Genomic DNA, 72,089 nt, shown 5'->3' with positions numbered 1-72,089 from the left:
TGAGAACCTACAGATCATGTGGTTATAGCCTTCAAATGCTAAGTGTAACAACATCGGAATCTTTTTCATTTCTTTTTCAAAAAATGGATGTCACTGGCAACTTGTTACCCATTCCTAATTGCCCTTGAACTGAATGACTGGCTAGGCCATTTGAGAAGACAGTTATTGGTCAACAGCTTTTACTGTGGGTCTGAAGTCACATGTAGGACAGCAGATTTTCTTCTCTAAAGGGCATTAGTGAAACAAATAGGACACTTTAATGATAATTGATGGTCACCATTATTGATGCAATATGTTTCAGACACATTTTCCTTTCCACGGTTGCTCATTGTTCTTTGGCAATATTGCCTATCTGTGGCTCCACTTCAGCCACAGAAATATTAAAGTATCATGTCTACATTTTTCACTTTATGATGTGATGCCATTCTGTTCTTGCATTGTTCTCTTTCCATTCTCTTTTCTCTATTATTGCTGCACTTATCCTATCCTATACTGCCTCCATCCTCACCAATTTATGATGTATAATACCCAACACTATAAATTTAAAATCCTTGCACTTTCTTTTCAACTGTGCAAATTTTCTTCACATTCTAAGTTGATCAGGAATAGTCAACACGGTCTTATGAAGGGTAGGTCGTGCCTCACAAAACTTATTGAGTCATTTGAGAAGGTGACCAAACAGGTGGAAGAGGGTAAAGGGGTTCATGTAGTGTATATAGATTTCCAAAACTTCTCCAGCCTTACATTCCCCTCTTCCACACCTGAATGTCCTTCTTCTAACTCCAAACTTTTCACCTCTGCTTTCCCCATTATTGTTGATAACGTATAGTGATTGGAACCAGGTGGACCTCATTAACTACAAGGGTCTTGATGAGAGTTGTTAACCTTTGCCAATCTGCAAAGTCTTGGCTGACCAATATAACCAGGATATTAGAACCTCTTCAGTTCAAGACTGACTCTGTAAATAAAAGGTGATCTGGTGACGGGACCCTGGCCTCTGTGCAGTTACTTCACAAAAACATTAATGATGATCACCTAAAATTCTGTTCTTAAACACTCCCATTTCCCTCCAAGTCACATTTTCCCTTTCAAAAATGTTGTCTAAATCTATCTCTTTTTGCAAGTTTTTAGTTATCACAGCTAATTCTTCCTATACTCATTTTCCAAATGTCCACCGATTGTGCAGACTCAAAGGGCTTAATGGCCTACTCTTACACCTATTTTCTATGCTTTCCTATTTTCTATGATGTGCCTTAGAACATCTTTTCTAAAAAAAAAATCAAAGAACAGCATCAATTCAAGTTGGTTACCACAGATTTGATAAGCATTCATAGCAAACCAGAGATTTTTCATGGCGCCTTGTATTCTGGACAACATAGTGGCATACTTCAAATAATTCCATCTTTACTGCATGTTGCATACCAAATTAAAATAGTAAGAATTAGAGGTAACCAGTAACATTCAGTGTTAACTATTTTGTGGCATCAATTGTACAGTGGTTCCAGTGATGTCACTGAATCAATTTTCCTCTTGTAAACCATCTGTTTTCAATTATGACATCATTTTCACGTAATATGAAACATACTGCATGGAGTTGAAATCATGTGTGGTACAAAGCAAAAATAAATTTTGTTGACTTTTACTTATTATTATACTATTAAATTCCAAATGTAAAAACAGAATAACAGAGTACGAAATGTTACCCAACACTCAATGTGGAAAAGTCTTGCATGCAACGTTCTTGAGCACTAAACACAAGAATATCATCCATACACATTCATCTGTTCTTTATTCACACATGAATATGCCCAAACTGATCTTCAAATAGCAAGACATTTAGAACTCAATGAAAGTATTTAGGATTGGGTATGTAAGACACAAAATATCAACAAGAATTCTAAATCGCGTGCCAATAAACGTGTTAATGTTTTGACAAACCAGGCAAAACAATCCATTTTAAGTTTATGTTGGCAAATGAATCATGCCTATTCTTTCCTCCTTGTTATCTTTCAATGCAGAAATTCTATGTAAAAGTCTGAGAATGTTAATTAAACTTAAGATATACTGGTTTTATTTGCTCTTAAAAATAGAGAATTGATGCTCATTTATTAAATCTGCCAAGATTCCAATCAAATTCTATAACATACAGCAAGTATAGAAGCACTATAAAGCAAAATAGACTGGAAATATTAAATCAAGTACCAGTTCTTAATAATATTTGTCACTGCCGGCATGACTTAATCTTCTGTTTTAATTCACAAAATTCACAAAAAACCCGATGCAAGAATTCAAGTGAATGTTACTACCATTATGCAGCCTTTCCTTGAGGTGATTCCTTATCTACTCAATATTTTGTAAGTACAAAACTATCAAAAGAAATAGTTTTCTTAACAGACTCACTGAGGAGACATGTCCTCATCCAACAACCTGCTCAGAAAATTCTGCCTACATTTGACAGCTTTGACAAATCTCACCAGAACAACTAAAAGAGTCCACAGCAGCCCAAACAAATAGTCTCTCTCGCAATGTTAAGGAATCCTTTAAAAAATACAATACCTTAATCTGGATCTTCTTCCTCATTAAAAAACAAATATTTTTCCTTGGTCCATATCATATCTATCCACCAAATTTAATGCTGAACAGAACTTCAAAACAACTTTACATATACATGGGATCCAGAGCAATTTGACAAGTTAGATCCAAATTGGCTTAGTGGTGGGGGTGCACTGGAGGGGGTGTAGAGGTGATTCACCATAAAGCTGCCTGGGATGGAGAGGTTTAGCTATGAAGAGCAGCTGGATAAGCTCAGGTTGTTTTCTTTAGAGCAGAAAAGGCAAAGGGAGGACCTGATTGAGGTGTATAAGATTATGAGGGGCACTGACAATGTGAACAGAAAGTAGCTGTTCCCATAATTTTAAGGTGAAAGGCAAGAGGATAAGAGGTGGTTTGGGGAAAATTGTTTTCACCTACCCAGAGAGTAGTGGGAATCTGGGATGCATTGCTTGTGAGGGGAATTGAAGAGGAAACCTCACAACCTTTAAAAAGTATTTGGATGAGCACCTGAAATATCATAACATTCAGGGCTATGGAGCTAGTGCTGAAGCATGGGACAGGTGTAGATTTAGAGTCAGTGATGACCTAATGGGCCCAAAGGCCTCTTCTGGGGTCTAACACAGGTTGATAGTGCATATATGTAAATTCAAGAAATGTGATAAATAGTCTTAGTGAACAGCCAGTGTGGATGACCTCATTACAACATGTCGTTTTGGTAATAATGGAAAAAAAGGGCAGGACTGAGCATTAAATCATCTTGGATACTGCAAGTTTAAATAATGTGAATCTGGGTTGGAGAACTTGTGGTGCATTGAGTAGCATTCCAACTTCTGAGCCAGAAGCTCTAGGTTAAAGTTCCACTTCAGCACTAGAGTTATAGTGTCATAGAGATGTACAGCATGGAAACAGACTCTTCAGTCCAATTTGTCCATGCCGACCAGATATCCCAACCCAATCTAGTCCCATCTGTCAGCACCCGGCCCATATCCCTCCAAACCCTTCCTATTCATATACCCATCCAGATGCCTTTTAAATGTTGCAATTGTACCAGCCTCCACCACTTCCTCTGGCATACACATATTCCATACACATACCACCCTCTGCGTGGAAAATGTTGCCCCTTAGGTCTCTTTTATACCTTTCCCCTCTCACCCTAAACCATGCCCTCTAGTTCTGGAATCCTCCACCCTTCGGAAGAGACTTTACCTATCCATGCCCCTCATGATTTCATAAACCTCCATAAGGTCATCCCTCAGCCTCTGATGCTCCAGGGAAAGCAGCCCCAGCCTATTCAGCCTCTCCCTATAGCTCAAATCTCATTACCTGCCTGTAAAACCTTCAGATATACCTATGGGAAGCAATAAGAGTGTGAGAGTCCCCTGGTCAGCCAGGTTTGTTGCAGAGTGGTGCTCCTCAAGCATTAGCCTCTGGCAACCAGTGGAGATGTATTCCAAGAGCTAACTAGCCAATGAAACAAACTTAAGTACATACTCTGTCTGCCTCATGTGCCACTGGGCATGGGACAAATGAAGGAAGGAACATAGACTGGAATAACAAGAGTATAATTGAAAGATGGAGGGAGCATTTCTGTGGATTATCCAAGATGACAGCAGAGCACAGCTCCTGACCCCAGGGTTCATTCACTCCATCCGCTTTGCTTTTTTTCTCTTTTCTTGTTTCTTTTCTTTTTACATATCTCGTGAAGAGCTTGGTTGCAGCAAAGGCATTAGCGGCAGCAAGGTAAGCACAGCATGGACTTGTAGCTGAGGCATCAGAAGTGCGTTTGGGTTTCCTGTGGCAACTGCATCCAGCACAGACTTATGAAGGTGGCGGCAAAGGCGATGTTGGGGCCAGTACGTGACCCCGTGGCATTGGCAGGGTGGGTCCAGAGCAGATGCTTTGTGGTAGCCGGTGCAGGATGCAGTGACATGATGGATGTCTAGCAGGGAATCATGGTGGCGGCAGCATCACTGGAGGTGAGATGGCGCTGAAGAGTGACAATCTTTGATCCAGCAGTGCAATGAGGGGACTCGTGGCTGATTCCAGGTCCACAGCTGAGCACCTAACAAGAAGGACTGTAAAGTTGAGTTTTATTTCTTTGTTTTTCTATCTTTATATTCTATGTTTTGGTTTATTTCTGTGTTTTAAGATGGTGCTGGAGAGTGGGCTATTGACAGTCTGATAAACAGAGCTAAGTGGACCCACACCAAATAAGTGGTTAAGATCTAAGCTCTGCTGTCCTACTATGTCCAGTCATGAATGGTGGAGGACAAATAAACAACTCACTGGACGAAGGGGCCCCAATACACATCCCCATCCTCATCAATGGAAGAAGCAGCACATCAGTGAAAAACACAAGCTGAAGCATTTGCAATAATCATCAGAGAGAATTAAGGAGTGAGTGATTATCCTTGTCTCCATTTAAGAATTTTAGCATTCTCTCAACATGATACCATGAAACAACTGAAGACATTAGATATTGCAAAGACTATGTGGCCTGACAAGATTCCAGCAATAATACTGAAGACTTAACCTCAAGAACTAGTCACACACCTAGCAAACTGTTTCAGTATGGTTACTAAGCTGGCGTGTGACTGACAGGGCATCAATGTGGACTTCAACAGTTTCCTCATTTCCCCTTCCCCACCTCACCCTAGTTCTAAACTTGCAGCTCAGCACTGTCCCCATGACCAGTCCATCTCCTTTTCCACCTATTCATTCCACCCTCTCCTCCCTGACCTATCACCTTCATCTCCTCCCCCACTCACCCATTGTACTCTATGTTACTTTCTCCCCACCCCCACCCTCCTCTAGCTTATCTCTCCACGCTCCAGGCTCACTGCCTTTATTCCTGATGAAGGGCTTTTGCCCGAAACGTTGATTTCGAAGCTCCTTGGATGCTGCCTGAACTGCTGTGCTCTTCCAGCACCACTAATCCAGTGTAGAAAAATGTTAACTATTAATTGAAACCTAAGGGATAAAAATGTTTGACTGGTTCTGCAGCCAGTGGTGAGGGAGGAGAAAACCTATCTAAATTTGTCCTCACCAAACTACCGTCGCAGATTTATCTGTCCATGACAGTATTGTTAAGGGTGATCACCACTCAGTCATTTCCAAGCAAAGGTTCCATCTTCACCCTAAGAAAACCAGCCATCAGAATATATGGCACTACCACAGTGTTAAATGGGACTAACTTCAAAATAAATCTAGTAATCCATGAGACATTGTGGACCGTCAGAAACAACAGAATTTTAAGTAACTCCAGTGCCCAGCATTAAGTTACAGACAGCATACTGTCTGTAACTCCAGGGCCCAGCATTTCCCTCACTCTACCAGTACCATCAAGCTGGGAGACTAAAATCAAAACAGAACTCACTGGTGAAACTCAGCAGGTGTGGGAAGAAACCAGAGTTAATTTTTTGAGTCCAGTAACTCTTAGGTAAACACTGGTTCAATGAAGAGTGTTGGAGATCATGCCAGGAGCAGCACCAGTCACTCCTAAAAATGAAGTGTCAACTTGCTGAGGCTAAACCACAGATTACTTGCATGCCAAATAGCCGACACAAAATGCAATTGGCACGTAATGGAGGATAAAGACAGGCTGGTCAGATCGCTAATCAGTGGCAAATAGAATTCAATGCACTTGGGCATGTCAAACAAGGCAAGGAACACATGATGACTGATATGACCCTGAGAAGCACCAAGGATCAAAGGAACCTTAATGTGCATGTCCATTGTTCCCTATGGTATCAGATCAGGTGGGTAAAGTGTTAAGAATGCATATGGTATTCTGAACTTTACTAGCTGAGGCAAGAGTTTAAGAGCAGAGTGGTTTTGCTGGAACTATATAAAATGTCGGTTAGGCCACAGCAACATTACTGAATGCAGTTCTGGAATCCACATTATAGGAGGGATGTGACAGTACTGGAGAGGGTGCAAAGGAAGTTTACCAGGATGCTGCTTGGACTGGAGAGTTTCAGTTATGAGGACAGATCGCATATACAGGGTTGTTTTCCTTAGAGTAGAGATTGAGAGAGAACATGATTGAGAAAATTATGACAAGTACAGTTTGGGTAGACAGGAAGACACTTCCCTTGACACTTTCCAAGGAATATGGATTTAACGTAAGGAGCAGAAGATGTGAAGAAAACCTTTTTTCAACGAGATGGTGGTGGGAATTTGGAACTCACTACCTGTACGGAGAGAAACGTTCATAAAATTTAAGAAATATTTAGATGTGCTAATTGCCATATCAAGGCATACAAGGGTATGCACCAAAACTGGAAAATGGAATAAGAATGTTATTTTTGACCTGCATGGATGTGATGGGCTTTTTTCTGTACTGTAAGTCTGCATGCCTAATGCCACTACCATTCCTGAATCCCCTCTGTCATCAAGGGATTACCACTGACCAGAAACTGAACTGGACTAGCCATATAAATAGTATGGTTACAAAAGAGGTCAGAGGCTAGGAATACTATGAAGAATAAATTACCTTCTAAATCCCCAAAGCTTGTACACTATCTACAAACACAAGTCAGAAGTGTGATGGAATACACTTCACTTGTCTGAACGGGTACCGCTCCAACAATACTCAAGAGGTTTGATACTATCCAGGACAAAGGAGCCCACTTGACTCATACCTTATCCATACCTTCTATAGTGACTCCATTCACCACCAACCGACAGCAATGCTTACTAACTAGAAGATGCAATGCAAAAATTTACCTTGGCTCTTTAAGCAACACCTTCCATCTCACAACCTCCATCACCTAAAGGATCGAGAGTAACAGATAAATGGGAACACTGTCACCTACAAGTTACCTTCCAAGTTACCTGCCTGACTTGAAATTATATACAGTTTCTTCACTGTCACTAAGTCAAAATCCTGAAATTCTCTCCCTAGTAGGATTATAAGTGCACCTGAACTCCAATGACTGCAGCAGTTCACTAAGTTAGTAAACCACTGTCTTCTCAAGGGCAATTAGGAATGGGTAATAAATGCTGGTTTAGCGAGTGATGCCCACATTCCCTAAATGATTAAAAATGTGATCAACTTCTTAAGCTGACTGATGCAATCGCTACTGCTGGAGATGCCAATTCCTTTATCGCTGGTGCCAGAATTAAATTAATGTTGTGACAGTTGAAATCCATGCCACAGAGCTTTATCAGCAGCTTTCTTCAAGTACCAACACTTTATTCATAACCACAAAATTTAGGACAAATTATTCTTATCACAGTATTATATATTACTGCCGTATAGGGCTACGGGGAGAATGCGGGTAAGTGGAGTTGAAATGCCCATCAGCCATGATTGAATGGCGGAGTGGACTTGATGGGCCGAATGGCCTTACTTCCGCTCCTATGTCTTATGGTCTTAATATATAATATTTTGCATGTTTATTAATGCATATAAAATTAATAATAGTAACAATGATATGATTACCAAATTAAGATATCTACAGATGATTTATATCAGCAGGATCGAAAGTTGTATATCGATCAATATTTTCAAATGATAGTCTGTGTGACCTTACATAGAAAATCGTATGCAAAAAGAAGGCATTTATTATTCCAAATGATAAGCTAAATATGTGCATCTGTTTTTCTTTTATCTGCCAGCCAGAAGAATAATTCAATGCAATGTGCAGAGAACTTGTCAATGTTTTATTAGAAAATAGTAAAATCATGTTGTATTTAGTTCACAGAGAAAAAAAGATATATTAGCACTAAAACAGATATACAAATATACAACATAATTTATTCTCATCAGCTGGTGAAACAGTATAAATAGAAAGCAGATATTCACAATTCCTTTAGCCAAGAAGTTGAAAGCATTTTGTGCTACTAAATTGTTTCCATTACTGTCTGCTAATTGGCATTACATTGTATATAGCACTCATTGTACACCAGCAAGCTTTATCAGTTAGTAAAAAAGGCTTTTTGTAACTAGAAGCAAAAGAATAAGCTGTTTTCAATTTAAATGCTAAGTTTTTTTAGATGGAAAGAAAACGTTATGTTCTCTCTTACTTCATGGGAGGAACTCTATTTTCTTTCCTGAGATAATATTTTTCATGTTAGGTGATATTTGGCTGGAAGAGCTGCTTTATTGACATGTGCAGTGGCTTTGTCCTCAGCTAGTTTTCACTGCACTGAATGCAAATCAATATCTTTCCCAAACAGAATAAATACAATTGTAAACTTGCTGCTGTGATCACCTGACCCCAAATTGAGGAAATCTGGAGAAACAAAACTGAATTCACTGAACAGACAGCACTGAAATTTCCATTTCAAACAAAGAAATTGCAACCAGGCAATTGAACCAACACCAAAACAGTTGGATCTATATTGTAAGATGGATGGAAAGGTTATCTGTAGAGTATTCAGCTTAGAAAGACAATGGAGCGAGACTCAGAAGCACACAAATGAGCAAATTTCAGCAGTTTGTTCAACAGAGCAGGGAAAGAAGGAAATATGGATTGATAACAATAGAACGTGAAACTCTTGCTCTCCCTCTCTCTCTCATCTTGTTTCTCTCAATCTCTGAAGTCAGTACCTGACAGAAAAGCAATTTGGGAAACAACAATTCACTAAAAACACCAAAATTCTACAAATTTTGCCACTGCTAAAGGTAGGGGGGGAAATGGAAAAAGGAGAAAAAAATGCAAATGTCCAGCTAAACAATCATGAATTTATCTTTTACTCTCTTATGTCAAGGGAGGATGGGAAAAATTTCTGGCTGTAACAGCTGCTCCTTTTGAGGTATTTTAGTTGCTGGAGGTGATTTCCTCAAATTCCAGGAGCAGCAATTACTGTTTTATATGCTGTTGCATTGTTTTGGAACTTTGGGAAAAAAAATTCAAAACAACAGCAGTTTTAAAAGGGAGAAGAACAGACAAAGGAAGCACATAGTGAAGTTATTGCAGGAGAGAGAGAGAAAGAGAACCTGCATAGTTACTGCCTTTGCTGTTTGAATTCATGTATCGTGGACATTGGAGTGCATCTGGGAAAATTAACAAACAATGAAATTCACAACTGATCTTGGAAGAACTGTTGGGCGAAGTTCACAGCACAGAATCAGACAAGTTAATCATTGTTTTAAGTGTGGCCTACAGAGAATTTGCAGTAGTGAGTAGAGTAGGTTCTTGCTTGATTATATGTTTTTGGAGATAAGTCTCTTGATTAAACTTAAAATATAAGCCATAACTGTTGATTTAACCTGGGGCAGTGTTTATAGAGGAATAAGACTGTGTTATTTTCTGGGCCTGTAGATTGTTAAGGAGCAAACATGGCCTTTCATAGAGTGATATGTACATCTTGTCAGATGTGGAAGTTTAAAGAGAGTTTAAGGGCTACTGCGGATTATACTTGCAATAAATGCTGTTGGATGCGAATCTTATCAGATCGAATAGATCGGTTGGAGAGACAGTTAGAAGCAATGAGGAATTTACAACAGCAACAGTATGTGACGGATGGCAGCTATAGGTAGGGGGGAAAGTCTCAGATACAATCACATAGATGGGCTAACTCCAGGAAAGGTAAGAGAGGTAGGCAGCTAGCGCAGGAGTCTTTTGTGGATATACCCATTTCAAACAGATATGCTGTTTTGGAAAACGTAGTGGGTGATGGATTCTCAGGGGAATGTAGCACGAACAGCCAAATCTCTAGTATTGAGACTGGCTCTAATGCAATGAGGGGTACGTCAGGTTCCAAGAGATCAGTTGTGTTAGGGAATTCTCTAGTCCAAGGTACAGACAGAAGTTTTTGCGGCCAACAGTGAAAAAGCAGAATGGTGTGTTGCTTCCCTGGTGCCAGGATCAAGGATGTCTCAGAGGGTGCAGAATGTTCTCACGGGGGAGGGGCCAGCAAGAGATCATTGTCCACATTGGAACCAATGACATTGGAAGGGAAAAGGTTGAGATTCTGAAGGGAGATTACAGGGAGTTAGGCAGAAATTTAAAAAGGAGGTCCTCGAGAGTAGTAATATCTGGATTACTCCCGGTGCTACGAGCTAGTGAGGGCAGGAATAGGAGGATACAGCAGATGAGGAGCTGGTGTGTGGGAGAAGGATCCACATTTTTGGATCATTGGAATCTCTTTGGGGTAGAAGTGACCTGAACAAGAAGGACGGATTGCACCTAAATTGGAAGCGGACTAATATACTGGCTGGGAAATTTGTGAGAGCTGCTCAGGAGGATTTAAACTAGTAAGGTTGGGGGGGGGTGGAACCCAGAGAGATAGTGAGGAAAGAGATCAATCTGAGACAGGTACAGTTGAGAACAGAAGCGGGTCAAACAGTCAGGGCAGGCAGGGACAAGGTAGGACTAATAAATTTAACTGCATTTATTTCAATGCAAAGGGCCTCACAGGGAAGGCAGATGAACTCAGGGCATGGTTAGGAACATGGGACTGGGATATCAGAGCAATTACACAAACATGGCTCAGGGATGGACAGGACTGGCAACTTAATGTTCCAGAATACAAATGCTACAGGATGGATAGAAAGGAGGACAAGAGAGGAGGGGGGGTGGCATTTTTGATAAGTTAGCATTACAGCTATGCTGAGGGAAGATATTCCCGGAAATATATCCAGGGAAGTTATTTGGGTGAAACTGAGAAATAAGAAAGGGATGATCAACTTATTGGGATTGTATTATAGACCCCCTGATAGTCAGAGGGAAATTGAGAAACAAACTTGTAAGGAGATCTCAGCTATCTGTAAGAATAATGGGGTGGTTATGGTAGAGGATTTTAACTTTCCAAACATAGACTGGGACTGCCATAATGTTAAAGGTTTAGATGGAGAGGAATTTGTTAAGTGTGTACAAGACAATTTTCTGATTCAGTATGTGGATGTACCTAGGAGAGAAGGTGCAAAACCTGACCTATTCTTAGGAAATAAGGCAGGGCAGGTGACTGAGGTATCAGTGGGGGAGCACTTTGGGGCCAGCAACCAAATTTCTATTAGACTTAAAATAGTGATGGAAAAGGATAGGCCAGATCTAAAAGTTGAAGTTCTAAATTGGAGAAAGGCCAATTTTGATGGTATTAGGCAAGAACATTTGAAAGCTGATTAGGGGGCAGATGTTCGCAGGTAAAGGGATGGCTGGAAAATGGGTAGCCTTCAGAAATGAGATAATAACAATCCAGAGAAAGTATATTCCTGTCAGGGTGAAAGGAAAGGCTGGTAGGTATAGGGAATGCTGGATGATGAAGGAAATTAAAGGTTTGGTTAAGAAAAAGAAGGTAGCATATGTAAGGATAGATCGAGTGAATCCATATAAAAGCAGTAGGAGTATACTTAAGAGGGAAATCAGGAGGGCAAACAGGGGACATAAGACAGCTTTGGCAAATAAAATTAAGGAGAATCCAAAGAGTTTTTACAAATATATTAAGGACAAAAGGATAACTAGAGAGAGAATAGAGCCCCTCAAAGTTCAGCAAAGCAGCTTTTGCGTGGAGCCGCAGAAAGTGGGAGAGATACTAAATGAGTATTTTACATTAGTATTTACTGTGGAAAAGGATACGGAAGATATAGACTGTAGGAAAATAGATGGAGACATCTTGCACAATGTTCATATTACAGAGGAGGAAGTGCTGGATGTCTTGAAATGGGTAAAGGTGGATAAATCTCCAGGACCTGATCAGGTGTACCAGAGAACTCTGTGCGAAGCTAGAGAAGTGATTGCTGGGTCTCTTGCTGAGATATTTGTATCAACGATAGTCACAGGTGAGGTGCCGGAAGATTGGAGGTTGGCTAACGTGGTGCTACTGTTTAAGAAGGGTGGTAAGGACAAGTCAGGGAACTATAGACCAGTGAGCCTGACATCAGTGTTGGAGGGAATCCTGAGGGACAGGATGTACATGTATTTGGAAAGGCAAGGACTGATTAGGGATAGTCAACGTGGCTTTGTGTGTGGAAAATCATGTCTTACAAACTTGATTGAGTTTTTTGAGGAAGTAGCAAAGAGGATTGATGAGGCCAGAGTGGTAGATGTGATCTATATGGACTTCAGTAAGGCATTCAACAAGGTTCCCCATGGGAGACTGATTAGCAAGGTTAGATCTCACGGAATACAGGGAGAACTAGCCATTTGGATACAGAACTGGCTCAAAGGTAGAAGACAGAGGCTGGTGGTGGAGGGTTGTTTTTCAGACTGGAGGCCTGTGACCAGTGGAGTGCCACAAGGATCGGTGCTGGGTCCTCTACTTTTTGTCATTTATATAAATGAAATGGATGCGAGCATAAGAGATACAGTTAGTAATTTTGCAGATGACACCAAAATTGGAGGTGTAGTGGACAGCGAACAGGGTTACTTCAGATTACAACAGGATCTTGACCAAATTGGCAGAGAAGTGGCAGATGGAGTTTAATTCAGATAAATGTGGGTGCTGCACTTTGGGAAAGCAAATCTTAGCAGGACTTATACACTTTATGGTAAGGTCCTAGGAAGTGTTGCTAAACAAAGAGACCTTGGAGTGCAGGTTCATAGCTCCTTGAAAGTGGAGTCGCAGGTAGATAGGATAGTGAAGAAGGCGTTTGGCATGCTTTCTTTCATTGGTCAGATTATTGAGTACAGGAGTTGGGAGGTCATTTGCGGCTGTACAGGACATTGGTTAGGCACAGTTGGAATATTGCATGCAATTCTGGTCTCCTTCCTATCGGAAAGATGTTGTGAAACTTGAAAGGGTTCAGAAAAGATTTACAAGGATGTTGCTAGGGTTGGAGGATTTGAGCTAAAGGGAGAGGTTGAACAAGCTGGGGCTGTTTTTCCTGGAGCATCGGAGGCTGAGGGGTGACCTCATAGAGGTTTACAGAATTATGAGGGGCGTGGATAGGGTAAATAGACAAAGTCTTTTCCCTGGGGTCAGGGAGTCCTGAACTAGAGGGCATAGGTTTAGGGTGAGAGGGGAAAGATATAAAAGAGACCTAAGGGGCAACTTTTTCACACAGAGGGTGGTACGTGAATGGAATGAGCTGCCAGAGGAAATGGTGGAGGCTGGTAAAATTGCAACATTTAAGAGGTATTTGGAAGGGTATATGAATAGGAAGGTTTTGGAGGGATATGGGACGGGTGCTGGCCGGTGGGACTAGGTTGAGTTGGGATATCTGGTCGGCATGGACGGGTTGGACCGAAGGGTCTGTTTCCATGCTGTACATCTCTATGAATTCAAGAACTTTAAACTGCATTGTTTTATTTCCCTGTTTGTATGAGACACTCTGTCCGCAGCTATTCTCCATCATGTACAAGGTGATGTTCTTCCTGCTCAATGTCCTCATCTTCCTTCTCAGAAGATTGCTCCCCGTTTCCCACTTAATCAGCATCCCTCATCACCTCTTTGTTGGTTGAAATTACATAGCATTGTACAATTATGTAGCACTCTCAGTTTGAAATATACTGCCAGAACCCACCAGACCTATCTAAGCAGCAGATTCACATCTTTAACAGACTTATTGCCTGGTCCACCATGTCCCACCATGAAGAATGGGCTGCATTGTATCAGTGCTCCATCTCAGTCAGGGGTTGCAAAGAGAAGTTATCAGCCATGTTTATCATGGGTAGTCCTGGTCTCCCAATGGCCATCCTTGTGAGGCATTTGGACACTTAAACACAATAAGAACACAGGAGTTATCAAGGATATAGACATCTTGGTAGCTCATAAGGTACCAGTCGCAAAGGTCTAGAAAATAGAATGGAAAATCACAGATCACTTGCACACTGATGGAACATAATTCTCTTCTACTGATAAATTCAGTTGGGTTATGATATGGCCTTCTCAACATGATATGTGTTCAGTCTACTTAACACTGCACCTGGCAAAAGCCAGCAATGACTCCAAATCATGACTCTATGGGCTGTAACACTGACCTCCAATGGAGAAACGAGATTGTGAGGGAACTAATTGCAAAACGTTTGATGCAGCTATCAGCAAATAGGATAGGCTGGTCACCACTCCTTCAGGTAACAGATGCCCCTCCAGCAGTTGACATGGTTCAGTAAGCACATTCCTGGGACATCTTACATCTGCTCCCATACTGCATCTTGCTCATCCCGAGGAAATGGCTTTGAGAACAAAAGACTTTGACCTACAGTGTCTTCTGTGCACCCTAAGGGACCCGTTAGCTGCAACTTCTTCATTTGGAGGCTGTTCTGTATCCACTAGAGGTTTTTCTGCTGCTGGGCTTGCAAGCCCATCTGTTCTTCCTCCTTTTCTCTGCAACTTTGCTGCATCACAACAACAGCAAAAGTAACCTTAGCTTCTGGTGGGATCCATCAGTCATACTTGCTATGAACCTAGTGGAGACCAAAGGAAACTGAAAATATCATTATCAATTTGAGCAGTCAGCATTCACTACTCTTCATTACACTACACAATGACTTTGCAGACTCCTTCATCCAGTGGGTCATAGGCTATTCTGACAAAGACAGTCATGCATCAACTAATTTTGCTACTTTGACACTACACCTTATTCCAATGAATGCACCACTAATCATGTGGCAAAAAGGTATAGGAGCATCCACGTGCTACATGAGGACTTAAATTTCTTTCCACCTACCTTCATATCACCCTCAGAAGACATCATGGCATACAAGAAAATCTTATATTTACAAATCAGGTTAACAGGGAATTAGCTCTGTGTCGCTGTGCACCCTTGGAAAACATGTTTTGTTACCTGTAGTTGCCACTTTTAAGGTCACTTCTGCTTTACAGGCATGTCCATCTTCAATTTGCAAGAGCCAAATACATGGTTAACATTGCTTGTGACCAGCATTTACACCTCATGCATGTACACAGCATGCAGTTCTCATGCACAATGATATGATTACAAATGACTTAAACATGCACCCTGCAAGTGCAAAATTGCCCCAGAAGGCAACACAAATCATGCTGGACACAATAGATGCAAGGCTCAACTTTGTCATGAGATTTCCCCTCTACAAAACCCAAATTTCCATGGTCCTTTCTACCCAGCACTCCCTGGACAGCTCTTCGCCACTGAACACCCCACATGTTTCCACCCATCATCTCGAACTACAACTCAACTCTCATCCTTACCCCCGAATCCTAAAACTACAATTTGGCCATGACCCACCATTGAGTTGTACAGTCCCTTATAAAGGCCAATCATGATGCTGACCGCTAATCATTCCTATCCAGCCCTTGTAACATTCCATAGCCTCCCACTGCATTACCAGCTCTCCTCTTATATATCAAATCTGCCTTCACTGTTGTACCAACTACATCCCAAGCCACTGCCTACAATTCCTGTTTTGAGTCCTCACCATCTCCTCACTGCAACAATGACTCCAGGTACATTTATTCCATCTACACCCAGGCTTGATCTTGCTCCACAGACTTGGACAGGCAGACCCCTGACTGATCACAGTGCATCTCTGAACTGGTATATATTAATTACTTGACTAATTGCACTGGACCTGCAGGACTGAAGATCGCCCACTCCCTGGAGTTTAGTGATCCAGACCCCCCCGATCCAGACCACCATATGGATATCTGACCATGCTCAGGCCCTTGGATTGTTCAGGGATGCTGTCCTTGCACTGGAGCCCCTCTAACTAATAGCAGCTCCCCATTCACATGACTGGACTACTGCCCTAGATGTTGAGAAGTGGCCATTTGGTTGATGCAAATGTAGTAAGTGCTTGATGTATCAACTTCCAGTACATGCTGTCTGTGTGAGATTGATATAGCACTGTGCCACCAGCAACATGTCTACCCGCATGACAGATAACTGCTGACCAGTACGACAAGCTGTCTGCCTTTGTTTCTGCACTAAGCAGCAAAGCAAGACAGAACTCCTGTGAGTCTTAAAACTGTGCTGAAGGGGCAAAGGGCAAAAAGGCCAGTCAGAGAAGCTGTTAGCATTCTGGTAGATGCTAAGTGCATGAGCACTAAGTAAGTAAACAAGCAGCTCTGAAATGCAGCCTAGTTCAATCTGTGAGATAGTTGTTTAAACAGACCCTTTGGTCCAACCCGTCCATGCCGACCAGATATCCCAACCCAATCTAGTCCCACCTGCCAGCACCCGGCCCATATCCCTCCAAACCCTTCCTATTCATATATCCATCCAAATGTCTCTTAAATGTTCCATTTGTACCAGCCTCCACCACTTCCTCTGGCAGCTCATTCCATACACGTATCACCCTCTGCATGAAAAAGTTGCCCCTTAGGTCTCTTTTATATCTTTCCCCTCTCACCCTAAACCTATGCCCTCTAGTTCTGGACTCCCCAACCCCAGGGAAAAGACTTTGTCTATTTATCCTATCTATGCCCCTCATAATTTTGTAAACCTCTAAAATATCACCCCTCAGCCTCCGACACTCCAGGGAAAACAGCCCCAGCCTGTTCAGCCTCTCCTTATAGCTCAGATCCTCCAATCCTAGCAACATCCTTGTAAATCTTTTCTGAACCCTTTCAAGTTTCACAACATCTTTCCGATAGGAAGGAGACCAGAATTGCACGCAATATTCCAACAGTGGCCTAACCAATGTCCTGTACAGCTGCAACATGACCTCCCAACTCCTGTACTCAATACTCTGACCAATAAAGGAAAGCATACCAAACGCCTTCTTCGCTATCATATCTACCTGCGACTCCACTTTCAAGGAGCTATGAACCTGCACTCCAAGGTCTCTTTGTTCAGCAACACTCCCTAGGACCTTACCATTAAGTATATAAGTCCTGCTTGTCCAGACACGATAACAACCTTGCCGCAAATTTCCAATGATAGCAGCAACTATGCTCCAAAGTGCAGCATTAAATTCCGGAAGTGTATTGTAAATGGGTCAGAGATGTGCCTTGATACCACAGGCAGACTGGCATACATTGGATGCCAGCAATGATGTGGGTTGCATTTGGTCACTACCCATGAAGCGTTGAGATGTTGGTGCCAGGTGCCCAATGGAAAACTGGAGGACTAAGTAGCAAGCTGACATAATCATGTACCTGAACTGACATTCATGTAGGATTCTCTATCTGGCATGTCAGCGAATAGGCAACTGCATATTAATAAGTAAAAATTAAATACTAATGAGGTTGACAGTGAACGACAATCCTTATGAATAGGTCTCTCACCACTCCCTAGTGAAATTCTCAACTCAACATGCAAAAAACCTATTTGGAAAATCCAATTTGTTGTTCATAGTGTGGAAGAGCCTCACCAAGCTTCACATCCAATTCTCCCAAATTTCTCACAATAGCCCATGTCATTCAAGACTTGGGAACATTCCATCTGGAGTATTTTGGTAGACTTTAAGTAGAAATGTTTCCCAGTGTCAGAAGGATAGGTAACCAAAGGGCACAGATTTAAGGTATTCGGCAAAAGAATCAGTACAACATGAGGAGATTTTTTTCACAAGCAGCAATTTGCTACAATTTGGAATGCAATGCAAAAAACAAATTCAATAACTTTCAAAAGAGAAACTAATAAATCCTTGAAGTCAAAAAACTTGCAGGGTTATGGGGAAAGAGCACACAAGTGCTAAGTTTTGAATATCTCCTTCAAAGAACCAACCCAGTCACAATGGGTCAAATGGCCCCGTTTGCTGTTTTGCATCTGATGATTCCATATATTTGTGAAATTTGTGAACATCAATTTTAACAGTGCTTAGTTGAACATTACCTAAGTACATCTTACAAAAATATTTCTCTTTTCAAATAACATTTGTTTGTGCTAAATTATAATTTATTGACATTTATCCTTTACATAATCATATGTATTCCACCCATGTTGATGATTCATGTGTCATGTATAATAGCAAAGTCTTTTATTTGGCCTGAATGACATCTGCAAATTACATATTATTCACATAATTCATTCTTTGCATTAAAATTTAATGTAATTAATTTGCTAATGAGGTTCAAAAGCTTATATATGCACCTGCCTATCAACATCATCGCCTGAAGGCATGTATATGATAGGAAAGATTAAAAATAACTTATTGTCTCAAGAAATCTACAAACAACCTGAAGATACATACACTTTTACAAAACTAGGTTGGATCTAGAGTCTGTGACAAATAGCCGGTCCCACATTTTAATTGAGTGATGTGATCATGTTATTCCAATTAGCATAATTAATGAATTTATTTCTTCACTGACATAGCAATGTTTTTTAAGATTCATACATCAAAATGTGGACATAATTTTTTTCTACTTGTCTTAATTTGCCTATAAAATTTGTTTTAGCAGTGAGTACTTTTCAAAAACACTTAATCAGACATAAAGTGCATTGGGATATGCAGTGTTCATGAAGAGAGCACTATTAATTTTTTTTAATGCCAAATATTATGCTGGAAGCATTCTATAGTCAGACCTATCATTGTGATTCATGATCATCTTTGTTTTTTTCCCAAAAAGTAACAGTTCTCTACACACTTACTAATAGATATCATATTTTGCATCTTACTTCTAATCTGTCAATGGTCAAAACAAAGTTATTTAGTCAGCGCTCATTATATATTTTTTAGAAGAAATTTAAGCTCAAATCAAAAAAAGATAACTACTTTAATCATTTTGTCGCAGTGATTATGAATTAAAGAACAAAGAATTTCAGTACCTAATGTATATATAAATTGTTGACTCTACAAAATTATATCAAAATCTATTTGCTCCTTTTACTGTGCATTTTACATTTCTTGATTGTCAACTGGCATAAGCCTTCTGTACCATAAAATTGTATATGTTAATTAAATCAATTCATAATTCATTTGTAATTTTTTTTTAGATTTTTTCTGTTTCCTTTCATTTGTTTTATATGGGTTATACTTGATTACAGATTTGTCTATTCCTTAATCAGAATAGTCTTGTTTCGTTTCTTTATTCCCCTCTTATCCATGTTTTCCATAGATTTTCATTATAAAAGTCCATTCTGCACATTTGCTTCATTTGCGTTAATTTCAAACATTGTATGTGTTTGCTCTGATATTAACTTAGGATGTTCCCCACCTCTCTAATTTCATTATTTATTTTTCTTCACCTTTCCTCCTCTGATAGAGGAATCGCTTGGAATCCAACAAGGTGTAGAAGGGAGAAAAGATTAATGCCAAAGGAAGACAACAGAAGAGTTTAAAATGGTAAGGGCAACATTGATAGAGGTAAATGCAAAACAAATTGAAGAGAGTTGGGGTGGGGAGAAAGGCAACAGAAATGAAAAGAACACTGAATAGTCAAAACCATAAGGGGATAAAGTAACAACAATAATAAAAGAAACACCAAATCATTTGAAGAAGCAATAAATATCACGCAAATGTCAAGGCAAAGTAAGAAAGAGATGGCAAACAAATGCAAACAACACAAAATTGGAGACAGAAGAGACATGAAATACGTCATACTTTAGATCTGCAAAAAAAAAACATGGACATATATATGTCGCAGATGTATAACAGCTGATGCTTCACTTACTCCAACTGGAATATTATTTTACATAAGAATTTTCCCTTCCTGAAATGCAAGGGAGGTATGAGAAATTCAGATCAAAATTAACCAACACTTCTTCATTTTACCTTATTGATGTTAAATTTTCCATGCAAGTATTTAAAACATAAATCATTGATATTATTATGCAATGCATGACATACAATTGCAGTCAGAGTAAACTTTTAAACAGCCTCCAAATAAAATATTGCAGATGATGGAAACCTGAATTAAAAACAGAAAATGCTGGAGAAACTTAGCAGGCACAGTAGCATCCAGGAAAAAGATGGTGGGGGATGGAGAGAGAGAGAGAGAGAGAGAGAGCAAAACATACACAGTTAACACCTCTTATGACTCTTCTTCAGAACTGGAACTTTAAACAATTTACTATAACATTAATGATAACTTCTCTTTTAAACTTCTGTTACATTGACACCTCTGAACTTCATTTATTAATATAATTAAATATCTACTGTTTCAAACAAAACCTAGTTAATGTATATAATCACTGAGGCTACAGTTAGATGTTAATAGCTAAATATTCTCAACAACAAATAAGATTGTACAGGTACTCCAAGTCTCTACATAAATAATGCATTTTGTCTGACTGGCATATATGTTCATATAAACTACACAGTACATTTCATGTATAAGAATTGCAAAGGTTACTTTACAACATTATTAACTCATGACCAGCTTCACTGAATTAATTTTGCAATTAGGTCTCCTATCCTTATTACTATGGACACTAACTAGTATCCTGTGATTTGTAAAAACTCAAAATAGTAAAAAGTAAATGTAATTGAAAAAAATTTTCAATTATATTACTATGACATGTCCACCGCATATCTGATGGCATGCTTTCGGCTTGCATTGAAGAGCACATGTAAAGGTTTTATTGTGCTATGATCCTTGCGTTGAAGTGGAAGAATTTCTGAATTAATTTTGCAATTAGGTTTCTTATCCTTATTACTACGGAAACTAACTAGTATTCTGTGATTTGTAAAAACTCAAAATAGTAAAAAGTAAATATAATTGAAAAAAAATGTTCAATTATATTACTATGACATGTCCACTGCAAACTGGACAGCAAAAATGTGCATACAAACTGTTAAAATGCTGTATTTGAATTCAAATCCACACATATGCAAATTACCTGGTATGTCAGAATATATTTGATTACAGCAAGCTTCAAAGTCTTATTGCAAAACAAAAATGTCAGCTGTACCAAGGGACATGCTATTCAAACGGGAATTGGAAGATTTCCAAAGTTTCTCTGTAAATTATCCCTTTGTATGAGAAGTACTATATAATAAAAATGTTAGGGAAAAAATACTAGCGACTGATCACTGTGAAACATTAAAATTAGCCACTCAGGAAATTAAGTCATGAGCATATTCATATTCGAGTAACACACAAGCAACAAATACAGGGTAGACTGGTTTACCTGGAAGAGTGAGATTCTTGCAATAACAAAGGGCGTGCTGAGGCCTGGATTTTGAAGATGGCAGCAAAGTGACCCACATCCGTTGCTGTGTTTAAAGATCTAGAGAACTTCATGGCACAGATTTCACCTTTCCAAATGTAAGTTTCATTCTTTCACCCATTATGACAATCTCTGACATCTGGCAATTAGGATATGATCCAGCAAGACAAACAGCCAACCATATTGAAGAGTTCTCACAGATTCTCACAAACTGGGAATTAACAAGTAGACTTTATCTTTCATGTTTTAAAGGTTACTGAAAGCAGGATAAAGATTGAAATGTATGTGTGCAATTAAAGTATAAAACAAAGAATTGTTTTATTATTCTCTGTAATTAATCATGGAACAAAGATATTTCTTACTACACAAAATAAAATTAGGGCCAGAAAAGTTGTATATAGTTATGACATAGTATATCATTAAAAGTTACACACAGTGAGGATAAATGTATATACTGGAAGTTCACATCAATTCAGTGATTTCTAAATGTCTTCAATCTGTGAGGACATCAACAGCACACATACCAAAGCTGCAGGGAATCACAGAAACAGGTGGATGTTGAGCGACAAAGAGTAAATGAAGTTGGAGTTGGTTGGAGTGAAAACATCAGCAAAGAACTTGATTTTGGTTGGTCTTTGAAAGTTGAAAAGACACCATGTGGATTGGTTTCAGACAACATTACAGTGGTTCAAGAAAGGGTGAAGGTCACTTATTATTAGAGGAATGGAGGTGCCAAAACAGATGAATATCTTCTGGATTCTAAAGCTGGAGGGAATATTTGAGATGGTATGGCACCAAGCCATTAACTAATTAGAACAGATCTAAAAGATGATTAAATGTATCCTTTATTTTTTGCAAGTAACCACCGCCTTGATGGAGTTGGCTCAAGGTGATCAAGTGCTAGAGCATTTCTCAGCTGCTGGCTTTGAAACAAGTTAAAGTATACATGCAGCAGACACCTGGTTATGGGTACTGTTTTCTGAAGCTGATCACACACTCCTGCCGTAACATCAAATCCTCAAACTGATTTATGCTGACATTTTTACGTTGATACTCAGCTGAAATTCTTCCACTTCAATGCAAGGATAATAGCCCAATAACAACCTTTTCATGTGCTCTTCAATGCAAGTCTAAAGCATGCCATCAGATATGCGGTGGACATGTCCTGCAAACTCTGAGGATTCGGTCAAACAACAAATAAAAGGTCCTGCAGTGACCATGTAATTTCCCCCTAAATTATCACTCATAGAGGGTATGGGGAGTTGCTCAAGTGTAACACAGGTTCTGTCATTTTCAGGTAGAATTTGTCAAAAGAAAATATATTAGGTAAACGCGCACCTGGCAACCTTCGACAGGAAAGTGCTTCCCACATTACTTCAACATTCAGAGGAAATGCAATCCTTCTTATGGAGAGTGCGGAATGTTGTTGATACAAGATAACTTTCGCGGGGAGATCTTTGCAGCAACTGTGAAGATTTCCGGAACCGCCTCAGCCAAGACCGACTCGAAAAATGGCGCCAAAGTGAGCGTTTGGTGCTGGGGGACTCAAACTTTCACTTACTGTATTTCAAAATAAAATCAGAACCAATATGTCCGGGACTTCATCTCTATGGTCACTGCATTGTGCAACCTTTTTGCGCATTTTATTTGTATGAGTTTGCGTTAGGCGAGTGTAAGATGTTTCCTCGGTTGTTTCTCAGCTGAATGCTGACTGACTGCAGCGACCCGAACAGAGAAGGATGCTGTGTTAGGTGCAATTTGGCTATGTGTGGAAACTTAAAAATACAAAACATTTGCAATTCTCTTCCTTGCCACTATCACATATAAATTATCTTGTGAATCCATAAATGAAACACAGTAAGGCACTTCTCCATCTATTAGGAGAAAGTGAGGACTGCAGATGCTGGAGATCAGAGCTGAAGAATGTGTTGCTGGAAAAGCGCTTATGCCCGAAACATCGATTCTCCTGCTCCTTGGATGCTGCCTGACCTGCTAGGCTTTTCCAACAACACATTTTTCAGCTTCACTTCTCCATCTATGGAATGCATGGCCTGTGAAGGTATTTAATTCCCAGGTACTCATCAGGCCATTTTGATGCCGCTTTACTCGAAGGTGGAATCCAATACCAACAATTCATTTTCCTGCAGTTATGAAATTGGCGCATATCTGCAGTAGTACTGAAATGTAATAACTGCTATGTAGAGCTTAAACACAGCGATGGAGGAATAAAGAAAGGCATGTATTCCTATAGCCCCTCTCACGATCTCAGGATATTGCGGAACTTTACAAACACAAAGAACTGTTTATGAAAGTGCAGTCACTATTGTGCTGTAGGAAAACAGCAGCCTTTTTTATATAAGCACTCATGAGATGTTAGCAGCGCTTGCTGGGCCAGCATTTAATGCCCATCCCTATTTGCCCTTGAGAAGATGGTGGTGAGCTATCTTCTTGAACTGCTGCAGTCCATTTGCCCCACAATGCCGTAAGGGAAGGAGTTCCGAGATTATGTCCACGATAATGCGTTGCAAACACGATGTGATAATGGCCAGATAATCTGTTTTTGTGAAGAGTTTTGGTTGACAGAACACCAGAGTAACTCGTCTATTTTTTAACATAGCGTTTCGAGATCTTTTACATGCAACTAAAAAAGGAGATGGTTTAAAATCTCCTCTGAAAGACAGCACATCTCACAATACAACATTGTGTCAAAACTGGGCTAGAACATCAACTTTTTAATTTGCGTTCAAATCCTATAATGAAACATAAGTTGCTGAAGAAACAAAGGAGGTCTGACAGCATCTATGGAGAGAAAACAAGGTTAACGTTTCTCGCCCAGTGACCTTTCTAGTTCCCTGAAGAAGGGTCACTGGACCCGAAGCATTAACTCTGTTCTCTGTCGTCAGATACTGCCAGACCTGTCTAGTTTCTCCAGCAATTTCTGGTTTGTTTCAGATTTCCACCATCCGCAGTTTTTTTGTATATTAGCATTAGCATGATGCTTGAGTCAACACCCTGCTGATTCATTTTTGTACTACCAAATAAGGCAAAGCTAACACAAACAATGTACAATAACATGGCAACTATGAACATATTGAATGGACATACTGGAATTTTGATGTTTACCACACCCATGCTGAGAGGAGAACTTGTTGATAAAAGCACTTCTGATAGAAGTTGTGAATTGAAATTTCAAAAATAGAATATTCTCATTCCTGGTAACACGAAATTGTTATGTTTTTATGCGTGGCATCATGAAGAAAGAAATATTTTTATCAACTATTCCTGTATCCTGCCAATTTGTTGATCATTTTTATTTTCCATCAGATTTGTATCTCCATCGATTCTCGTTAATGTTTCAATTCCCTCCTTACCTAACCATACAGAAAACGAATTTTCGTGGATTCTTCTTAGTTGTATATCTATCATTGAGTCAAACGTTTAGCAATGTGCGTTATCATAAGGTTGGGAGCTTAATTGATGTCAAAATATTGAAATGCTTGCAAATGCGTTTCCGCAATACTCAAATACTCATTGTTGTCCAGTTCAATGTAAGGTGAAATATGCAGTAATGTGCATCAAATGACCTCTATTTATCTGTATGGTGGAAAGGTACTGGAGAACTGAACTGAACAACAATGCTGTTTATATGTACGTCTCACAGAAGGTGCAATACAATGTACTTGAGAAATTCTATAGCCACAAAAAATAACACACATGAAGCTGTGCAGCCTATTTCAAAATAATTGTTTCAAATGTATCGACTTACCTGATGTTTGCCCAACTATAGAGGCACATATACCCCCGCCCTACTCTTTTCGATGTTCGTATAAATAAAATGACCGCGACATGCAGGATGTTTGTCTTGTCTAATGAGGGATAATTATATAAATTGTTTCAGTGACAGAATATAAAAAGCGTATTATTCTAACAAGTTGAAAACATTATTTTTCAGGCAGGATATCATTTCGTGTACTTTGAAACGTCTGGTGGTCAAGCTGCACTGTAAACCTTTGTACCGAGCTATCAGAATTAATATGAAATTATATTATATTTACTTGGGTATTTTCCAAAATGGTTTTGTGTTAAGCATTGATATGCCTTCGCCAGACAAAGCCACAAGTCTAAAACAATAAGCCAATTCCATTGGTGAATCAGCATGGATATTATTTCGAATTAAATATTTAAAGGCCAGCATACTACTTTATCAGAGAACTGAAACAAATGAGAAATAATATTTTAGAGCTTTAAAAAATGTATTTTGTAAAGAAAACGTAAGCTACGGATAATTGCTGTCCAACTCCAGTTGATGTGATTTATATAAGTATGTATCTTTGTGCTATAAACAAAAAAAAAGCCCAGATCTGAGAAGGGCAAACTATTTCCCCTCATTTTCAGAAGTTTTTTTTAAGTTTATGCTTTGGAGTACATTGAAATGATATTGCAAGTGACTTACCCCAGATTTTAGATCGATACTTATGTTCATTAGGGTGCGTCCTAGGAATTAGACGAAAATGTTCAATTCCACGGACCAGAGATTATTGCTTTCGAACCATTGTTAGAAAGGCCCCGACAGCGTCAGCATCGTTTGGGATAAATATCGTACAAACCGAAGACCGAGAATTCGAAATTACCGACCTGATAGCTGCCTCAGTTTTACTAAATTAAATCTCCTTACAGTTCCTGAATTAAACATGCCTCCGCTCCGCGCAATGCACGCCGTATTGTGTTCGCTATTCCGTTTCCACAATTATTAAAGAAGGTGGGTGCCGAACTACATTAGTATCAGTTGCTGAAAGTTTTATTTTCTTTCTACATTTACACCATTTTTCAAAACCTGAATAGCTGTATGTGTACAATTGGGTGTGATTAGGTTGGAAATGCCTCTCGATAAAAACAAAACAAAAAAAAAATCAATCTACCTTGGCGCATTCCAAAATAAAATCAATCAAAGATGACAGTAATACTGCTGGACCGGGAACAACATTCTTATCAGTCTATAAAAGTTACTCTGCCGAATTTAAGCTGGAGCAGCCTGCTACAGTCTCAATTCTCTAGTCTGAAATGTTTCATGGAAAGCTCCTTCAGTTCGATTAGGAAATGTACACTTTGCATCAAAGCCCACAAAAAAGATATACCGGTACCTCATATTCTAAAACAGAACTGCCAATATACATTTTATTAACTTTTTTAAAATTACAAAAATTAAACGACTCGTGCGATTAAAATATCAGATCGTCGAAGTTCAGGTATAAGCGCAATCAAGTGTTCAGCAAAAGCTCATGCACTACCTCTTCCCTTGATTACTTCAACTCGAGTAACCTGTAACAGATCATAACATCAATCCATTTATTAACATATCATTCTAACATTTCGTTTGCATTGAATTGGCGTAATATCCCAAACCTGCTCATTGTAAGCAAAGTTTTTTTCATGAAGAAAATATAATTAGATATTCACATTATGTTAATAGCGACCCAAGTTATGTGAGACAGCCCCACCTTATGTGTTTATCTGTAAAGTACAAAGAGGGGTTGCTTGTTATTCTATGTGGAACAGAAGTAGCTTCCATCAGTTCTGGATTCACAGACTTTATTAGTCTGTCAGAAAGAGATTTTGCATTCAAATAAAGTAAATCGCTGCTCCACAGCATGCTGTTCATAAGATTTACATGAATTTCCATAAGTTCATGGTCCATCCCAATTAACGTTCTTAAAGAAAACGACAATAGTGTAAACATAGACAGTGGACTGAGCGACAGTGCGCACACATTCAGTTGCCAACGTAGTAACACAAAATGTATGTATATCTGCTGAAACTTGTCAAATGTAAAAGAATATAAAGTTTCATTTGAATGATGGAAGGCAGGACATTAATAACTTCTAGCTCCATCCTTGTCTGAAGATCATGTTTTGAGTAGTTGATATGGTAATTAAGAATTTCGTGAGACGTCGGGTCACCTCGTCCCTCGGAGAGTCCTATCAGAAATTCTTTTCAAGTGTCCTTTGCGTCGCCAAAGATGACAACACAGCAAATCGATAACTCCTTCAAATGAAAGGGTTTGATCGCTACCCCTCGAGGCTACACATCTCACATCCCCAGCCTTTTCTGAAGTTGGCGGATTCCTCTGCACTTTCTCCCTGCGAAAGAAGTGCTTCTGGAGTCTCCTGATGAAGGTAAATCCTCAATTAACAGAAAATGTGCAATATTTGCGGTTCTCTGGAGTCCTCTTTTGTGTTTTTTTTAATTATGCAATGTGGCGCGTAGCCAATGATGCTGAGCATCCTTGTTAGGTGTGCGGTTCAAAAGGGTGCTGGAAACAATGTAGACAATCAGGAATAATTCGACTTTAAAATATTAATGAATATAATGTGTACGGATGGACTTGACAGGCTCGGGTTCCGTTATGTAAACCGGGGGCGTTCCGGAAGAATAATTTTGAACCTGAGCTTTATTGTCCAGTTTGAAATGATTTACTGCACGGCAGTAGCAAATGTGTATCTGAAGAACCCTCTCTTGCTTGATTTCTGTGTTCAAACTCAATGATAAATCAAAAGCAGCATTTAGATAGGGTACTGGAGTTTGATGCGCGACAGTTTATTCAGACAATATTTGCGGGGTTATAGTGGTGCACCACCGTCTTAGCTACAATGATTATTCTATTGGATTTTAATGGAATTTGCTCCAGAAGTTGAAATGCCCATCAATGTAAAACCGTGATATCCATGAAAATGCATGCGGATTTAACTTCAGTATGGACCTTAATCCCAGAAAGTTACTATTTTCCGCAATTTGTGTTTAACAATTAGCGAGGCGTCTCTTAGTTAACATAATATATCCATAAATATAAGCGTATTTAACTCAGGCGGGGTTTGTGAGGTGGGGAGGGGGCCAGTTGTAGGAGGGGGAACGCCTCTGGTTTAGCAGCATTTCCAGTTGTACGTAGCATGAAGACCCTTTATTTCGGCGATTTCTGGTGTTATACATCTTGTAAAGAGGCAGTGGTCCACGTCTGAAAAGGGTACATAAAGCGCCACTACTTTACTGGCCCTAATTATGTTGGGATGTCTAGCTTTACCAGAAATCCCCTTTCCTCCAGCGGCCTGTCTAATGTTTTATCCCCTGGTGATTAAAGGCATTAATTAGTTGCTTAATGGGGGTATGACTAAAAATGTAAAAGAAGGATTAAAGCAGCGAAACGTATGTATAGCTCCTTCGACACACTCGAGACCCGAATAAGAAGCATTCTGTATCTTATGTTTCTCTGTGGTACATTTGCATTTTACAACAGATGCTCACTTAAGCTGCACAGGCGAATCGAATGAAACCCGTATGGCAGAATGGCGGGATAGCTGGTCAGTGAGAAAACAAGAAAAAAAACAAGATTGTAAATTTGCTTTAACTAAGCAATGGTAATTAAATTGATTCATTTTTGTTCCTTTTTCGCTTTTATCAAAGATGCTTCAACAATATCTGTTATTCACTTTTTTGTTGTTGGTAAGCATTCCAAACATCCTCGCTATCAATAGAACGTCCTTCATTACATCTGCGCTGTTCCAGGAAAGATGCAATGATACAGTGAACCGCTCTTTTTTCCGATCTATAATCCTGTTGGAAAATACTAATGAGAATTAAAAGCCTCTGAACTTTTGCTAAAATTCGTTCTTTAGACAAGCCAGGAAAAGCAAGTTTTTATTCCGACCGCCCCCACCCCCCTCCCCCAACACACACACACACACACGCATATACCCTTTCCTTTGTAATGTGCAGACTAATTGCGACATTGCACACTCAGGTCTGGACATTTATAAGAAATGATCGTTCTCAAAGTAAATTTCTGTCCATTTGCTTCCAGCTGTCGAAAGAAAATTGTACCTGGCCAATTGCGTACTTTTTTTTCCGAATCCTAACGTTGAGATTGTCAATCATTTGTATTTACTGACAGGCTAAAGTCAGCATGCATAGCATCCAGGTAAAAAAAACCTACGTGGCAGGAGAGATAAAGACGAACTTCTCCCAGGGTTTCTACTATTGGCCTTGCAAAAGAACATACACTGTAATTCATTCCAACGTTATATTTATTTTAGGTGGTATCATTCCAACTGTTAACATGGCCACGGACACTGAGTGAAATTGCAACATATAAATCACATTACACCAACCGCATTTAGATATCTGTGTGGTGCAGAACAAGATTGGGGGCCGGGATGAGGTGGATTATTCAGAAGCAAACAGAGGCGACATTTTAAAACAAAACCCAATGTACCAGCATACGTGGTGTTTTATGTTAATTACTATTAATCAAAACCGCTGGATTCCTCCCTCTCCGCCACTTTTGTACCTATAGAAACTTTGATTCTCAAACGAATGTGAAGTGTGTGTGAAAGGGTTTTGTCTTGTTTGTTTACTGCACCTTTCTTTAAAAGTGGAATCTAATGACAGCGGAGCGCTGTGCTGTTTTGGGGAGTTTAAGTCTAAACTCCCACAGGCTCGCCCGCTCTCTTGAAAGACTCAGTTTCCCACTCCCTCTCCCTCTCTCTTCCTGTGATATATTGGAATCTTTCCTGACGTCACGTCTTTCTAAAATAGACAGAGAAACAGATCCTAAAGAATCTCGATAGAGAGAGCGAGAAACCTAAGCGGATCAAGCGGAAGCATTAGTTGATTTTATGTTGTATAATCTTTCAAGCTTGCATCTGCCGTCTGCAGGACTGTTACAAAACAGAGAACCCCACGCACCAAAAACCGAAGCCCTCAGCTTCTGTCTGGTAAGTCGAGTCGCCCTTCATCAGATGTGAGATAATGCAAGTCTGAGAATTCGTTCCACTTTCCCGGCGCCCCGTGTGTATGATTTGTAACTCCGATCACCATTTTACTGCTCGCTACATAGCCTCGCACAGTCAAATCGGTGATTAGTTCTACGGGTTCACTTTGCGGCGGCTCCTGCCCTCTGACAGCTACAGTATAGGACAGGAAGGGGTGGCGGGGAAGGAAGAGTCTAGTTTTAAGAAAGATGGGTCTTTCTGTTAACAACTGCCCTGTCCCCCAGTGGCTGCTGTCGGTAAGATTCTGCGACTTTTTTTTCTTCTTTCTCCCGGTCATGTTGTTTTAGTAAAGAAAGTACAAACTTTGGGAAATTGTCACAGATCCCCTGTGAGCTCACAGACCAACATCAGTAGGGCGGTCACGGTGGACAGGCCTGCCTTGTCTTTTCGCAGCGAAGTGTAACGTGGGCCAGGTTATTTCAATATTAACTGCACCTCTGAAATCCGGCCACCTTCGAAGTCGGTTGCGTGCTATGTTTGCTGATCAAGAAACGATGGCTTTGCAAGGTGTATACTTGTTTGTGCACGATAGCTGCAAAATGCACTTTCATAAAGTCATATCATTTGTCCATTGCATTGCTTATGATCGACTCTTAATTTATATTAAGACAGTCTTAGCCATTACAATTGATCTTAAAAATGTCGTTATTGGCTGGAGTTAATAAATAGCATACCATCCTACCTTTGCTCTCACCTGATTTCACTTATGCGTTTTAAACCTGACAAATCACTACCCAATAATGCAACCAAACGCCGAAAAGCCCAGTCAATTGGTTAAACTGTCATTTGCAATCATTCTTTGCACATAATAGGACACGAGATCAGTATTTGCAAAGCCACCAATTCTCTAATCTCAGGACCGGCCGTGATGCATTTGTTGTTGAATTCAGAAAAATGAAAACACGAAGGCTTTTAAAAAAGGCACACGCCAACCTGACGTCTCGCACCGAAGCTTATTCAGATTTAAATAGTGCGGGGATAATCACATTTCTACAGTTAATGCAAGGAGAAATGTTGTAAGTTAATATGTTGCAGATGATTATGGCGACCCTGGCCTTTTTTTTTTAAAAAAAGTGCTTGACCCAGTAAGGTGCGCATTTAGCTGTGATTAACGAGCGAGAGAAATGCAATTGTATTTGTGGTTCAGAAAACTCAGATTTGTCGTCTTAATGGCTGGACCTTACCGAAGTGAGATATTATTGTTTATAATGATAGTTGGAGTAACACTAGGCTTTTCAGTAATTGGAAAATATGTGGAGACAGTTACATTTTGTTCTGCCACGTAAGATGCTATTTATAATAATTGTGCCTCTTGTCATGACCGTATATATCAATGGTGTTTAACTATTTTATCAAATTGTGTTTGGTGTATAACACAGTTTGCACAGTCAGAGCTAATTTATTGAGTCTCTCGGGCGCCAAGTGCGACAGTAATTACTAAGCTCGAATTTAACTTATTAAAACAGAAATAATTGAGTAGAAATGCGTCGAATTTCACTGAAAATATAACAGAAGACCATATTACCTTTCATTTTGGTGCTCTTGTCATAATATTTGGCAAAATTATTCCTACTCGGCAACGTAGCAAAGCCAGCACTGTTACAAGGGAGAGAGTTTAGATCCAGATAGATTTGAAAAGCAGCAAAAAAAACGATTACCATGATGATGACATGCAAATTTTTTAAAAAATTATCATAAGCAAACATTTGAAGCCATGGGCTAATAAAATCCCATCTGCGTTACTTCATATCGAGTTAGTCCACCGCTCTGATAATGAATTTTGTAATATCCCACCGACAGACATCTCAATCAGACACTAATCCTGTGATTTTACTGCGGAATCACTAAATATCCAGCAGGCAAACTGTCGCACTTTGGCACTTGTGGCCGCCGTGCCTGCGCCTATAGTTTAGAAAACAAGAAACAGATTAAATCGTGTGAAATCGCTCGGATTTGGGATGAGATTGATCACGGGACGTCGACTGCCAAGAACTCGCGTTTCCTGCGGAAAGTGCTATAAAATTGATGTTCTCTGGTACATTTTTAGTCCAGCTCAAGGTTAGACAGCAATGCAATTTTGCAACGCACAAAGACAAAATAACAAATACAGACTTACGATCAGATCTTCAATTCGTACACCCTATCTATTAATTAAAACTATGTTGATTGTTGTCTTTTTTAATGAAGTGCGTATTAGAAATATGTAAAACGGATCGAACAAAGGACGCTGTCTATACGTTGTCTGATATTTTGGAAATTCAAATGGCCACATTCTTTATAAACTAATCGCTGATGAAGTGGGGAAATAAACGCAATGCTACCTATCTAGGGCTTTTGGTTTGATTCTGTTAGTTTCCTTTTTGTTTGCCTTGACTGTCCCTTTTCACATCCAGACTTTGAATTTTCAGATTGCTGAAATTATTACTATTGTAGAATGTTTGCCTCCGTGTATGACAGAATTCTGACGGGAATCCTTGTGCAACTCTCTACAGGTAAACCATTGACTGACGGTATTATGGATTCTAACTGCCGTAAACACTGCGTCGAATTATGTGAGTAAAGACTTTTTCCCCCTGCTAAAAGATGTAGTCTGTTAATACTTTTGTCGAAACTTTAACCTATGATAACTGACACGTCGTGAAGATGAGTTAGTCATATTTGATTCCGGTGTTAGGCCACTAGAACCTATTTCTCCTTGGTTCACCGTCTAACACTACAATCCATAAAAAATCTTCTCACTTTAGTAATTGTCAGCAAAAATTATTTTTGAAGCAAATCTCATCTCTCATTAAGGAGAGATGTCCCCGAATGAAGACATAAATATCGATACAATGTTTAATGGAAATAACAAAAAAAAGCCTTTTGACAAATGCAACATTATAAAAATAGCAAATGCATACATTTGGAATAAATGTCGGCAAGTTGCTTTACAGTACATAGATTTAAGAGTTGGCTTTGTGAAATTCTACAAGACACCAAGATAATAACTGTTCAGTGGGGCCGCCTGCTGATGATGTCATGGCTGACATGAGTGAAGTGGGCAGCAAGGGAGAGAGCAAGAGGTGGCTGTGGCAGAAGGAAGAAGTCATTAACTCCAGCACTGGGAAGTGAATGTGCAGACATCTCGCTTTTTTTGTTCTTCATGTAAGCTTGAAAATTCACTCTTTTTGCGCTTAGCTGGAACTGCGCAATGACTTCAATACTATACAAAAAAGGGAGCGAATGGGACGCAAATAGGCCAGAGCATATGTCATTGCAATAGGAAGGGAATGCTTCTTTGAAATCAAATATGTTCACACTTTATTAACATCGTCCCACAAGAATAATTCGATACAAATGTTTGTCTTTAAAAATGTAGTTTCAATAAGTCAATGCAGAAAGCATATCAAAATGAAAGGTTAAGAAATCTGTACTTTCTTAATCTTCCATCAGTGTCGCCTACCCAAACTCTGAATTATGTAATAACCTTGCTGCTAATATTTAAAGAATGCGTTTCGCGAGGACTGCTTGACGGTGCTCACGCTTTCTGATAGCTTTTAAATAGTAAAACATGACGATCTGAGAGGGGGAGTTGACGAAAATCAACGGATCAATCTAAACTAGGTAATGTTTGAAATCGCCGAAAACCACACGGCCGAGCAGAACTTTCTTATTGAATTTTATGTACCTATTTGACAATTAACAGACGATATGAACTTCGTTTATATGTTTCCCTCTCAGCCTCGCAGTCCTCTGCTGTGGAATACTTATTTACGAAAGACACAGAAATGCGGAAATCTGAATTAAGTTCGGTAACTGAAGTTGGAAACGGTAGAAAAGACAGTAAATTCCTGAGGCATCACCTGGACTCACATGGTAGGCAAAACAAAAATATCGTATATTAACATCTCTAAAGTCTTGAAATATTTTCGTCATCCGAACCATCGGATAATGATGTGGATATTATCGTTCACTGCTTTAAACCTTGCAATAGAATTCCACTACATCCTCTAACCAAACCAGAAGTAATCTTTACTACACATCACTTACTCTAATCTTTGTGTTAGAGCGGCCTCTACTGTACAAAAGGCAAAGTGTATCATATTTGAATGGGTTCAGGTTGCTATGTGAACCCTTGGTTTCTATATTCCTTACATGCAACAAATTTAATCCAACTTTAAATCAGTCATTTTGAAAAATATACTTTTCCTGTTATTGAATAATTTATATTTGACTCAACAGTAAATTCCTTCATAAAACAACATATCATCAAATATTGAATATTATTTCACTATTTGGCTGTTTGTTTTTTTTTAATGACAAATTCTTGTATATTTTACCTAGTTTGAAGGGTGAAAATAATCTGTAAGCATGTATTTTTATTAGTTAAAGCAGTACACCTGTATGAGTGCAAACTATGCTATATTTTTTTAAAAACTTAATGTTCGTATTCATATTTTGAAACAAAGCGATGGGCTGAAGAAAATTGTTCGACTTTATGAAAGTTTTTTTTCGTCACGTAAAATGGCTTACTACATCTCCCGTTATTACTTTTTTACGCGGTGCGGTTTCCTGGGTGTGGATGTGGCAATTGGGCTTTATCCCATAATCTGCAAAAATATGTTTAACCCGATTACCTTTTCATTTTAATACGTAAAACTGTGCGAGTATATTCGTTTCTACGCTCTGGCTCATGGTTTTAAGTTGAAAGTATTTAGAACAGTATTTATTTTATTGCCAACAATTGGAGTATAATTCACTATAAGTTATCCGTTTTCCCTAAACTTACCAGACTTTTTCCAGCTTTCTATTTGCAACCCAAAGCTTCATAGGACCCGTGTGTCTATACAGGCATTTCAAACGCACTCCATTTCACTAATTTACAAAAATGCAAGATATAAGCGGTCAGTTTTCAAGTAAAACGGATTAAAGAACAATGTGTTATGATAGTGTGCGGCATCCCTTTCAATTACTAATTTAGGGTTGCATATGCCTTATTCTGTGATTTGTTTTTTCACTTTGATCAAAAAAAAGTTTGACAGTTTGATTTATTCCACAACATATTTCATTGTGTTGTGTTGCCTAAAAGATTTCGACATCCGCCACATTTCCATACACAGTGTTCTACTGCCCTACTTTTTAAAAAGTACTTCAAGTATTTTTAAGTAGATGCTTAAAAGTAACAGGAAAATGTTGCGCAGAATTATGATCAAATTTATCATTACCGTTCAACTGGTCCAAGACCATTTAAATGTTCAGATTATATTGAGGATGGCAAGTTATATTCCGTAATACATATTATCTGCAGAAAACATATCAAAATGAGATGTTATTGTTTAAACATGCAATTTCCCTCTGTCTAAATCTGTACTTTCTTAATCTTCCATCAGTGCCGCCTACCCAAAATGCACAATAATTCTAAATGCAAAATGAAATTCGAGATGGTTTGTCTATCTGTGGATTACGAACTCTTTTAAAATATTTCAGTTTTTCCTGAAATGCAGTTAATTTACAATTCCTATTGTAACTGTTTAAAATTGTTATTTGTTCACTTCAGCAACCCAATGATCGGGAGTAGAAATTGTGCTTTAACATAGAAAATGTTCATTACGGAAGTGTTTTAACTAGAATTCGGCAGCATGTTTCAGGTGAAGAGTAATATGGTTCTTAGACAAGAGAAGCACGTCATGTGTTGCTAATCCTCCATGTGTGTGGGTGCCAGGGAGACGGGAAAGGTCTAAAAAAAATTGTCAAATATCAATGAAAGAAGTTTATTTCCCTTTAAGATCTGTTTACTGCCTATCTGTTTTGTACAGTCAGTATAATATATGCAGCAGTTGTTAGATTGACTCGAGGGAAAACTAAATGTATAATGAAAGCTTATTCGTGAGTAGGAATATACTAATGGAACAATTTGATATCTTCTTAATCCTTTGTAAAAAGCTTTGTCGTCTTCCTAATATTGACTGAATGGGTAATTAATGGCTCTTCATCTTGGAGAATGCCCAGTAATCCAACATAGGAAAAAGACAACAAACCCAAGGTATAAGACAACAAAACAAGCACAAATCTGCCCAAACAGCACCAATTTATCCACTTAACAGACTACAAGTTCTGGAAGTAATCTTCTAATGTATATGTGCAAATACAACCAAAACCAGCAACCGTATCCAATCCTTCAAACATCCTAATTCGATAACTAAAAGCTTTGAAATGAATGTACATTTGAGGGATCCGATGTGCAGTTCAATTTCACTTTTTAATTCCAGAATTTTATTTGAGGAGTTTTGTGATCCCTTCTATGTATAGGCACAAAGAGCAATGCATGATTTGGACTGGGTTTCTTTTTTCAATCATATTTTATCCATTAAATGTTCAATATTGAAAGAAATCAACTTACAGCATACATTTTCTCACCAAACGTCCAGAAGATGTTCTCACCTCACAAATAAATATCTCCAATCTCCAACTTTGATTCCTTCCAAGAAAATGTCTGCCCCTGCCACGTACCAAAATGACCCTAATCTATGTCACAAATAGCTCACTATCTAAAATTTACCATTTCCTGTTCTTCTGAACACGTCTGTAGCCTTCCATACGGTTGGTCTCGCAATCTTCGTCCAAAACTTTTGCATCATAATCGAGCTGTGTGACCCTGCACTTTTTTGGTTTCATTCCTAACCATCAGGTCACAGCCAACGAATGACCTACAATATCTTCTCTACCTGTTCCCACACCACCTCAGCATCTATATTTAGCCACTTCCGATTTCATATTTGCGAGTTACCCTTAGCAGCACCCGAACCCTTGTCACCCAAAACTACAGCGGTAAAATTTAAACATAAAATGATGACACACAACACTGCCTCATTACCACTTCTTTCAACTCTTCTGGTGTTTTTCAATTGTCAAATTTCCTGTGCACAATCCTATATGAAGTGAGACATTTCCTTCAGTCAAATATTGAGAGAACAGAAGCCTTTGTCTTTGCTTCCGATCACAGTCTCTAGCTAGTGACTCTGAGTGTAAACAAGACCGTTGACAACCTTGCTTCTATACCTGACCCGAACATGACATATCCCCCAGATGTCCACACCATAACTAAAACATTAAATGTCCACCTCTATAATCATCAACTGACTCCAGTCCCTTCAGTTAATCCACTCACTCATACCATTGTTATAAATATAGTGGGCTATTGCAGTGCACTTCGTACATTTTGTAACTCAAGGTCATCCAAAGCTCTGCTGCATGTGGCCATACTTTCACCAAATGGGTGGCACAGTGGCACAGTGTAACCACACTGCTGCCTCACAGCGCCAGAGACCCGGTTTCAATTCCCGCCTCAGGCGGCTGTCTGTGTGGAGTTTGCACTTTCTCCTCGTGTCTGCGTGGGTTTCCTCCGGGTGCTCCGGTTTCCTCCCACATTCCAAAAAAATGTGCAGGTTAGGTGAATTGGCCAGGCTAAATTGACCCTAGTGTCAGGTAAGGGGTAAATGTAGGGGTATGGGTGGGTTGCGCTTCGCCGGGTCGGTGTGGACCTGTTGGGCCGAAGGGCCTGTTTCCACACTGTAACGTAATCTAATCAAATCCTGTCAACCTCCCCTGCCTCATCCCCTAGTCATTAATTTGCATTATCTGCTGGTTAAGCATGACTTAGTTCTAAAATTCTCATTTTTTTTTTACACTTACCTCAATGGCCTTGTCATTACATTTTTTTATTTAATATCCGCAAGCCATAAAACTACTCTTATGTGTAATCCTTTATTTCTAGCCAATTAAGCATGTGCAATTGTACTAGGTAAAAACAATGACTGTAGATGCTGGAAACCAGATTTTAGATTAGAATGGTGCTGGAAAAGCGCAGCAGTTCAGGCAGCATCCGAGGAGCAGGAAAATCGACGTTTCGGGCAAAAGCTACCACATTAATGAACATGCCTTCAGCAGCCTATACACTAAAGCACTGTCTCTCAAAACATCTCCACTTCTGTTCTCTCTTTTAAGACACTCATTGAAAGTTAGCTGTTTGATGAAACGTTTGGTCATTGGCTCTAAGAACTCCTCATATGGCTTTATGTCAAATTTTGTTTGATAACACATATGTTCCATGCCTTACGGTGCTTTATTTTGGTAGAGAAACTACGTAAAATCTAAGTTTTTTTGTTGTCTCCCGTCTTTCCTTGAGCTCTCAATTATGTTTTTAAAAAATTAGAACCACCAAATAACTCGACAGAAAAATACTTACTTTTTCATTTAGTGCCACTGTACTTTACTGTAATTATGTAAAACTGTCATATAGAGATTTTTGCATACAATAGACACACCATATATTGTTATTCCAGGTGCCAAGATACATTGTGAAAAGAAAATGTTACAACTGACATTTGATTTGGCATGCTTTCAGGTAGACATCATGGAAAAGATGTGAACTAATTGTTTATAGATAAAGAGAGTGAATGAAACAAAGTGGTTCTCGTTAGATTGTCACCTCCAGGTGCAATCTTCAAAAGTAATAATTAGATTGTTCTCAAATTATGGGACGAAAAATACCAGCAAATTCTACACACATCAAAGCAATTTGTGCTGGATATAGCCATTTTGTACTGTCAAAGAAATGGTCAAGTTTCGAATCCAATCTTTGATGCTGTGCACTGTTGTATTCAAAAGATTGCACCGCTAATGCTCACACACGCAAATACACACAGGCAACAAAAAAATCTTTTTTGGTTCTGATTTACTTACTGATTTACTTATCTGCATTAATGAATCTATTAGGGATTGGAATATTAGTTCCTAAACGTTGCTGTACATTAACATACATGCTCGGTAGCACACTTGGCTGTATTAATAATACCGTGTGACAAATTTAAAGACACGGACCATTTTATCAATCTTTTGCATGGTTGTTTGAAGACACGCAATTTAAAACGAAAACTCTCTGCCTTTATCTTCTTATGCGCTGAAAATTAATAAGGTTGTTTTGTCAGCTGACAGCCTTTTTAAATATTATTTCACCAGGGAAATCAAAGCTTCGACTCAGATTATAGGCCGGTCTTTTTTTTGGATTTATGTGATTTACGGTAACCATGGTAACTAATGCTGAATGTTAGCTTCCCAATTTTCAGCCACAAAAAAAACCTCGCAGACCTTTAATCAAACGAACCGGGCTAGCTTTGCCGTCCATTTTTAGCAGCATATGTACAATCCGCGGAGTGTCTCCTTGCTTGTTAGTGAAGGAGGTTTACAAGCGAACAGGTAAACAGTGATGCAGATTGCAAAAAAAAATGTTTTCGCAGTTTTCACGACAAAGTCAACAGCCATCACTCTCCCAAAGATGCCGTTTCCATTCTATCCTTCACGGGAGCACCCTACAAGCGATTCACTCAGTCTGGAGGAGAAATCCAATCTTAAAACTTTGAAACATACACAATTTCTAACTGTCCTTGACAAATAAGCGAGACTGTAATCGGGGTTAAAAGTAGTTGCTGTCCTTCAGGCAATAGGGCTTGACCCAGGAAATTACTGCACGAGTCAGAAAGGGATTTGAGGCGCTGCGCTGAACTGCTGTAAACTTGTTGGGCTCACCGATTAACATTCAGCTATGAACTGGCATGTTTCTAAATTACACCCGAGTCTGAATCAGACTGAGGCTGGATAAAGCACACATTTTGTAATAGACGTTTCCAAGAGCAAATATAAGATTTTCGAATGTTAATATGCATCTGAAATGTATACTTCTGGAGGGGAAGTTGGGGGATTGTGGGCTTTTGAAAATAGTAAAGTTAAATGGATTCCTGTGGTAGTGTCAATGGCTTTCCTGCTTTTAATGCGCAGGTGCCATTGAAATGTTTTAAACTCATCTGTGCGGTTCCGCCGCTCAATGTTAGATTAGGAGTCAACATGACTTCACTCATGTGATGCGGAATAGATTTCATGTATTTCCAAACATGGCCGAGGATCCTCCGCTTGGAAAGTCAATGTCAAAATCCCGAATTGCTTTGTTTACAAGAACACCTCTTCCTTTAAATGTATACATTAAACCAAACCTACTGAGTGCTCATCATCTCCCTATCTAAAGGCGCGTGAGTTTAACGCATGGACCTTCTTTACGGATCAATCTGGCCTTATCGAAGTCCTATCCCCAACTGTGACAGCATTTGCGAACGGCAGTAAACACTCAGTGAAACTACATGATTGAGAAAGAATTGTACGGTTTACAGTCGTACCCGAGAATTAATTGATTAATGCGACCGCGAAAACTGGCGTGCAATTCCCCTTTTACTGGTCCAATGTCGTGATATGCATGAAGAGAAAACAGGCAAAAGCCAAGTTTAGAGCCCATCAAGGAAACGGTAAAGGCCAGCCTATCTGAGTTAACGTTATTGCACTGATCTGATATAGGGATTACAGTGCGTCACCAGGAGCTTTGGCAAAGTTTCTCAATAATGCGTTGTCCATACAGAGAACAAAAAAAAATACCTGCACCTTCCTTTTCTCTTGAAATATGGAGTAAAACTGAGAATTGGACAACTTCCTAAATCAATAATAGCTACCAACTTCAGAAAATTTACGTTAAAGTTTGATCTTCTTCATCTACCGCTCTAGAACGCAACTTTAATTTTATTATTAATTTTAGCAGTCAAAGCCACTTGAATTCGAGGAGGTAATGATAATCCAATGTTAAGTCGCCAGCCAGGTTGTGCTGTTTATACACAAGTTCTCGGCCTGAGAACTGATTCATTTCCTTCTGGGTCGCACTCAGCGCCCGAGAAAGGAAATATTTACCTTATGTCAGTACTTTATGATCATTTGGGAATTAGAAGAAATTCAATAAGAAAACTGTCAGAACCCGTTTAAAGCCTATTTAAAAGACTTAAGCAAATTAGAGTCTTATCAGATTAAAAACCACTACAAATTTAAGAGCGTTCTCTCCATCATAACTCACGCGGTTCTGTGGGGAAGAATCTTTGCCAAATCTCAGGGATAGATGTTCTTTAGAAGCAGTTAACGAACAGAATGGCGATTAATGATAATCTTTCAAACAGGAAGAGCGTCCAAACATTTATCGCGGCGATGTTTTTTTTCGCAGCTTTCGTGAAACTGTAAACACGGAGATTGAGATATTGAGCGCGGGAAGTGTCATAGCCCTCGTGTCACTACAAATCCTCTCTTATTAGCCTCGTCACTAGCATTCAGGAGTTAGGTTAATTAAGAAAAGAGCTTCCTGGCTTTAGAGTTTGCAGCTGGAAAACAAATCTGTTATGCTTATTGAATCAAACAGGGCTAAAGAGCTACCTCTGGACCAAGTCTAACAGAACAAGATGCCTCCAAAATTGATGTCCTCAGCTCTTGTCAGCTAAATTTCAAATAATTTAAGTAACCAGCATTGTTGAGACCCAAGCACGTTTAATTTATTAGCGGAGATTTGCAAATCAAAATCACCAGATATTTTGAAATGTCTCATATTCCAAAATAAACGCGTTTTTTTCATATTCGACTTATTCCTGGTTGTTTTAGAACTTAAACTCACGATATAACGCATGCAAAATAAGGTATCATTTATCTTAAGTAGTTCGCTGGGTGAAAGATTTCATGTCTGAGTATTTCAGGTTCATTTTCTTTAAGCCTTTCGTCGATATTATTTGAACATTAGAATGAAAAATTAGAAATTAAATAGCGTGCTGATGATCTATCAATGGTTAGACCAGAAACATTGACCTATCTTTGTCCTTTAGATGCGAACCAATCTGCTGCGTGTTTCCAATATCTAACTTACTTATAAGCAAAAGCTAACCATTTAATCTTATTGTTTATACATTAAATTACGCCAGTTATGGAGAATAGCACCGTTTAAAGTTCATCTTTTGAATTAATATTGCCCTTGCATAACAAACCATACCTGGAATCAACCTTAAACTTCAATGCAAACTACGATAATTCAATTACAGATTTTTATTTCGTTTCTTTTTGTTTTCCGTATGATTGCTAATACTGCATCGCAATGAAGTGATGCAGATCCGTAAATTTAAAAATGAGTACGTTTGCAGCTTATTAATAGGTGAATATTAATAATATATCAAGAATGTAACTAAATACTGAAATGTCTTCCAACGAAAGGGCAAATACTGCACCTTCGAAAGAGATAGGTATTTTCAATATTGTGTTATCTCAGGTTATCTTCTCGGTCGTTATTGATGTTACCAATCTATCTCGAGTACTAATCGAAACATTAGAAGCATGCTCAAAGTGCTCAGTGATAAGACAGTCAGAAACAATGCCACCCATCTTTCCCCCAACCCTAACACCGGTTGTTTTTTCAATCAAGTTGTCAAGAAGTATGATGCCCATCAAGGAAAGTAAGTTTAATGGGGAAAATTGAGCCATTTGCATCGAACTTCAATTTTCTAAGAAACAAAGTTATCTGGTCCCGGTTAGATCTGTTACACAGAAAACGAAAATTAAAGTAATTTTGGTGTTTGATACGTGGAGCTATCGGCAATTACCGCATACTGTTCTTGCTGGCTGGTGTGATATTGATTTCCGTATTCAAAATATATTCCGTGCTATTATAAGGTGGTTGTGCAAGTCGGTATTTAAGCAAATGAACGGCAGGTAGGGGCTTTAGGTGCCACTGATAATGTGCAAAATATGAAGTCCCTGGTGTTGCTCCCCCATCTCGCTGAGGGAACAACCGGCGCTCCAGGTGCATGCTGGGCACTCTCAAAACCCAGCACCCTCGCACAGGTGACGTCACAGACAGGGGGCGGTGTGGGTGCCGTGCCTCCGTCTCTGATTGGTTCAGTGACGTGAGAGCGTTCGCCGAGAGATCCGCCCTCTCGCTCTGTTGACCGGCCGGGCGGTTACGTCAATCATGTCGAGTGACATGCCGGAGGCGGAGGCTGGCCGGGAGGAGGAACGCTCGAGGTTATCAGAGGCGGCTCCGCTCTTAAAGCCACTGGTGAACAGGGAGCGCGTTTGCGGCAGGAGCAGCGGCAGCCTGGGGATCCTTATCTGCAGTCACCTATCCCTGTCAGTCAGACACACACATACACAAAGTGTCAGCCCGGAACCATTCATTCATTGCAACCCCATTTTCTTCTCCTCTGGTACATTTTTGATTTAATGAAGACAGCAGCTTGAAAGCGCAATTTAAAGAACAGCTGTACAACAATTTATTGAAGGTTTGTGCACAACAGTTCCTGGATCACCACACCTCTTGATCATTATATTCCCCTTTGGACTTTATTTTAGTGTGAGGTGGGCTGCAAGGAAATTTAATCCTCCTTGGAAACGTCGCCCGGCTGCATATATTTGTTTATAGATGAACAGTGCAAAAGATCCGTTGACTTTGGACCACCTTAGAAACAGCAGCAGCGGCAATAAATTGGTGCGGGAACAAACTGCATTAGCTATGGCTTCGGGTTTGCAACCGGTACGAACGAGCGAGCCGAAGCACCGGCTCGAGATTCACACTTTATCGGACACCTCCAGCCCTGACGTAGGAGGTAAGGCCTTCTTCACCCACTTAACGCCGCATTCGATATCATTCCCAATCGACATTGTGCCACTTTTTTATGCCTTGCCTTATTGCGTCTTCGAGAGAAATTAACGTGCAGTGCGTTTTGGCATCACCAATTATTTTATTCGCCATTCTGTACGAGACAATGTATAAAATATGCAAATACTATATTTACAAATTGCTCCGTTTCCGATTTCTATGCAAGCAATAAAATTGTATGTCAATTATTGTTTATATATTTATCAGTAGGCGTATCAAATACTAATTTACATATTTCAATCTAAGTGGGGTCTTCGTATCTTAATCGTTATGTACAAGGAAAGATGATTTACATTTACCAATGAAGTGAACAGCTTGTTTATGTATTGTTGACTCTGCGAAAACACGCTATTGACTGGCTATAAATTCAGACACGGAAATAAATTGCACAGGTTTCTTTAGAGTAGATGTTTAATAATTCTACAAATGTCCAAATTAAAATGTATGAAGCAATGAGCACAAATAAACGATTATCCTTTAGGCATGAAATAGTTGTATTTAATGTAGCTACCTCATTATGAGTAATTGCAATTTAAATTTGCAAATGTCGAAAAGTTGAATACTGTTTCTCATTAGCGCCTACCTTTCTCAGGTAAACTACTATTTGTTTAACTCCCAATGAAACCATTTGCTTTTGCCCACAGAAAAAGAAAAAAATCAGCAAAGTAAAAATGATGACACAAATACAGACGATCCCTCAAAGAAAAAGAGACAAAGGCGCCAGAGAACTCATTTCACCAGCCAGCAGCTACAAGAACTGGAGGCAACTTTCCAGAGAAATCGCTACCCAGACATGTCTACGAGAGAAGAGATTGCAGTTTGGACCAATTTAACTGAAGCTAGAGTACGGGTAGGTTAATGTACAGTACTTTCCCATTACATTCCCTTACCTATTAGCAAACAAATTACTGTATTTTGCATCTTTGCAATTTTTGAAAGAGAATTCTGAACCAAACTTTAATCTTATCTGAATACAATCTTGACTGAAGCAAGACAGACTGTACAATAGCTTGTCACAGCCAAATCCTCCCGCCATCCCTGGAAAGCGTCCATTAATTAGGGAGATAGGCAAAGTTCGAACCCTATCTTGTAGTATTGCTAAGTGTACAAAAAACCGTGTAATGTTCTTTCGAAACGAAAGCGCGGTTTATTTTACACTAAAATACAATGCCGCTTGCTAAATAGCGTTTGACATCAGTTTGTCAATGTAGAACACCAGTTGTGTAAACAAAGTCGGGTAACAGACCATTGTGATATTTGTCTGACTTCACATCCCAATACACAAATGTCACTGCGGCTGAGGACTCTCCCTGTGCTGAATGTGGATTCCAAAGACTGTGGAACAAAAGGGGGTTTCCTTATGCTTGACCTGGTTCATGAAGCTTCAGTTAACCCCTCCACGGGGATAGTTGGATAGATAGATAGATAGATAGATAGATAGATAGATAGATAGATAGATAGATAGATAGATAGATAGATAGATAGATAGATAGATAGATAGATAGATAGATAGATAGATAGATAGATAGATAGATAGATAGATAGATAGATAGATAGATAGATAGATAGATAGATAGATAGATAGATAGATAGATAGATAGATAGATAGATAGATAGATAGATAGATAGATAGATAGATAGATGCGCACCACCATAGAAGCCCGTGAACGTCGCGTGTCAGCGGGGCATCTTTATCAACGAAGTAAGAGTGGAATTCCTGTATATGTGACAGCGAAACAAGTAATGTATTGCGCAGTTGGCCATCTGGCTATGCTATGTAAAATAGGAACAGACCCCATGTGTATCTTTAAGTAATGTATTGGACTATGATCAGTTCAGAATACATTTACACCGGTGTCTTTTTTCTAAATTCTATCTTGGAAAGGGCACACCACTGAAGAGTAATGTGTTTTCCGTTTGGCATATGTTTCCGAGGGCATTATTGCATCATTCAACACACAGCGAAAGGAATTTTAGCTGTTACTTTCGCACTGTACTTTCTGTTCTTGCTACCCTTATGTCTGAATTATTAATCTGCAAACCCTTTCAAATGACAAACAATGTGAGAAACAGCAGGCCCTAGGATCACAGCATTCATAATCGATTATATCACAATCATAGAGCTTAAACAGATTTATACAATTATTTCAGCTCACCATATTCTGGATTCGTGTGTGTCACACTGCTTAGTTTACTCCCACAGCGTGTTCCTCCCCTCACACACACAAAAAAAGTATCTATAACAGTATAACACACTCTAAAGGATCCGTTTCTCAATACAATGTCGGGTAGCTTTTCTCGCCCCCTTTCCTGATCCTATGTGCTGATCAATTGGATATTTTGGTAAACTTGGACATGGTGTTATTCTTAACCCTTACCTGCAATCTCTAAGTGGTCAGCTTGAAGGTGTTTCTTAAGAACATCTGAAATCGCTGGTTTATTCATTCGGCGATTAAATACCCCCATCATCATTCGTGGTGTTTTTCATATTTGCAGCAGTTGTGTTTCCTATTTAAGCGCTCAATGGGTTAGTTATGAGGTGAATTTTTATTAAGTACCCATTAAGTTTTTAAATATCCGTTACACCAAATGCTTGTGACTTCTAGTGATTGAGAAACCACAGATGTAGCTGACTGATTTATTAGCCCCCAAAAGGATAAACTATGTTCGCTGCCGAAGTGGTAAAATAATTCGATCCAGTTCATATGCGCTTTAACTTAATCTATAAATGCGCACGAATTTTTCAGATGTGTGGTTCCGAGTCTTCGCTTTCTTTGCAAATTTCTCAAAACATTGCTTGTTGTTTTCTCCTCAGGTTTGGTTTAAAAACCGCAGGGCCAAGTGGAGGAAGAGGGAACGCAACCAACAAGCGGAACTTTGCAAGAGCGGCTTTGGTCCTCAGTTCAATGGCCTGATGCAACCCTACGATGATATGTACACTGGCTACTCCTACAACAACTGGGCCGCCAAGGGCTTGACATCGGCTTCGCTCTCCACCAAGAGCTTTCCGTTCTTCAACTCAATGAACGTGAACCCTCTCTCCTCTCAGGCCATGTTCTCCTCTCCCAATTCCATCTCCTCCATGAGCATGTCATCTAGCATGGTCCCTTCTGCAGTGACCGGGGTCCCAGGCTCTGGCCTCAACAGTCTCAATAACTTGAACAACCTAAGCAACCCGTCCCTGAACTCCGCCGTCCCATCAGCAACCTGCCCCTATGCTCCGCCAACCCCACCCTACGTCTATAGAGACACTTGCAATTCCAGCTTGGCCAGCCTTAGACTCAAAGCCAAGCAGCATTCAAGTTTCGGATACGCCAGTGTTCAGAACCCAGCGTCTAATTTGAGCGCCTGCCAGTATGCCGTAGACAGGCCTGTGTGAGGAATCAAATGAAACTTCTCAGACTGATGAACTCCAAGAAATAATTTAAAATATAATGGGCACTACCGACGAAACCACTAAACCTGTGTAGCTAAACCCCACAGAGCCGCCTTTCCCATTTAAGGGAAACGCGCAAGTATTATTTCCTCCCTTGACACCCTGTTTGCAAATATTTTTCATCAGATAAAGGGACGCTTGGCCGTTAAAAATATTCTCGACTATTTGACTGGATATCACCTTTATTAATACACTATATAAGCTTGTTTTTTTTTAAGTTCAGCATTGTGATAATAAAAAGGAAACGTTTGGGGGAACGGATGTGTATATATCGAAATGTCAAATTAATTTTATAAAAGCAATTGTTAGTAATATCACGCCAGTGTTTTTGAAGTTACATAAAAAAAAGCATGTCACGCGGAAGCTTGAAGGATTTTTCCGCTTAAAAGCGAGGGAATGTATATACTAACTGCAACCCTTGTATGTTTCTAACACTGTCTATTATTAATTAATATTATTATTAAAAGTCTGTGTGGATATCAGTTTTGAATCTAGTAGCTCTGGTTGTAAGATTCAGTGATGTTCCGAAAAAATGCAATCATGTACGACTTATCCTGTGTATACAATGGGAAACAGCATTTAAGTGTTTCTTTTGCATCTAAAAAGAAATGAAGCGTTGTGCTCATCCAAAAACGAAAAAATATACCGTAAAACCATTTTGTCTAAATGGATTGTTTTTATGTTGACGTGTTTAATCCATGTTAAGTACAACTTTGGGGGGAAGGGTATGGTGTATCGGACACACAAACAATGTTGTCTTTAACTAGCCTCCACTCTACGCTGTCACGGAAATCGGATCATGAGTTAACATTGTAACACACTCATCACTAACACCAGTCCATGTAGCTCATTGCCAACGCTGGGGTGTTAGTGCCGACGACTGCAAGCAATGTGCTGAATTCACGGAGCCCCCATATTGTTTCAAAAAAGCAACCAACTTATAGAGTCAAAGGTTTATGGGATTTTTAACTTTGTCCACCCAGTCCAAGACCGGTACTTTCAAATCATAACTTTAAGTAAAGTCGAATGATCAATGTGCTGTCAGGGAATATTTTAGGAATTAATGCATTAATGACCAAATGAAATAAATGGATACATTCCAAAATATCGCTGACATAAAATTATAATGATGATCAGCGCAATGAAGTTAGTTCGATGAAAGATTGTGAAGATATTACTGAAATTTACATTCGGTCTAAACCAGAATAATTGCTGCCCTAAAATCTTTTGTTTTGTCCATAATCAACAATCGAGATTGTGTTTCTTTTTGTTTTGTAATACATTTTGAGCAGAATGCATTTCTCAGAATCACGGGTTCAAAGGTCAGATTACATTTTCGACGACTTTATTAGGCTTATTAAAGGTCAGACAGTTTGTGTTTGGTTATTAATAATGTTGATCTAGCATCCTCATGTGCGAGGCCTGTTTGCACATTAAATCATACAGGATTATGTCGTGTAGAGTCTATAATGAGAGAGCAAATGAAGATAAATTATACAGTAGTATGCCCATGACATGATTTGATTCGGATGGGGGTGCGCTGTGTGAAACATGAAAAGACAATGCATGTTTTTGTTAAATAAAAGAACAGGCATAAAGAGCGACAAAGGAAGTGTTTTTTTTATTGAAAACATGCAAGAAAATATGATCTGCAAAATTAAAAAGTTTTGGTTTAAAAAACGAATAGCTTTCTTTTAAAGTTTGCATTAAAACAGCAACCTCTCCTTGTTAGAGGTGTGAACTTTATGACACCACTTAAGACTGAGATCAAAGATAATTTTAACATTTTATGAGACACGGTATATGAACTCTCCAAAGCAGCATGACATTCATGAGAGCAAAGACAAAGAGACGAGTACACCTTCCAGCTTAGTTTTCATCAGCACTGACGCAGACAGTTTTGTGGATTGAGAGAGCTTTGCCATTCAAACCCTTGGGGATGATTAATACAACGCCAATTTACTGAAGTGCTCCAAAAAATCAACATGCGCTTTTTATGAGGTGCCTTTGGACATACCACAAACTATTGAGACCCAGAAACGAACCAAAAGCCCGCTTGCAGGTTTGTCTACCTCAGCTTTGGCCAGATCGCAAGTGTTTGTATCGTACACACACACACATAACATCGAAGTCAGTAACACATTAAAATGGCAGTCAGACCGAAGCTTTAGTTTCAACAGTTCAAAGTTTGTGAGCAGAGTTAATAAAAAAAAGGCAAAACCCGGCACTAATTCCACTGGAAAACAAAAGTATGAAAAAAAAACAAGATGGATGAAATAAAAGTTTGAAGAGAAATCTGGGAAGTTTAGAATATCGTTTCTATTTTTGGCGCCACGTCGCCTAAACCAGTTTACGTCGAGATCAGAAACGTGTGCGTTCAAGTCGAACGGAGCTCGCTGTGGGGCTTTTGACTTTTTAAGGCTTTGGGTGTAAGTAAATTCAATTACGTTTCCCAAATTATGTCTATCACGAGCGATTTGGAAGGTTTTCTGAACAGCCTATGTGATTCAGGCAAGATTTTCCTGCCAATGGCTGTCCTTCCTTGGGTAAGAGAAATGTAAAATCCTTTGGAAGTATGTCGGGGGAGATCGCCAGGCGTTTCTGGTTTGAACGCGCTAACAATGCGGGCATCTTCCAGATCATTCTGAAGCGAACGAACTGTTTCCCGGTTACTTCTGTGAGCATAATCGATAAACGTGTTGATTATAACAATCACAGAATAACATAAGTCGATTTTTACTAAACGACGATTTCAAATAGATCCCCTTTTTTTGTCCAAACCCTACACAAGTTGAAAATAGCATTCTCTTCACATATCTCTGTTCTATTTATCTCGTTGATCCCATCCTGCAATTCGTACCCGTTTGGTCAGGTTTCAAATTGGAAGAATGCAGAGCGCGCTAATTTGGCCTTTCCCCCCTTTTCTGCTGCTATCCAGTCGATTTGCACAGCTTGTTACTTCGCCATTCTCTCTTGTTCGGTTATTCAGGTTTGGGATCTGCCGGTAACTGAGGGCCGACGCTGAAACGCCAGTTGGAGATCTCAGTGGGGAACGAACAATGGTGTCTGGCTTTTCGGGACATCCAATACACATCCCAATCCACATCAAGCCGAGCTGTGTCTGACTGAGCACACTGCCGTCAATCTGCTGCTCACAGCACTCAGCAAACGAGACTCAGAGACTTTACTGGCAGAAGTTGTGTCCTCGATCTGGATTCTTTTTACCTTTGATCCGACTCCTTTCCATCGACGATTTTGAGGTAGTGCGAGGAAAGCCGTCGGTTGTGGTTCGTTTTAATTTAGTTTCTGCGGGAAAATGCTTTTGGTTTAGTATTAGCTGTAGGAACATAACAATTCGTTCACCTGTAGGTAAATATTCGAGAACGGGAGTACCGTGCTTTGCTCTCTGCACCAGTCTGGATAGCCGGTAGGGTCAAATTTATTTTGTGTATATGTGCGTGTGTGTGTTTGTTGATTATTGCAACGGTTCATTTGTTTAATGAAATGCAGGACACCGCGTGGCGTATAAAATGTTACATCTTCCTGGAAAAGCCGAAGGAGAAAGAGGGCTCGGTTTTGTACGAGTAGGCCTTTTATGTAACCTTCCAGGAGTGACTGTTTGACTCCTTGTGTCATCGTAGCCACTGCATCAATTCTAGCACAGCGTTCAACACATCAGTTCTTTTGCTAATAGTGTTCCAAAAAAAAATCCAGAACAATTCGAGACGCCTGTGGATTTCTATCGATTCTGATCATCAAACAAGGTGTGAGCGTGGTCCAAGACCCGTCCGCCAGCTTTGTTTTGATTTGATCTAATTAATAAGAATAAAGATTTGGAGGTTTATTTTAGTGGGATTGGGGTAGTTATCAATATTTTTAAAAAGGGTTAACCTTGTTCTTGGCTCTCAACCAGTGAGCAGCCTCTCCCCTAACTCCACCACCACCCCCCCCCCCCCTCCCCACCACCACACCGCAGGCCACTGAGAAATTTGCCAATATTATTTAATTAGGAAAATGTGATTAAACCGGTTTCATTTCAGGATGCGCTTACTGCAATTCAAGGAAACTGGACTATGTTAGGCAACCGCTTGCTCCGAGGTGAAACAAAACCTCTCCCCTAATCTGGTCGACAGCCGGACCAACTGCAAAAATGCAGAACAGTCGAAAAAACTGAAAGCGTCGGAATACAATCGCCTATTCCATTAGAACTCTTTACAACGGTGAGGATGAGAACAGGTCAAACAGACACACATAGTGGCTCAGCAAAAGGACACGCTGGGCAGACTCAGAAATCCTTTTGTAGAGGTACGCATATATTCTTGTGATCGATACCAGAAATATATAGATATTCCTCGAGGACTGATTCTGCCATTCGATTTTGAATTGATAGAAACACGTTGAGCGATTTGCGAGGTATAATTAAATTCTTTGCGGCCTCTGTGGTTTAATTCTGCTTTAAGTGCTTTAGTTTCTGTGAGGGGACCCAAACCCTGCCTTTTGATGACTGCAAAAGTGACCTTATGGTCGGCATGCTCAGGAGTTGGGTGTCCCCTCTGAAGAACTATCGGCCACTACACGTGTCTCTGTCTGCTTGGGACTTCGGGGGTCTCTCCACTCGGATGCGGCAATGTTGGTGGCGGCCGTGTTCGCGGCTCACCTTTGCGCCAGGACCACTTGCGCATCTCTTGCTTATTGATTGTCTGCCTCGCAATTTAAAGAAAAAAGCTGCTGTAGGTTAAGATGTTGCAGATTGCTAATTACAGTGGGCCGAACCAGAGCAAGCTCTTGCTGGGGGGAGGTTTCGACAAACTTTCGGCAAGTGGTTCTACTCCTGGGTGCTTTAACGTCACGGCTCCTCATTTGGTATTCACAAGCATATGCTTACCCGCTGTTTGCAGAAATAAGCGAGCGATATTCCTCCTGGTGTTCTTGCCTTTGTTAACACATCTGTGTGTTTGTATTGCAGGGCCCCGTCAGTTATGGAGCGAATGTACCGTTGATACAGTAATACCCTTGATGTTGCCAGCTCGCAAACAGTACTTATGCAGTTTATATTAATGCCACAGTCAGATAAATATTTACAGCCTGCGGTTTGTATTTCTTTTTTTTATAAATAAATCGATTTAAAAGAGCTCGGGCAGCGTGGAGCCTGAACACTTTCGCTTTGAAATGCACGACAGTATTAGAAATTTTGAAGAAGACTGGAGATAGGGTTCTATTTAAAAGAGAATGGCACCGATTTCACTTTCGAGATCGTGGTCTGGTCAAATTTGAATAAATGCAATTGTTTTCTGAAATTATTGAAGCTTTTTCATTTAAAAAATGGCGGTCCTTTATCAGATCGAAGCAATATTTTTTTTCCCCCAGAGGTTCTTACATATTTTAGGAAGCTTGGGACAGGCAAAGTGAACCCAAAGAAGATCGTTTTTGGTTTTTTTATATCAAGTGTTTGTAGATAGCCGAGGAATCGAGGCCTGACTGAGTCCCATTCCCTCTAAACCAGTATACCGTCATTATTCTTGGTGGTAACATGGTTTTGGAAAGAATTGCATCCTCACTTGCTTCTTTGCCTTTATGTAACCGACATTCGGACAGACACTGCCCTGTGAGTGATTTGACCTCTCTTTAAACCGGTCGGTGGCTCTCATTGTGAAGGGACTGTTGGCTGTTTATTAGTATTAGCGGAGATCCCAGTCCGAACCGCAAAGTCGACGAGTACCGCTGTTACTTGAGGTTACAATTTGTAACCTTTAGTGAAAGAAACAAGGAGTCGGGTTACACACTCCAGCCTCAGTGCTTGAGGTCGCTGAAGCTGTCGAACGTCTGTCCGCGTAGTCTGTGAACTGGGGCCTTCTCTATACACTGCCATCCAGTAATACAGAGCAACAAATTCCTGATCGGAAAACGGAGCGTGTGTAAAATTGCCGTTATACACAACTGCTGCATGCACTGAATGAGAACTGTAATTCTGATAAGATTGCCAGTTTAGCAAATCATCTTCACAGGAAATGTAAAAGTCCGAAGAGGAAATAGGGTGACAGTTTATAGTCGCTGTGTTCTGCTTGAACCCACTGGCTCAGGTTATATCAAATGATCGTAATATTGGATAATGGAGTCAGATGACAGATAAGGGCGAGCTTTCATTGTGGAAGGGTCAACAATCCACCCTTTTGTTGTGCAGTGATATATTGTAAACAAATACATTCTGGGCAAGAATAAAACATTTCAGAAGTGGCTTCTTTTCTCGCTGTCTATTCTAACATGAAAAAAGATTGTTGTATTATGATTTACGAAAGCGTAACCACTAATTGTGTGTGTGTTTTTATTGCTGTTGAGTCAGTGATATCAAAACTTTATTTTTCAGCGAAAGGATAAGGGTACATGGTACAGATGAACGTGTCTCTAACCGTTGCTCTTAACACACAAATTGCGCTTTGGAACATGCTTAAATGGGTTTTGCCGTAATGTTCGGACAAGTATTTCGTGAATGAGCGAGTTTACAGAATAAATTAAACACGTCTTGCTCTATTTTGTCCGCCTGACTCTTCAATACGCGCAACATAATCGGCTGACGGCCCATATATATCAGTGCCCAACCTAACTTTTGCGGAAACCGAAAGATCTCAGCATCCAGATATTAGCAGGAGGACCTACACAATTAATAAAACACAACTTCGAAATGGACAATCAATAATTTTAATTGCTAAGAACTGATTGGGCTTATAGTACAAGTGACACCAAAAATGATTATCACAACAGAGCTACTAATGATTTTTGAGCAATTTTGTCCTTTTCAGTAACCTTTCCATTTCTAGCTGTGTTATTGTAGCTTCTTATGAGGTTCAATTATTCCTAATATAGATCAATTAGCGAATGCTCATGGATGTCTTAAAAGGATGTAGTTGGTACACAATTGAAAAATCCTCCTTTTCAAGAAAATAATGATATTAAAGTGCCTGGAAAGTATGCTGTTTTCAGTTTTCATTTTCATCTTCCTTTTCCTGTCTTTTCCATTCTCACCGAAAATGTTAACGAATTGGTGTTAACAGTCTGAGTGAACATTGACTAAAGTCGAAACTTCCATCAAAACGCTAAGGATATCTTCTGAGTCTTTGTACGTTGAAATGCTCTCGCGAGTGTTATCAATGTTTGCAATGTTTGGTGTACAGCAAATCTTTGCAGAATGTGGCAAGTTGTTGCAAGATTGATGTAATTGTTCTTGAACTGAGTCATAATGTTACTGTATAAATTTTAAGTTTTCGTTACATAAATATAACACTTTATGACCCCTTTAATAACTTTTTTTTGCAAAATATTTGTAGATAATTATGTGTACAATACATTGGTGCTAAATAATTGATGCATTTCAAGACTGCCTGTATGTATTATTTCCATAATATAAATCTACAGAAAAACATTCCAGTGGAAAGATATTCCATATTATTTATTGTCAGTAATGATAAATTAGAACATCGAATCAATTCGTATCAATTATTGCCTGCTTGTAGCCAAATAAAGTTTGTTCCAATGGTTTGTAGAAAAACAAGAATGGGTACTTGAATCTTGTGCAATTTTCTTGCTAAACTCTAAAGATTAATGATTCTCAACACTTTATCCCATGAGTATTTGTTTTGCAGTAGATCCTATAAAGATTTAAGTTCTGCATTTGCCACCCTGTGATTAATGAGATGCTAGCTTTACATTATAAGATCATATACAGAACCACATGGTCACAGAGACAATACATCGAGTGCCTTGTTGTTACTTACAGACATACAGTGGTATCAAAGTTCTTTTTCTCCGGCATCCAAAGACTTCTGCCAGCATGAACATCAAGTTCATAACCAATGGTGATTTTACATTGAATTGATATTCTAGATTTTCTCAGCCTATAATGGAATCACATTTTATAATGCAAATAGACTATTTGAATGTAATTTGAACTCTACATTATTTGGCACACAATCTCCGTTCCCTCTTTTATAGCTTTCATATTGTTATGTGTCCAAAGTCCCTTACACTTCAGGTATATTGTAAGAAAACTAAACAGCTCTGAAGAAATATCATGTAAAGCACTGTGTTTTTATCTTCACAGATGTAGCCAGACTTGCTGAGTATTTCCAACAGTTTCTATATGTATTGTAGATCAACCGGCATCCACATTATTTAGCTTTTATTTATTTAAGTTATATTGTATATAGAAGGGCACATGATTCTGAATCTAACCAAACTATAATCTGTAGTTTTTCTAAATTAAAATAAATGGAATTACTATAGGATCTAGGTGGCCAAAACAAAAATAACAATTATAGACTGAGATTGCTGAATGACAGCAGGATCTTCTTTCTTTTATCTATTATATCTCATAGTATTTGTTCCCATACAACAGGCAATGTCAGTGCAGGACTGCCAATTCATTGCAATGAATTTTCCCTATACAATCTAATGACCAGATTAAAGGTTTGAATTCTATGATGGTGTCAAAGAAGCAATCCTATCAGCTAGATGTGGAATAGGTTGTACAAGGGTCAATTTAGATAGTATTATGTAATGCACTAAATCTACTATATAATTTACTTAGGTATGTTCACTTTTAGTGGAGCGATTGGTTTATATTGTTGGCTTTCAACAACATGATTTTAATATGTGTATAAATGTGTGTGCACATGGATGCGTGATAAATGCCTACTTAAGTGCAGTGCTGATATGGCAGATGTAAGCATGCAAAATCAAATGTTGAATTAATGTATCCCAGCCACAGATTAGATATTTTGTAAAATAATGGATAGCAGGCTGTTCAGAGTTAATGTGGGTATAAAGTCAGCAATAATTTAGACAAATCTGTTACTAACGATAAACTAATTTTTCTCTAACTTTGTCCGGGTATGAAATTGAAGTTAAAATTGCCAAATTTATGCCATCCAAACAAGATTTTAAGAAATTGTGTTTGTTTTCATAGTTGTTCATCCCTGGAGTTGTGAAAACCCAGCCTATCTGTAAGTCATTCATACTTTTCATTTCTGTAACTCACCTCGTGCAACAAATAAAATCATATTAATTGATCAGTCTTAACCTCTCATTGTTTTTGTAACAAATTATTTTTTATCCATACTTCTTTCTCTTTGTAAAGTTTCAGTATTGATGATATGTACATCTCAAGCTAAATAGTACTTTTTCTGTTTCATTCTTTTTCAGGCTTAGGGCAGCCAGGAAAATATTAGAAAAGGATTATACGACTCTAAAGCAAAAACATAAACAACCCTTATTCATTCATTTTGTCTCTTTTTCCTTGACAATTTCGGTTTATATGTCCATTCTATGACCCCAAAGTGAATCCCCACAGAGTCTTTATTTTCAGTGTGATTACAAATTACTAATATTTGAAGGCTATTTGACTGCAGAAAGCATCATCACTAAGCCAAATCCTGTCTTCAACTGACATTTGTTTCTCCACAGGGACCAATGGGTACTAAACATAGCTGGTGATCTAGGATGACTATCTTTTTCATTTGGACTGGTCTAATTTTCTCAACTGCCACTCTACTGAATCTAGTGAAGACAAGATTCAAAATCAGACACTTGTGATTCATACATTTCAGTTTCACACATACATTACTTAATTGACCTTCTAATGTGTGTATCCATTGGTCTGCAGTCATATTTAGTGCTGTACTTTATTTGCATATTGAGAACATATTTCAAAGGATATTTTCAATGAAGTGAGTGATTATAGCAGTTTTGAGATTAGTGAAAATCATTCACTCAGTTTATTGTTGGTAGTATAGATATGCTTCGATGGAGATGATAATTAATCCTTGCTTGTAACAGGATATTGGAGGAGTGTGGCACACAATACAAATATTGTTTCTGTTAGTTATTAAGGTCTGGACATTGCCCCAGAATAAAGACATAATATTTTGCATATTGCTCCTGTATTTACTCTAGAACATGATAGTAAGTTTGCAAAAGGTGTACATAATTTCTAAATGATTTCCTATTTGTTAAATTCAATGTCATTCAGCATATAGAACATTGAAAGTTACAGCACAGTACAGGCCCTTTGGCCCTCGATGTTGTGCCGGCCTGTGAAAATAATCTGAAGCCCATCTAACCTATACCGTTCCATTATTATCCATATGAATGTCCAATGCCCTTAATGTCGGCAAGTGTATTACTGTTCAGGCAGGCTGTTCCATACTCTTACTACTCAGAGTGAAGAAACTACCTCTAATGTCTGTCCTAAATCTATCACCCCTCCATTTAAAGCTAAGTTCCCTCATGCTAGCCATCACCATCCGAGGGAAAAGGTTCTCACTGTCCCCCCATCTAACCTTCTGATTACCTTATACATCTTGATTAAGTCACCTCTCAACCTTCTCTCCAATGAAAACAGCCTCAGTACCCTCAGCCTTTCCTCATAAGACATTCCTTCCTTGCCAGGCAACTTCCTAGTAATTCTACTCCGAGCCCTTTCCAAATCTTCCACATCCTTCCTATCATGCTGTGACCAGAACTGCATGCAATGGTCCAGGTGCAGCCTTACCAGTGTCTTGTACAGCTGAAGCATGACCTCGTGGCTCCGAAACTCAATCCCTCTACCAATAAATGTCAACACACCATATGCCTTCTTATCAACCCTATCAACCTGGGTGGCAACTTTCAGGAATTTGTGCACCAGGGCACCAAGATCTCTCTGTTCATCTACATGCCAAGAATTTTACCATTAGCCTAGTAGTCTGCATTCCTGTTATTTCTTCTGAAGTGAACTACCTCACACTTTTCCGCATTATACTCCATTTGCCACTTCTCAGCCCAGCTCTGTATCTTATCTATGTCCCTCTGTAACCCACAACATGCTTCGGCACAATTCATAACTCTGCCTACCTTAGTGTTATCTGCAAATTTACTAACCCATCTTTCTACACCCTCATCCAGATCACTTATAAAAATGACAAACAGCAGTGGCCCCAAAACAGATCCTTGCAGCACACCACTGGTAACTGAGCTCTAGGATGAACATTTCCCATCAACCACCACCCTCTGTCTTCTTTCAGCTAGCCAATTTCTGATCTAGGGTTCACTTGTGTCTACAAATTTCCATCAACAACATTTATAGGCAAGTGTTCAGTAAAATTGTACAACGCTCACATGCAAATGTGTTGGATGCATCAACCTATTTAAAACATAATTGTTTGTCACTAAAATAGAGGACAGAGAAATGCCATATCAATACATAAGACATTAATCTGGCAACATAAAAAAGCAATAATTCTGGGTTTGCGCTAAAACAGAATTTCATAAGATTTTCATTAAATAACGAAGATGGTGCTACAGGCATATGACTAGTGAAGGTGAGACCTTTTATCAGTAGTTAAATAATAGAGAAGTCAAATTTAATCAAATGTTCAAGTTATGATTTGGCTTTCAATTTTCCTTTCAATACTCACTCTGAAAAGAAAGAAGGAGCAAAATAGAGTCATAGAGATGTACAGCACAGAAACAGACCCTTTGGTCCAACCATCCATGCCAACCAGATATCCCAACCCAATCTAATCCCACCTGCCAGCACCCAGCCCATTTCCATCCAAAGCCTTCCTAATCGTATACCCATCCAAATGCCTTTTAAATGTTGCAATTCTACTAGCCTCCACCACTTCCTCTGGCAGCTCATTTCATACATGTACCACCCTCTGCGTGAAAATGTTGCCCCTTAGGTCTCTATTATATCTTTCCCCTCTCACCTCTACAGCCTATGCCCTCTAGTTCTGGACTCCCCGCTCCAGGGAAAATACTTTGACTATTCATGACACTCATGATTTTGTAAACCTCTATAAGGTCACCCCTCAGCCTCCGACACTCCAAGGAAAGCAGCCCCAGCCTGTTCAGCCTCTCCGGAAAGCTCAAATCCTTCAACCCTGGCAACATTCTTGTAAATCTTTTCTAGTGCCTTCCATGTGCTCATTTCTATTCCTGGCTCCCTCTCCTTTCTCATCCAAATCCTTCCATATTATGAAAAGAAACATCATCAGTTTCCCTGTGTAGAATGACCTACAATGAATTCTGCCAGCCCTCCACTCTCAATGCTAGTAGTTTTCAATAGTGTCAAACTGAGTAACAGCCAACTGAACTGACATTTCCTCCTGTTAAATGATCAAACTCCATTGGTTTCTTTAACTTCTATAGCTAATGTTTCAAGTTAACCACATGCTTTTGAAGAGGGAGGTGGCATGGGACAGGGTGACACTAAGCACATGGACACACAAGATGGCTACTGAGCCATCAGTTAGCCAACTTGACACATAAGATGGCTGCCGGATCACAGCATGTAGAGAAACAGCAGAGCAGATACAGACACTGCCTGAGGCCACCAGAATGCCAGCACAATACAATTATTTACTTTAAGGCGGGTGGGGAAGAGAATACACATGAGCAACGAACACTGCCCGCTGAAGTGTCTGGGTCCAACCAGCACCTCTTATAGAAATGCTAACAACTTGACTCAATACAAAATGTTAATGAACTGGGCTGTAATAATCCGCCCTTCTCAAGATGAGCAATTAGCGCCCATTACTGCAGCAATGGAATTCTGTGCAGACGTTGAAACTGACATTGTCCACCCTGAAACTGACGATGACTGTATCGAAACTAGCAATGATTCTGTAACGCTTACTATATACAAACCATGTACAAAGACAATAATCTCATCACTGACCTGTTGTATCATAAACTGTATAAAAATTTCTCGACATGTGCTCCGGGTCGAGAGAAGACTCGCAGCTGACTTCTGCTCTGTTGGTGTCTTTCACTTCCCGGAGCTCCGGTATTTCCTTGTGTAATGAACTCAGTTGTTGAATCTCGACTCTGACTGAGACCGGTGATTTTCCCCACAGCACTTTGAATTCTCAAAGCATCTTATTCACCCATATGGTGGAACATTGCCTCCACACATTTTCTGATGAAGTTGCCATCCTTTTCTATCAGTTATGGTCTCATTAAATGAAATAATGATTGGTTGACATTTCATCACCAGCCTTTGCAAACTTTAACATACAAATAACCCTGCTGTCCATTTCATCTCTCATTTCATCATCTCCAACCTCACAAACTTATATTGCTTCTTGGCCCCCATTGCTGGAAGGATAAACTTATCATTTTTTGTGCATACCTCTATTCATGGCCTTATGACTTTCTTATTCTGTAATGTCCTACAATTCTACAACCTCTTTCCTCCAACTCACAGAGTTATCTAAGTTTGTTTTTGAGTGCATTCCTCCCTTCCTTCATCTCACTGTTAGAAACTGTGCCTTTAACTGTCTTAGCATCAAATTCAAGTTCATATTGAATGGCATGGGGTTGCCACATTAGTGCAATGCATATAAGTTCAATTTACAACAGAAAACAAAGTCAAGTTATTACATGTATAAGTACCATTTTGATGATGTGATCCATGTTAATTACTGACAATCAGCTTCTCTGCCACTGAAAATGAGCTTTCACAAATATTGCATATTACTTCATTGGGCTTTAATTATTGAACATTAATAAATATTTCATACTGTTGGCCTATTACTTTCAAAAGCCTTCAACTTGACTAGTAAAGGAGAGGTACAACAGGCCATGAAGTTCTCCATTGTCCGATTTCTCTTGCTGTGATGTTCTCAGCCTGCACTTTCAGGCACTGACTCTGCAAAAGAATGAAAACCTGAACATGTGAGGGCAAGTTTAACTAATAATAGGTGCTCTTAGATGTCCCAATGCAGCAAACTGTGGCCCATATTTAGTATTTTAACACATTTTGCCTTTTTTTGATTTAAAGAAAGAATCATGGCTAGTAATTTCCACTTAGTCAGAGAAGACTGGGCAATGTCATTTTGGTTGTACAAATGAGGTTCTCTAGGATCATCATTGTGTCTTAATTACATAGATATGTTAGAAGAAAATTATATCTGTCTAAACTTGTCATGTAAATATGAAACTTGGAAATTTGCAATATAGAAAGACTGGGAACATCTGTTGTAAGTGATAATAGTACTTAGCGTTTCAAGGCTGAATGAGATATGGGCTTGTGATAATTATTCTCCTTTTGGCTTTTACCCAAGTTTGCAGGCTGAACCATAATCCAGGAGTAATAATATTGCTGTAGAAAGCTAAATAATCTTTCTCAACTTAAAGGTGAAAGATCATATTCTTAAAAAAAATAGATTTTGCATTCCTTCACTTTTTCTCTTATCAGCTTTGTTGCATTAATAATGAATTTACAACCAGGTTCTAACTAATTGTGGAATAACTCAGATGTACAGACAGGCATCATATAATTGCTTTCTATGGGCATCTAGATAACAGAAGGCCAAGAAAGATAAATAAGCAGTCAGAGAACCCTCTCCATGGATCAAGCTTTTTCTTTGACCAGAGCAGTTGATGTGCTGGAGCACAGAAGTGGAAAGACATGAGATTATGATGGGGTTTAAATATAAGAATGGGAGTTTTGGACTTAAGGCATTGGACAAGTGGAAATTGCCATAGTACAGGCAGGGCAGAGATAATGAACAAGTGAGATCTAGTGTGTAACAGGATTTGGATTCGTGAAGAAGGGCTCATGCCCGAAACGTCAATTCTCCTGCTCCTTGGATGCTGCCTGGCCTGCTGTATTTTTCCAGCATCACATTTTTCAACTCTGGTCTCCAGCATCTGCACTCCTCACTTTCTCCTTTGGATAGCAATAGGGTTTGGACTAGGCAAAGTATATATGGAGGTGGAGAATGAATGGTCAATCAGGAGAATGATGCCTTAATTCTATTTGGAGGTGATAAAGATGTCAATGAGGCCTCAAATGTTTAATGACTTGAAATAGGGAGAAAAATAAAGGTGATTCGTGCTACCAAGTGGACTTTTTGAAGGTTGGACTGTATACTTACAACTTCTGTTAGGGATCCATGAAGATAATAGGGTAACAAACTGATTTAATTGAGATAATGTTTGAGGAAGATGGAAATTGCAGGACTCCAAAATTTTTACTCTAAAAGCACATAGAATAGTAACTATTCAACGAAAATATATTTTTTCAAAAATTCTAATTTGTATTAGAAAGTACATGACGACTATTGGAAGTAATTTCCATTAATCATGCATGAGCTCTGATTAATCTTAGTGTGTCTACTAGCACAACTGAAATTCCAGTAGCTTGTGAGCACTGACTGAAAGAGTTTGTGGATTTTGTTATGTACCACTCTTCTTCTGTAGTAATAAACATAGTTGATCCAATATCGGTTCCCTGAGTCACATTTATGCTGACCTCCCTTGAAGAATGAAAACATTTTCCTTTTGTTAATTGCACTGGTGTCATTGGTGCATCATTGTGCAAATTACATCCTTATTCTGTAATAAGATAACTTAAATATAATTAATAGGCTTCTAACAATCTCTTGTGATGAATGAATGCCCATCAGATCAAGTTTCCAGCTCTTTCAGAACTCCATCTCTCCCTGGACAAACTGAGTGATGTATTGCAATTGAATCAAATTGGCTTCAAAGTCAATACAATAATATTTTTGTTCACATCTCTTTAAGCCATAAACTACAGGAACATGCCCCTTGTGCAAACATTTTGAATTTTATAATGATAAAATTACCATTTCAAAGACCATCTTTTATGTAATGCAAACAATGGCATCTATCACTTTGGTCATGGAAACCAAAGAAGTGTATTGCATTTAGTATTGGAAGCATTCCTGATACTAGCTATGCTGCACAAGCACAGAAGATGTTAATTTTGGCATTGCCCAGAAAAAAAAGATTTTTAAAGCTGTTTCTTACAAAAAGTGTAAAGTCATCAAATTTTGATTGCTATTAAACAGAGACAATGTGTCCTCACATATTTTTAATGAAATTTAAATGATGTGCTAAAATTGCATGCATGACTATTCTAATTATCAAGAACTGAACTGAAACATTTGCAACGGTGTCTTGATGGAAGTTATATTTGAAATAAAATCATTGTGAGACATCTATTATGAAACAGGATACTTCAAAAGCAAAATTTGGCATTAGTCTGGATGCAAGACATGCTTGGGAGTTGCTAACAATTAATGTGTTCTCAATTTGATAATTGTAATGACAACTACATTTTCTAAAATTGCACAGTTGTCAGTAGAGTCATCTAATTAACTAAGGAGCTGGATGATACTTGGGAGTTGCAACTTGCTTGTTCTACTTCTTAGCTTGCATTTGTTGGAAAAGTCATCATGGTAACAACACACTTTCATCTTTGTCAACTGCACACTCACCTGGAAATTTTTCTTAAATTCACACATTCTTTACCTCTTATCCATTCACATTAAACTCTCTGTCTTTACCAGAGTGATCATAGCCATCTGTGTTTGAGACTTTTGATTAAATTGGGGTCCTAATTCACTTTTCTCTTGTTGATCTTGAGATCTGTTCCTTCTGAACTAACAGATTTTGGACACCCATTTGTTGCTGGCCCATTGAAAGTGTTGGGTTACTGATGATTACAAAGTACATATGAATATGTCATGAAATGTGTGTGAATCAGGTAATATAGTTTTTAGATTAGATTAGATTAGATAATTTACAGTGTGGAAACAGGCCCTTCCACACCAACCTGCCGAAGCGCAACCCACCATACATTTACACCTAACACTACAGGCAATTTAGCGTAGCCAATTCACCTGACCTGCACATCTTTGAACTGTGGGAGGAAACCGGAGCACCCGGAGGAAACCCACGGGGAGAATGTGCAAACTCCACACAGTCAGTCGCCTGAGGTGGGAATTGAACCCAGGTCTCTGGGACTGTGAGGCAGCAGTGCTAACTGCTGTGCCACCGTGCCACCCATCATGTGTACTAACTTGGAACTTGAATGATATGAACACAACTGGGTGGAGATAGTGATGAGAAAACAGTAACATTTTGCTTGGAAATTATTATTTGTAGGAAAAGTCAACTGAAAGTTTGCTACCTGTAAAAATAGTATAAAACCTCTGTTTTGTAACAAAGATTTGTGCAATATGTCATTTTCTTAATGTGTACAGCTCCCATGCATGTTTGAATAAAGAAACCTGAGCCTCATTTGCTCTAAGAGAAAATAAGGTGTTAAATTCACTTCTTCAGTCATCCTTTCTTTGGGCAAATATTTCCAAGGAGTGTTCTCTGACATACTTTATTTCAAATAGGAAATTTGCAAAAACACTAGAGAAATGGAGGAAACAGCAAATTGTCTGGATAAGTTGTAGTGTGAGATCAGGGAACCACCCAGCAATATTGGAATATTCTAAAGTGGCAGCTGTACATCAAGAAGGATATTATTGGTTTGGATTAAATAAACTAATTTAGCAAAGGCATTTGCTTTCTTATCATGATTGAAAAAATCATGTTTCCAAGCAATTGTCAACTAATGACTGCGTCACTCTTCATGGTAAAGCACCATACAAATTTACTTGAAAGGCCCTTTAAAAAGCTACTTTAACAAAACAAAAGCAGCTTGCCAATGCTAGTAACTTTACCAAAGAGGGTCATGAGAATAATGGGATTCAAATTTACATGGGCTTTTTTACAGGCCTGAGATTTGCAACCTGCAAAGAGTCAGAAGCCAGAGGTTGTCCCTTGTGAAGAAGTTTATGCAGAAAAATATCTTGATCATAAACCCATTTGACAATAATCCAGACATGGAAAAAGAAGATGGTGGATCATTTTGGATGATTCCCTGAACAGACTGTCAAAGTTATTTTGAAAAATGCCTCATCATCAGAAGTTCCAAACGTGACCAACACGTAGCTTGCCTAATAGTGAGAAAGGCCCTTTGTGTCTGATCCATCCTACACATCAAAGGTCTTATCCTTTAGCAAGCTGCTCTTAAAGTGGCAGCAATGGGAAGGGGACAGTTATTCATCTCCTTCTGGAATGCGAAGAATGTTTAGTAAGTGACACTGAGCGGTTTTTGTCAAGTTTCATCCCAAGCAGCTCTATAAAACAGGACTTGATGCTCTAGAAGCTGTTCGAAGGGACACACTCTGAGACAAGTGTTGGAGGACCATTAACTTGATGATAGACAGTTGTTGGTCTGCCCATAGCTTACTGATCTTCCAAATCAAAAGGTTGTAAGTAACCAAGTATTGCAGACTGACACATTTCAAAGTCAGGACCATGTGATGTAGGAAGAATTAAAGCTTAGGCAAATTACTGCAAAGGTTTTAAAAGGGAAAGAACACTGTTTAATGCCTGTCAGCCATAGTATGCATAGGGATTGGAAACTGCTTGAAACCATTTGGGTAATATCATTACTGTGGAATGTAAATTTAAAACATCGTATTTAATTGTAAATTTGTTGAGGCATCTCAGAGTGCCACATCTTGTATGGAATTATATTGAACTGTTTTGCACTTTCAGTAATGTGCAATTTGAACTGTAATTCAATTATGAAATTGGGGGAAGAAAATAACATCCACAGGCTTGAGGTTCATGTCTGTAAACTGCAAGCCAAATAGACGTCTGTAGAAGCTCAAGAATTTAATGAGGGCATAGTTGAGCTGGCTGCTTCTGTTAGCATACTTCAGTGGGTTTTGGAAGAAATACATCAGGAGAAATGCTGGGAGTTGGTTCAAAGTGAGAAGGATATTAGGGAGGGAGGAAATATGGAGAAAGAGACCTAAAGCAGCCTTAAGATCTGCTGTGGAGCTAAGAGGAATGGCCCTGCTCTTCCCAGCTATAAACTCAGGCAAGTGTTTTTTGAAAATTTTATCTTTTTCATGGAGGCTTTCATTGACCTCTTTAAAGATTGATCAATACGTCACATTGAGTCATGATTATCTTTACCTTATCCTAGCCCAGAGCCAGTGATGGCAAGGCCACCTAACTTTGGGAAAAGGAATGGATTGGACATATGCTTATATAAAGTGTCCAGTGTCTGTTTCAGGCTTTATCCAGATGCCTCTTTGTATTCGTATCATTATGGTGAATAGTGTTGTTTTAGTGGGGAAATGTATGCAACTGTCATCTGCCATATTAGACACATAGTCACTTGTTTCACATCTGCAAAGTGGGGGCATCACATGTTCACCTTTGGACAGCCCCTGATTACAGATGTTTTCTTTTGTTTTCCCAAAATGACTCAGTGCCAATTACACAAATTGCTGCATTTACTCATAGAACCCTCAAATTAAATATATTTTATGATCCTTGTGCTATGTACAGTGCAAACATCTTGCTCCCCAGCACAGCCACAATGCAAAACTCACACTGGTCCAAAGCCTGCATAAGGATACAATTCCAGAAATCCCACTCCCTCTGTAATATCTTAAACACAATTTCAGGCCCTGTGTACCAAGGAGAACTGAATTTAGGGACAGTTCCTGCTGGGGGCATATATCCACCAGGTACTGAAATGATCTTGGCTCAATTCATTTGCCACACACTCATACTGACTAGAATAATAAACCTCATTAATGTATCACTTTATTCCTCGCTTTGTTTCAGCATAGTAAACAGCTGGTAGAGTAATGTGGTAGGATAAAACCACAAATGCTTGAAACTAGTCATGAACTAATTAAGACATCTTTTTCTTAGGTTAAACCACAAAGCAGATGTGAAGAAAAGATGCTGAGGGAATACTACAACTCTGGGGGAGAAAAGAAATGGACACATGCAAAGATACAAAAATTATTCCTGTTAAATTCAGTTATTTTCTGTAAAACCAAAATAATATTGAAGTGTAGAATTAAGCATCGATTAAATATGAATTCTTTTTAATTTTTCACAGAATTCCGGAATTGTTATGATGCAGATGGAGACCACTTGGGCCATTATATCTGCACCAGCTCTCTGCGTATTTTGGCTTACTGCCAGCTCCTGCTTTTTCCCTGTAACTCTGCGTGTTGTTTCTATTTAAATAATCATCTAATGCCCTCTCGAATGCTTCAATTGAACCTGCCTCTGCCACAGTCTCAGGCTTTGCATTCTAGATCCTATTGATTCCTTGGCAAAAAAAGGTTTTTGCTCATCTCACATTTGCTTCTTTTGTCCAATACTTTACATCTGTGTGCCCTGGTTTACAATTTGCCCAAAGGTAGGAACCAGTTTCTTTTTATCTATTCAGTCCAAACTACTCATGATTTTGAAAACTTCAATCAGGTCTCATCCTAGCCTTGTTCTTTCCAAGGAAAACAGCTCCGGTGTCTCCAATATATCCTCATAACTGAAGTTATCTGGCAGCATGGTGTAGATTAGAGTGGTGCTGGAAAAGCACAGCAGGTCAGGCAGCATCCAAGGAGCAGGAAAATTGATGTTTCGGGCAAAAGCCCTTCATCAGGAATAGAAGCAGGGTGCCTGTAGAGTGAAGAGATAAATGAGAGGAGGGTGAGGGTGGGGAGAAAGTAGCATGGAGTACAATAGGTGAATGGGGGTGGGGATGGAGGTGATAGGTCAGAGAGGAGTTCGGGGCACAGATAGATAGTTTTGTGGGGGCGAGAGAGACTCACGTTTGGTATGTTGCCTCCCAGGTGCAAGGGTACGTGAGGTCTCTGATCATGTTTTCCGGGTCCTTAAGGGGGAGGGGGAGCAGCCCGAAGTTGTGGTCCACATTGGCACCAATGACATAGGTAGGAGGAGGGCTGAGGATGTTAGGCAGGCTTTCAGGGAGTTAGGATGGAAGCTCAGAGTTAGAACAAACAGTGTTGTTGTCTCTGGTTTGTTACCTGGTGCCACATGATAGAGAGTCGAGGATTAGGGAGAGAGAACAGTTAAATGCGTGGCTACGGGGATGGTGCAGGAGGGAGGGATTCCGGTATCTGGATAACTGGGGTTCTTTCAGGGGAAGGTGGGACCTCTATAAACAGGATGGTCTACACCTGAACCTGAGGGGCACCAGTACCCTTGGCGGGAGGTTTGCTAGTGCTCTTGGGGGGGATTTAAACTAACTCTGCAGGGGCATGGGAACCCAGACTGTAGCTTTAGGGTGCAGGACCTGGAGTGTAGGGAGGTTAGGATCAATCTCAAAGGAGGGTGCCTGTAAACAGGAAAGTGGCTTGAAGTGTGTATACTTCAATGCAAGAAGTATACGAAATAAGGTAGGTGAACTTGCAGCGTGGGTTGGTACCTGGGACTTCGATGTTGTGGCTATTACGGAGACATGGGTAGAACAGGGACATGATTGGCTGTTGCAGGTTCCAGGGTTTAAATGTTTTAGTAGGGTCAGAGGTGGGGGTAAAAGAGGGGGAGGTGTGGCATTGCTTGTCAAAGATCGTATTACAGCAGTGGAAAGGACGATGGATGAAGACTCGCCAACTGAGGTAGTTTGGGCTGAGGTTAGGAATAGGAAAGGTGAGGTCACCCTGTTAGGAGTTTTTTACAGGCCTCCTAATAGTCCTAGAAATGTAGAAGAAAGGATTGCGAGGATGATTCAGGAGAAGAGTGAAAGTAATAGGGTGGTTGTTATGGGGGCTTTAACTTTCCTGATATTAATTGGGAAAGCTATAGCTCTATTTCGTTAGATGGGTCGGTGTTTGTCCAATGTGTGCAGGAGGGTTTCCTGACACAATATGTAGATAGGCCAACAAGAGGTGAGGCCATACTGGATTTGGTTCTGGGTAACGAACCAGGTCAGGTGATAGAATTAGAGGTAGGTGAGCACTTTGGGGACAGTGACCACAATTCGGTGACTTTTACTCTAGTGATGGAGAGGGATAAGTGTGCACTGCAGGGCAAGAGTTATAGCTGGGGGCTGGGAAATTATGATGCGGTGAGGCATGACTTAGGATGCGTGGCTTGGAAAAGTAGGCTTCAAGGCAAGGGCGTAATTGATATGTGGAGCTTGTTCAAGGAGCAACTACTGAGTGTCCTTGATAAGTATGTACCTGTCAGACAGGGAGGAAAGAGTCGTGTGAGGGAGCCGTGGTTTAATAAGGAATTGGAATCCCTTGTTAAATGGAAGAGGGCGGCCTATGTAAAGATGAGGCGTGAAGGTTCAATTGGGGCGATTGAGAGTTATAAGGTAGCCAGGAAGGACCTGAAGAGAGAGCTAAGAGCAGCAAGGAGGGGACATGAAAAGTCCTTAGTTGGTAGGATTAGGGAAAACCCTAAGGCTTTCTATAGGTATGTCAGGAATAAAAGAATGACTAGGGTAGGAATAGGTCCAGTCAAGGATAGTAGTGGGAAGTTGCGTGTGGAGGCTGAAGAGATTGGAGAGACACGGAATGAATACTTTTCATCAGTATTCACTCAGGAACAGGACATAGTTGCCGATGTGAATACTGAGTCACAATTAAGTAGAATGAATGGCTTTGAGGTATGCAGGGAAGAGGTGTTGGAAATTCTGGAAAGGGTGAAAATAGATAAGTCCCCTGGGCCTGATGGCATTTATCCTAGGATTCTCTGGGAAGCAAGGGAGGAGATTGCAGAGCCATTGGCCTTGATTTTTATGTCCTCGTTGTCTACAGGAGTAGTGCCAGAAGACTGGAGGCTAGCAAATGTGGTTCCCTTGTTCAAGAAGGGGAGTAGGGATAACCCTAGTAACTATAGGCCGGTGAGTCTCACTTCTGTTATGGGCAAAGTCTTAGAGAGAATTGTAAGGGATAGGATTTATGAACATCTGGATAGGAATAATGTGATCAAGGATAGTCAGCATGGTTTTGTGAAGGGCAGGTCGTGCCTCACAAACCTTATTGAATTCTTTGAGAAGGTGACTAAGGAGGTGGACGAGGGGAAAGCGGTAGATGTGGTGTATATGGAGTTTAGTAAGGTGTTTGATAAGGCTCCCCATGGTAGGCTACTTCAAAAAATACGGAGGTATGGCATTGAGGGTGAGTTGGAGGTTTGGATTAGGAATTGGCTGGCTGGAAGAAGACAGAGGGTAGTAGTTGATGGTAAAGGTTCATCTTGGAGTGCCGTTACTAGCGGTTTTCCGCAAGGATCTGTTTTGGGACCATTGCTGTTTGTCATTTTTATAAATGACCTGGAGGAGGGGCTAGAAGGTTGGGTGAGCAAGTTTGCAGATGATACGAAAGTCGGAGGAGTTGTTGATAGTGAGGAAGGATGTGGCAGGTTACAGCGGGATATAGATAAGCTGCAGAACTGGGCAGAAAGGTGGCAAATGGAGTTCAATGTAGTAAGTGTGAGGTGATTCACTTTGGTAAGAGTAACAAAAAGATGGGGTACTGGGCTAATGGTCGGATACTTGGTAGTGTGGATGAGCAGAGGGTTCTTGGTGTCCATGTACACAGATCTTTGAAAGTTCCACCCAGGTAAATAGTGCGGTGAAGAAGGCATATGGCGTACTGGCTTTTATTGGTAGAGGAATTGAGTTCTGGAGTCCTGAGATCATGTTGCAGTTGTATAAGACTCTGGTGCGGCCGCACCTGGAGTATTGTGTGCAGTTTTGGTCGCCATGCTATAGGAAGGATGTGGAGGCACTGGAACGGGTGCAGAGGAGGTTTACCAGGATGTTGCCTGGTATGGTAGCAAGATCGTATGAGGAAAGGCTGAGGCACTTGGGGTTGTTTTCATTGGAGAAAAGAAGGTTTAGGGGTGACTTGATAGAGGTGTACAAGATGATTAGGGGTTTAGATAGGGTTGACCGTGAGAACCTTTTTCCACGTATGGAGTCAGCTATTACGAGGGGGCATTGCTTTAAATTAAAGGGTGGTAGGTATAGGACAGATGTTAGGGGTAGGTTCTTTACTCAGCGAGTCGTGAGTTCATGGAATGCCCTGCCAGTAGCAGTGGTGGACTCTCCCTCTTTATGGGCATTTAAGCGGGCATTGGATAGGCATATGGAGGATAGTGGGCTAGTGTAGGTTAGGTGGGCTTGGATTGGCGCAACATCGAGGGCCAAAGGGCCTGTACTGCGCTGTATTCTAATAAAAAAAATTTAAAAAAAAAGGAGGGTGGGGAAGGTAGCAAAGAGTACAATGGGTGAATGGGGGTGGGGATGAAGGTGATAGGTCAGAGCAGAGGTTGGAGTGGATAGGTGGAAAGGAAGATAGGCAGGTAGGACAGGTCATGAGGGCAGTGCTGAGCTGGAAAGTTGGAGCTGGGGTTAGGTGGGGGAAGGGGAAATGAGGAAACTGGTGAAATCCACATTGATGCTATGGGGTTGACGTGTTCCGAGGCGGAAGATGAGGTGTTCTTCCTCCAGGCGACGGGTGGTGATGGAGCGGCGGTGGAGGAGGCCCAGGACCTGCATGTCCTTGGCAGAGTGGGAGGGGGAGTTGAAATGTTGGGCCACAGGGCAATGGGGTTGATTGGTGCGAGTGTCCCGGAGATGTTCCCTAAAGCGCTCTGCTAGGAGGCGTCCAGTCCCACTAATGTAGAGGGCTCAGTAGTTAGCAATGCTGTCTCACAATGCCAGGGATCCAGGTTTTATTCCACCCTCGGACAACTGTCTGTGTGGAGTTGCACATTCTCCTCATGTCCGTGTGGGTTTCCTCCGAGTGCTCCAGCTTCCTCCCACAGTCCAAAGATATGAAGGTTAGGTGGAGTGACCATGCTAAATTGTCCAGGGATGGGCAGAATAGGTGGATTAGCCATAGGGAATGCAAGGTTATAGGGATAGGATAGGGCGTGGGGATGCTATTTGGAGGGTTAGTGTGGACTCAATGGTCTGAATGGCCTGTTTCTATACTGTAGGGGTTCTATGACTCTAAGTTCCCCATTTTTGGGAACATTTCCGTAAACCTTTTCTGCACTAATTCCAATGGGTTCCTAGAGTGTGGCACCCAGAACTGTACACAATACTCTGGTTCAGGCATGAGCCCTTCTCATGTGAAGAAGGGCTCATGCCCGAAACGTCGATTCTCCTGCTCCTTGGAT

General features: G+C 39.7%; 1 protein-coding gene across 18 annotated transcripts; it reads left to right on the top strand.

Moving 5' to 3' along the window:
• The first annotated feature begins 26,854 nt into the window (after nt 1-26,854).
• On the top strand, nt 26,855-52,567 carry pitx2 (paired-like homeodomain 2). Of its 18 annotated transcripts, XM_087982205.1 has the most exons (10): nt 28,707-28,884; nt 30,062-30,240; nt 32,790-32,849; nt 33,831-33,900; nt 34,018-34,152; nt 44,479-44,684; nt 46,650-50,530; nt 50,640-50,697; nt 51,311-51,575; nt 52,237-52,567. In XM_087982205.1, exons 5-7 carry the CDS (start codon nt 34,065-34,067, stop codon nt 47,211-47,213), a joined length of 858 nt encoding a protein of 285 aa, XP_087838331.1. In that variant the 5' UTR covers nt 28,707-28,884; nt 30,062-30,240; nt 32,790-32,849; nt 33,831-33,900; nt 34,018-34,064; the 3' UTR covers nt 47,214-50,530; nt 50,640-50,697; nt 51,311-51,575; nt 52,237-52,567. The 18 variants fall into 18 exon arrangements, with proteins under 18 accessions (XP_087838255.1, XP_087838114.1, XP_043553618.1 ...); XM_087981988.1 differs by lacking the exon at nt 33,831-33,900 and having other exon boundaries at nt 28,705-28,884; nt 30,162-30,240; XM_043697683.2 differs by lacking the exon at nt 33,831-33,900 and having other exon boundaries at nt 28,706-28,884.
• The last annotated feature ends 19,522 nt before the right edge of the window (nt 52,568-72,089 follow it).

Source organism: Chiloscyllium plagiosum, unplaced genomic scaffold (genome assembly GCF_037043375.1).
Source record: "Chiloscyllium plagiosum isolate Xiang-an unplaced genomic scaffold, Cpla_swu_hap1 HiC_scaffold_1, whole genome shotgun sequence".
Taxonomy (NCBI): domain Eukaryota; kingdom Metazoa; phylum Chordata; class Chondrichthyes; order Orectolobiformes; family Hemiscylliidae; genus Chiloscyllium; species Chiloscyllium plagiosum.
The sequence above is the reverse complement of the archived record's forward strand: the minus strand, read 5'-3'. Positions and strand labels throughout refer to the sequence as shown.

Coding starts and splice junctions, on each gene's coding strand:
- pitx2 (XM_087981817.1), top strand. CDS start 32,256: ATGAGATTGATCACGGGACGTCGACTGCCAAGAACTCGCGTTTCCTGC. Junction 32,356..32,789: donor CATTTTTAGTCCAGCTCAAG/GTTAGACAGCAA, acceptor AACTCTCTACAG/GTAAACCATTGACTGACGGT. Junction 44,685..46,649: donor TAACTGAAGCTAGAGTACGG/GTAGGTTAATGT, acceptor TTTTCTCCTCAG/GTTTGGTTTAAAAACCGCAG.